Raw genomic sequence first — 71,915 nt, forward strand, 5'->3', positions numbered from 1 at the left:
TCCTCTTGACTAAAGAAAGTAAGGCGACGGACTTCATCGAGCAGTTCCTTTTCCGACAGTTCAGCAGCGTTAATCATGGTCTCATCCTTTGAGCCTGAATACAACCACATCGGGCGAACTCTAGCCATGACTGGTTGGACTCGGCGTTTCAGGAACACCGCCGCCACCTCTGTGCCGACCATGGTTTGGCCATCAGCTTCCTTGATCCGAAGAAATTTGGCAAATAATTCATCGGCTGCTACTCTTTCGTCGGGAGAGAGAATATTCTTCCAGGAATCCTTAGGCTTGGCTTCAAGGACATCGACAAAGCAAGGAAGCTGGGATTCGGGTGACAAGGAATCCTTGACGTAAAACCATTTCAATCTCCACCCTTGCACAGATTCTCTCATTGGGAAGTTGAAGTAGTTAACATCCGAACGAGCTACAAATCCCACTCCTCCGGTGACAAAGGATCCATTACTACTGCTGTATCTCTTCACATAGAAGATCTTTTTCCACAACCCAAAATGAGGCTTAATGCCCAGAAATGCCTCGCAAAGGGTGATGAACACAGCAACGTGAAGGATTGAGTTGGGAGTGAGTTGCCATAATTGGATCTCGTAAGTTCGCAAGAGGTGGAGGAGGAATTCATGAGCGGGAAGCGAAAGACCCCGATATAAGAACGACAAGAACATCACGGTAAAGCCAGCAGGAGGATTAGGCCGAGAAATCGCACCTGGAAAGATCACATTCCCCTCATCGGAGGAGATCAATCCCAGGCTTCGGGATCTCTTCTCGTCACGCTTGGTGACGGTTGAAGCTATCCAACCTCCAGGCTTGGCTACTGAGCTTGGTGGCGCCGGCGGCGCCGGAGCTGGGGGAGGAGCGTTTGGGGCACCCTCCTTCGAAAGAATCGAGGAAGATTTGGCGGCGGCACCACCGCTCGTGGAACTGGCGGTGGCGCTAGGGTTCTTCTTCTTCACCATCGCGAGATCTGGAAAGCAGTGGTGGCGGCGCAACAGTTGCGAAAGGGAGAAGAGGAAGAACGACGAAGGGATGTTATGACGAATGAAGGAGAAGATTAGGGATTTTCATCCTTTGAGAAATTTAAGGAAGGCCCCGTACTGCTAAGTGGACCTTTTCTTCAGTTAATGGTTGCAGAAATCGAGGAGGTGCCTCGGTAACTGTGTAAGAGGAGCAGAAATTGCTCGAAAAAGGGCCGGCGGGTCGCGTCTTATCAGTCAGAATCAAGGTGTCAGTAAAACGTCATCAATGATGTCATGTGGAATGATTGCATACGAAGGAATAAAAAGCTATCGGATGCTCAATTTGAGTCTATGCACAGATTGCAAAGCATCTGCACCTAGACTCGGGGGCTGCTCCCATCGGGAGCGCTAGGCGCGCACCCGACAGAATGAGGACTCGAAGGAAAAACTTGACTCGAGCCTGCACCCGGACGAAAGCGCCCGTGCCCAGACTCGGGGGCTACTCCCATCGGGAGCGCTGGACGCGCACCCGACAGAACTTTTTTCGCACTCCAGGATCATGCCTGGGGACTTGATTCTGTGTAGGGTAACGTTGTTTTGCTGTCGGCAGTTAACCAGCAAAAGCTGGGCACGTTACTCATTATCCCTTGCATGAAGAAAATATATCAGATGACCTATGAAGACTTATAGGAAAAAACTTTGACAGAGAAAAATGTTCGAGTAGTACAACTTGAGTCTACGCACGGATTGCAAGCACCCGTACCTAGACTCGGGGGCTACTCCCATCGGGAGCGCTGACGCGCACCCGATAGAAGAAGATGGTGCAGACAGAAGGAAAACAAGAATGATCAAGGAGAAGGACGTCGGAAGAAGACACGCTTCAGTCTCTACCCGAACTATGTTCGGCTAGACACTCGGGGGCTACTGACGTGTGCATTACCCTTCGGGTAACCGATGTTGCTCTACCCTATACGGTCTAGCTGGAGGCCCATGAAGGTACTCGATGGCAAGATGGGCCACTAGGATGGTGCAAAGGAAGGTTCCTTGAAGTACAAGACGCGGAAGGAGTCGAACAAGGAAAGTTTAGAGATAGATCTATTGTAAACCTAGTCGTACTCGATTAGGCCTCTCGAGACCTGGCCTCCTATATAAAGGCCAGGAGAGGGGCTATCGAGGGGGACAATCAATCTTAGCAATCTTAGCCAACAGAAGCTTAGACCTAGGTTACCCTAGCACTTAGCTATCTCGACGAGATCTCAGCCGAACTATTCGGCACCCTATTGTAGCCCATTATCATCATAATCAAGAACAGACAGACATGACGTAAGGGTTTTACCTCATCAAGGGCCCCGAACCTGGGTAAATCGCTCTCCCCGCTTGTCTGTGAACCGATGTCTCGTGTCAGCTTGCAGGATTCCATCAACCATAAGCCCCTATCGGAGAGCATTGCCGAGGAGCACCCTCGACAGATGGCCTTACTACCTCCATCCCAAATCTTAAGCCTTAATTTTGTTTTGAAAATTAAACCAAGTAAAATTTGACTAAACTTTTAGAAGAATCTATCAACAAATATGATATTTCATAGATAATATTTATAAATATATATCATTTTTTGTCTAATGATATTAAATTTGTATTTCGCATGTTAATGATGTATATTTGGTAAAAACATAGTCACATTTAACGTACTTTAACTTTTCAAAACAATATATGTCTTAATCTTTGGGACGGAGGTAGTATACACGAATCTTGTTGTGAATAGACTGTCACAATAGGGAGAGCATGTGAGCCCGGGTTCAGAAACGAATTTCCACCAACAAAGCTCCTTGACACACGTGCTTTATACTCTAGTGTATGAAGTACATCCTTCTATTTTACATTGATCTTTAGTCCTTACATAAACAAAACTTACATAAAGCGTTGGTTCTCACTTAAGCTGACGAGAAATCATAGAGGTTGACAGCACCCTGGCTAAGAAAAAGCAAAATTCAGCTCATTCCCTTAGGAGATCAACAAATCTCTTGAAATTCTTACACGACGAGCCGTCCTCTCTGAGGCTCCTGTCAGCTGAATCCTTAAGAATTTGTGCCCTTTCTGCAATGCCCTCGTCAGTCATGACCTGCTGCATTTTGGTGGTCACCTCCTCCTTCGTTACGACGCCATCTTCACCGGGAGTCACGGCCAAGCCGGTTCTCCAGATATCGCAGATGTAGCTCCGGTTTGCAAACTGGTCCACGAAGTACGGCCAGCATAGGATTGGCACGCCGTTCCTCACCCCCTCCATCGTAGAGTTCCAACCGCAGTGCGACACGAAGCAGGCTACTGCCCGATGAGCCAGAACCTGCATGATAGAACGTGAATTTAAAAAATCGTGATCATGATCTGACAATTAAAATATGGACCGAGATCCTCAGAAAATCGGCATAGTATGGTACAGTGACAAAAGTATACTGTAAGGCACCTGCTGCTGGGGACACCAGCTAACGATCATGCCGTTGACGGAGACGCGGTCCTGGAACTCGTCGAACCACAGCTTGCTGAGGCCGCCGGAGGTGAAGTCCGGGCGCACCACCCACAAGAACGGCCGGCCGATGAGCTCTAGCCCCTCGGCGAGCTCACGGAACTGCCGTGGGTCGAAGATGGTGAAACTGCCGAACGCCACGTACACGACGGATCTGTCCGGATGCGAGTCGAGCCACTTCAGGCACGCCGTATCCTCCGGCAAGAGCTGCCCGACCGGCTTCCGGAGCTCACTGTCGGCGTACAGCGGGCCGATGGGCACTATGTCGGGGAACAGCTCGAACGCGGCGGTCTCGGCGTCGAGGAACGAGTTGCACACTATGATCTCCGCGAGGCTCGTCGCCTGGGTGTTCCGGGACACCAGCCGGAAAGATACCTGCTGCCCCTCCGGTGCGCCGTCGATGCTCCACGGCATGTGCGATGTGTACATCGGTGGCATGTTGGGCGCGACCTCGAACGCCCCGCGGCGTCTCGGGATGCCTGCGAAAATTCAGAGTAACATGTCAATCCTCTGTCACTTCAGACGGAACTCCTCTGTTCAGCGCCTTGATTTCAGAAACGGAACAAGAGCATGAAATGCAGCTACGGATGGATCTTCAGTCCATATACCCTTGTCGTCGAAGAAGCCGTCCTCAATCAGCTGGGGAACCCGGCGCAGCGTCCCAAGGCCCGCCGCGGACGCCGGCCAGACGCAGGCGACCCGGACGCCGAGCTTCTTGGCAGCCTCGAAGCACATCCCCATGTTGCCGTCGCCGACGAGCCACTTCACATTCGTCTCCCTCATGAGCTCCTCCACGTAGCCCGGTATGCGCCGCGAGATCCCGTCGAGAAACTTGCAGAGGTCCCTGCGGTCGTCGCCCTCGGCCATGCCGTCCGGTACGGAGACCAGGCGGATCCCGTCCAGCGCATCGCCACCGCCGCCGCCAGTGGCATGTCGCAGGGCGTCGACAACGAGCGCGTGGATTGGCTCGGTGCACACGAAGGTGACCTCGAAGCCGTGCTGGACGAGGCGGTGCGACAGCTCCATCAGCGGGGTGACGTGGCCCTGCGCCGGGAACGGCAGCACCATGATCCGAGGCTTCGTAGAGGCCATGCCGATCGACGGAACAGGCTGGATATCCTCAGCAGCTGCGCAGTCGATCGACGGAGAGGCGCGCTATCTTCTCCGGTCGTCGAGTGACAGTGACAAGTAACTATGGCATACACCAACCAACTCAGTCGCTACTCGCTCACTCACCCGACAAAGGAAAGTGTGCAGAATAACTAGGGACAAGCGCACCAAGTTTTTAATCAAAGCGCACGCAAATAATAGAGGTCATAGCATCTCTACAATAATCTGACGGATATCATTCTTTAAAAAAAGATTATTTAAGGTCTTACAAATATTCAAAGAAAAAAAGTACAACCATCACTTATTACAATCTAAAGAACTGAAGTAACACGCACCACCTTATCAAGCCGCTAACCGAATCGATTGTACATATCTCGTGCCACCGCTGTCAACGGTTGCACCTAATATTTGTAACTTGAACTCTTACAACGGCTGGAAACAAGAACACATATAGATCCAACAAGTAGCCATAGGTATAACCAATAGAAATGATGGGAAGCTCATTCTGTTAAAGATAAAATTATTCCGGACATGCCACTAGTCCACAGAAGAGCACACACCCACTCTAATGCTGCATTTTGCTTTCTTTTATACCCCATGCAACCAATTGCCAGACAGGTCTGTGATATTTGATGGAAAGTAAATATTAAAAGGCATATGAGCAATGCGCCATAGAATTTTTGCAATAGCACATGGCATAAATAAATGGTGAATTGTTTTATCTTGATCACATAAAGCAACATTTCTTACACCCTTTCAATTGCGTTTTGCCAAACTATCCGTAGTAAGGATAATCTTTAAGTGGTACTTTAATTTTCCAACTGTATTTGCGAAGGAAGCGACGGTGACCATTAATCATATCAAGGTAAATAGATTTAACCGTAAACTTGCCGATTTATCTTATGTTCCTTTTGAAGACATCCCCTTGTGTCGATATGCATAAGTCAGTGTACTAGGTGTAACCATCTTTCTCACTTATTTCCCATCAAAGCCCGTCTAAAACCTGTGTTCAGCGGTACCATTGCGAAAACATCAACAGTTACATCTATATGACCTATTATCTGATAAAGTGATGGATATTGCTCCGTCAAAAGCTTATTCCCTAACCAAGCATCTTCCCAGAACCTAGTGTTCATCATCCCATTACCAATTGCAAAGGGGCCTCTTGTGAAGAAATCACCTTTGACATTCATGAGGCCTTTTCAAAAGGGTGAGACGGGTGGTTTAGCTGAAACTTGAGCGAAGGTTTTGGATTGTAGGTATTTGTTGCACAAAACTTCTTGCTATACACCCTCCTCATTTAAAAGCTTAAATAGCCACTCTCTAAGTAAGCATTTTTTTTTTCATTTCTAGAACCTCACCCCACCCTGGTCTTTTTGGTCTACAAATAATATTTCATTTAATTTATCTATAATTCTTTTTATGGCCATCACTTTGCGAGAAGAAGCGAGATCTGAAAAAATCTAATCATTTCCTTTACCTCTTGAGGTATCTCTAGGAAAGATAGCATGAATATTGGTAAACTTGTCAGGACCGAATTAATAAGAATTAAACAGTCCCCATAAGAGAGTAATTTCTTCTATCCAAATACTCATTTTTTCTCAAAGCAATCTTCCAATGGCTTCCATTCGCTACATGCTTCTATCGGATATTTTTTTCCAGCTATTTCCAAGCAATGCTTCCTTTCTTTCACAACAAATATAGGTCTAAATTGTTTTAGGCACCTAGAGAACACAATGCAAAACAATTTATATTTATGCGAAAATGATGTCCGATCTATTAATCATCATCAACAGTGGTACAAAGAACACCAAAGATAATAAAAGATACAAATATCCAGAAATCGTCCTAGAAAACTGAAATGGTCCAGTAATCACTCGCTTAGGAGATTAACAAACCCCTTGAAATTCTCATATGAAGAGCCGCCCTCGCTAAGGCTGCTGTGAGCTGCGTCCCTGAGCGTCCGTACCCTCTCCGCAATTCCCTTGTCGCCGATGATTTGTTCCAGTTTGCTGGTTACCTCGTCTTTAGTCACGACGCCATTTTCCCCGGGAGTCACGGCCAAGCCCGTCATCCAGATGTCGCAGATGTAGCTCCGGTTTGCAAACTGGTCGGCGAAGTAGGGCCAGCACAGGATCGGTACGCCGTTCCTGACACCCTCCGTCCTCGAGTTCCACCCGCAGTGCGACATAAAGCATGCCACCGAGGGATGTGCTAGAACCTACATAGGCCATAGGGAGATGGATCACAGTTCACAGACATCGTTGGTCGGCTTGACTGTCTGAATATTTGCAAAACATGTGTAGCATGTTGCAGTTATTGACAATGTAACTCACCTGCTGCTGGGGGCACCAGCTGACGATCATGCCCTTGCCCGCGATGCGGCTCTGGAACTCGTCGAACCACGCCTTGGTCAGACCGCCGGAGGTGAAGTCCGGGCGCACCACCCACAAGAACGGCCGGCCGGTGAGCTCCAGGCCCTCAGCGAGCTCACGGAACTGCCGCGGGTCGAAGATGGTGAAGCTGCCGAACGCCACGTACACGACGGAGCTGTCGGACTGCCCGTCGAGCCATTCCAAGCAGCTCGGGTCTTCCGGCCAGAACTGCCCCACGGGCTTCCGCACCTCCTCATCGGCGAACAGAGGTCCGATAGGCACTATGTCAGGGAACAGCTCGAACGCCGTGGGCTCTGCGTCGAGGAAGGAGTTGCACACAGTAATCTCGGCGAGTCTGGTCCATGGGGCGTAGCTGGATGCCAAGTGGAATACTACCTGCTGCTCATCGGGTGGGCCGTCGATGCTCCACGGAAGATGCGATGCGTAGATGGGCGGCATCTTGGGGGCGACTTCGTACAAACCCTGCCGCTTGGGAAAGCCTGTGTGTTTTCAGGTGTTAAATTATTTGTTTGCTTCAGGTGTAAGAAAATGAAGTCATATTCTATCTTTGAGATACTCCCTCCATCCTAGTTTTTAAGACATATTTCCAAAAACTATTTGTCCCATAACCCCGACCTCCTAAGCATAATTTTATTTAATGTGGGAGAGAAAGAGGTTGCATGCACCAATGAGGGAGAGAAAGAGAATGCATGCACCAATGAGGGAGAGAAAGGGGCTGCATGCACCAATGAGAGAGAAAATGAGACCCAATCAGCTAGTAGATTGGACCAAGATATTCAAAAATTGTGACTTACAAACTAGGACGGAGGGAGTAGAAATAATTATTATCAGTTTCAGTGCAGATTTTATTGTCATTTCGTACTACTTAAATGAATTTTACTCCCTCCATCCATAATACTCCCCATCACCCCATGGACCAACCTCGCTCCATGATTTTAAGCAATGTTTTAAAAAGCGAGCTATGCTTCTTAGCGGCGATATTTTTTAGACGCTAAGGGAGCTATAGCGGAGCTAAGTCATTTAGCGTTTTTTGTAAAAAACAAGAAAACTCCTAAAAAATATTAGGCATCAAACATTCATATCATCTATAAATATGATAAGAAATTCAATAATTCAATTATATGAAACTTGTACTGAACAATTATGATGACTTAGTAATAAAAGCAGTGCATAAATGCATATTACATAATTATATCTAAATTTTAAATTTAAATTTGAAAACATTTGGGCTTAGCGGGAGAAATAGCGCTATTTTCGGCCCTATTTAGCGTTTTAGCGCGATTTAGCTAGCTATTAGCGAGAGATTATATTTAATGCTAAAAGTGCTTATCTTTAGCGGGAGCCTTGTCAATCTGCTATAGCAAAGAGATAGCGCGCTATTTAAAACTTTGATTTTAAGAGAGTTCACCTCGTTCCATGGACCAGCCAGTCTATGTTTTCAGGCGTCTAGATTTGTCTGGGCTGTTTTTTTCTTGTTTAGTGGTTCCACTACTCAACCCTAAAGTTACAGTAGTGATGGATGAGATGAACTCTCTTTCCTCGGCTCCACCATCATAACGCTCTCGTCGGTTTTGGGTCCATCACAATATCCTAATTCACTACTAATAGAAGTCGCCTATCTTGGCTCCACTAAGTCGTTGTTTTTGATGGATGAGATGAACTCTTTGTTCCTCGGCTCGACCATCATCATAATCCGTCGGTTGTGAGTCTATCTCAATATGTTATCCACTATGTCGAGGTCGCATTGTTTTTGTGTCACCTACCTTGGCCCCACCGCCTCCGTTTTGCGGCACTACACTTACATATACTGTGTTGGGAAAAGAAACACATGAATCTTGAGATTCATGTGTTTCTTCTCTGCATTCGGTATAGTAATAAAAATGTGCAATCCACTCTTTTGGTTTATTAAAGGGGACTTACATTTTTTCATATTGTCGGTTGGTTAAAATCTTGTAAATTTCATCGATCTAGAGTTAATTTCACATTGCTTATTCTAGAACTGTACTATGTGAATTAGTGCAATTTTAGTCAAGTGTATATAGAACTTTTAGATACTATGTCCTATATCATATGATTTTCAAGACGAGAATGAGTAAATAATGATACAAAGGCTTCCATATGTGACTTGAATTTTTGGAAGAAAAAATCTAGTCATCGTATATTTACAATAGGAAAATCCAACAATTTCATAAATTGAGAAAGATCTTTATTTTTTAGTGGTTTTACAGTTTTGCGAGTTATCAGAAAAATGAGAATTAACTTCCTAAATTACCACTAACAACCATGTGATTTCAATGAGAGATTACTTCAACAAAAAAGACATAAATCTTTGTTAGATGGCTATTTGTTAGATGACTGAAAATCTGTGAATTTCACTGATTTTGGTTCGCAACAAAATGATTGAAATTTTCTCTTTAATTGATTAAAAATGAAATATATTTAAAATGTATTTGAATTAATATGTACTACTAAATCTCTGAATATTTTGAACCAAAATTAACTATTTTGGTGTCTACCAATATCACTGAAATTCAGTGAATTTTGATAAAATCTCGTTATAAATGAAGTGATTGCCATTAATTAGTCTGATTTTAAATTCAGTTAACATGCAGAAATAGTACTACTAAATTAGACAGCAGAACAATAGATATTCATACCCTTATCGTCAATGAATCCATCCTGCATGATCTTGGGGATCCTGAACGACGTCCCAAGGCTCGAAGCTGCCGCCGGCCAGAAACCGGCGACCCGGACGCCGAGGCTCATGGCAACCTGGAAGCAGAACCCCATGTTCACGTCGGCAACGAGCCACTTCACCTTTGCACCCCCAGACGCCTCCGTCTCCCCGATGAGATCCCCCAAGTAGCCCGGCACGCGCCGAGAGACCGCTTCCACGAACTTGCAGAGGTCCCTGCGGTCGTCGCCCTCGGCCATGCCGTCCGGTATGGGGACCAGGCGGATACCATCCACCAGCGCGTCGCTGCTGTTGGCGCTCCGTCGCATGGTGTCGAGGAGGAGCGCGTGGGTAAGCCCGGTGCAGACGAAGGTTACCTCGAAGCCGTGGTCGACAAGGCGGTGCGATAGCTCCATCATCGGGGTCACGTGGCCTTGCGCCGGGAACGGCAGCACCATGACGTGAGGCGCCGCGGCCATGCCGATCTTGTAGGAGCAGCAGATGTGCTACGTAGTAGTAGTATGCTCAGTGTAGTGTGCTCAGTGTGCTGTAGCCGTGTAGCGGGTGTAGCCGGAGAGAAAGAGAACGGATCGAGAGACTGATAAGCGCGCGTTGTTTTGGCATTTCCGCACGTCCGCTCAATGCAAGCAGCAACCTCTTGTCGTCTCCGCGCTGCCGTCGAGTGATCGGCCGGCTGCCGGCGCTGCTGTCGAGTGATCGGCCTGCTGCCGGCGCTGACGAAGGCTGAATCCTTCTCGTTTTCCTGTTGGACGCAGGCGTGACGGCGTGACGAGCAAGGAGTCGGGACTTGGCAATAAGTTGTGAGTGAGAACCGAGAAATACTACCTCTCCGTTCTAAAATAAATGACTCGCACTCCAGAAAACGCACAAGGTCCCAACTTCCAGGACCTCTGTCGGGACCATCGGCACAGTTCGACTAGGCCAGCAGACAAGCTGTCGGCATAGGAACGCCGTCGGCGCAGGAAGGTCTATGCCGACGGCAACCGTCGGTGTAGTTTCAACCGTCTGTACAGCCTCTCCGCCGTGACGGCGAGGTAACATTGCGAGGTCTATGCCGTCGGCACATATTTCAGCCATGTGCTAACGCCAAAGCCGTCGGCATAGCTATTTTCCATTTTACCACATTAATCTTCAAAACATCATAACAAAATCATTATAATTTAGAAAAATACAAATACTATATCTAAAATTTCAGAAAAATAAGATCTATCTTGAAAAAATATCAAACTTGGAATACTGCAAATACCTTAAAAAAACCTTCTAAAAAATAGTTATCATGTCCGATGTTTCATGGCTTTCACGCCGAACAATCAATATTATGGCTAGAATCGTGGCATAGTTTGTGATAATGTGCCCATAAGTACACATGTGCATCTTGGGATGTCTTACGATGTTGCGGGAGGAAGTTTTCCTTTACATCGCAAGAAAAAACCATTTTCCATCTTTGAGGTGCCGAAAATGGGGTATTTTATGAAGCAACCACCAAATTAAAATTTCACATCCGTACCAACATATTTTTCAAAAATGCTAGACCACCTAAGATGGACAATTTATCAACCGGTGTATCTGGAACCTTTCCGTCCACCCCTCATGAAAAAGACAAATTCCTGCCGAATCGGTAGGAGGCCAACCAGGTTTGAACTACAGGTACATGATATAATGCTTAACATTTTTTATAAAAATCATTTTTAGGTTCAAAACATGCTATTTTATCAGAGATTCCGTGCAAGTTTAGCAAGGCTCAGCCCCGAGCAAAGGATTTTCATGCCCGCGGTTTTGAATATAGTTTGAAACGGGCATAACAAATACAAACATGATTCAAACAATGTGAAACCTTCGCGTGGTGTCATAGTTGCAAGGAAAAATATTAAAGTTAGAAAATTGCAAACATCACAAAAAATTCTTCACAAAATGAGCTATCAGTTCGAGGTTTCATGGCATTTAGGTCAAACGACCAATGTTATGGATAGAATCGTGACATAGTTTGTGATAATGTGCCACATTATGCACACATGTGCATCTTGGGATGGCAGACAATGTTGCAGGAGGAAGGTTTCATTTTCGTTGCACCAAAAAGCCATTTCCATTTTTAGGTGCCGAAAACGGAGTGTTTTGTGAAGCAACCACCAAATTAATGTTTCACATTGGTACCAACACATTTTTCAAAAATATTAAACCACCCGAAATGGATAATTTCTAAACCGGTGTATCTGGAACCTTTCCGTCCACCTCTCATGCAAAAGATAAATTTCTGTCGAATCGGGTGGAGGCCGGCCAGATTTGAACTACATGTACATGATATAATTCTCAAGATTTTTTATAAAAATCATTTTTAGGTTCACAACATGCTATTTCATCAGAGATGCAGTGCAAGTTTAGCGAGGCTCAATCCCGGGCAAAGGATCTTCATGCCCGCAGTTTTGAATATAGTTTGAAACGGACATAACAAATTCAAAAACGATCCAAACAATGTGAAACCTTCGTGTGTCATAGCTGCAAAGAAAAATATTAAACTAGAAAAATTGCAAATATCACAAAAAGTCCTTCAAAAAATGAGCTGTCACGTTCGAGGTTTCATGGCATTTAGGTCAAAGGACCAATGTTATGGATAGAATCTCGGCATTGTTTGTGATAATGTGTCCATATTGTGCACACATGTGCACCTTGGGATGGAGGAGAATGTTGCAGGAGGAAGGTTTCATTTTTGTCGCACCAAAAAGCGATTTTCCATTTCCCGAGTTCCAAAAACGGGATGTTTTGTGAAGCAACCATAAAATTAGAGTTTCACAATGGTACCACCTTATTTTTCAAAAATACTATTCCACCATACATACACAATTTCCCAATCAGGATATCTGAAACTTTTTGTCCACCCCTCATGAAAAAGACAAACTCCTGCCAAGTCAGCTGGAAGTCGGTCAGATTTGCACTACATGTACATGATCTAATGCTCATGATTTTTTGGAAAAATCATTTTTAGGTTCATGATATAGATGTAATATTTGGATTCCTCTCAATTTTTGATCAAATTCTGATTTACGGATTTAAAGATATTAATTATTCCATATTAAATAGAAAAGGAAAAATTAAATCATTTTAGTGTCATTTGAATTCAAGATTAATATACTTATTCATTGTAATTTATGTAGGTAATTGTTTGGAATTCAAAAAAATAAAGATGTGCAGCCTCAAGGGATATGTGTTAATAGGATTGATGTGGTAATATTATCAAGGTGTCATTTCTTTCATGGAAGCTAGTCTAGAAGGAACTGGCCGAGAAGTTTGACCACGAGTGAAATTTGACCTAATATTAAGTGTGTTGGAGTTAAAATGGTTCATGTGAGAGATTAAAAAATTGAAAAAAAAATTGAATTTTTTCCAAAAAAATGTTTTAAAAAAAATTCGAGCCATTATTTCTATGCCGACGGCCAGTATGTGGCGACAACATCTAGGTCTGTGTCGATAATGTATTGTACCGATGGCGAGGTGCTGACGGCGGCCGTCGGCACAGGGTTGTGCCTACGGCAATTCTAGCTGTGCCGACGGCATGGCAGCCGTCGACACCTTGACTGGTTCCCATAGTGTCAGTTTTATCTAAATACAAATTTATGTATCTAGACGTATTTTAATATGTAGATATAGATCCAAAAAAAGTTAAATCACTTATTTCATAACTGAGGGAATAATTCAAAAGAAAACTGAACTTTCTATGGGCTAAGTTTTATGATGGCTGATGGGTTGTGCATCACTTTAACACAGAGATTTTGGACTCCCATTTTACAAGGCTAGGGATTTCAGCCTCATTTTTCAGAAAAAAATAGGCACAATTTTTACAAAGAAGACACGGGTTTCAACCTTTTAAAAAAAAAATCGAGTTAGTTCTATACTCTGTTCGCTCATTTTTTTCGGCTGGTGAGACCCACCAATTTACACCATATCTTGATATCTCTATTTTCTGTTGCCCTGAGCGTCGGCTGGGTGGAACGTTAGATTAGATACTAATCTGAAACACTTGCACGCAAATGTCTACTATGTGTGCAACATCTCTATCTATGCTATGGCAAGTTGGCAAGCACTCTCCTGCCTTTAGTAGATGGAGACGCGAACCTAGAAAGGACGAACGAAAGAGATGGCTGTATTTTTCTTGTGGTATTCAGCACAACACGCACCATGAGCATTTAACCCAAAACTTGCAACACCACAAAACATTTTCAACAAACGCCCATGTATATGCAGCAAACGAAAAAAAAGCTTAATAATAACATGCCAGACAAACCTGTGCGTCATAAGAAATCCAAAATTACCAACCTTCCAACAACCTTTGGGTGCCCGGCCTAGACGCCTAGGGCTGAGCCGAATTTAACCGGACCTTGTGAGTTCCACTGGTGGAAAAAGGGGCTTTGGTCGCGGTTGGCAACTGCCATTAGTCGCGGTGGCGCAACCGCGACCAAAGTAGCGCGACTAAAGGCCCCCCCCTTTAGTCGCGGTTTCTTACGAACCGCGACTAAAGGCCCGTCCACGTGGGCCGCAGGCGAGCGCCAGGGCGGAGGACCTTTAGTCGCGGTTCTTCTGGCCAACCGCGACTAAAGGCCTCCGCAGGGTTAAGGGTTTAGCCCCCTCCCCTAAATCTGGTTTCTTTTTAATTTGTATTATTTTATTTCTTTTGGGTTTTAATTTTGAAGGAGTTTCACATATTCTACGGTACTACATACATGCATATGAATGTACAATTTCAAACAAATTTGAAATTAGAACCAAAAAGAATTCAAGAGGAATATACAATATATATTCAATATCGGATGACCATATACAATATATATTCAATATCGGATGACCATATACAATTTTGAACAAGTTAGTTACAAATTCTGGTGCATATAAAGTTCTACGTCATCGTAATAGTGTTCTCCTCTAGGATCGATGACTTCCCTCGCCAACCATCCAGCTAGTTCCTCTTGAAGTGGTCGGAAGCGAGCTTCTGGACTAAGCGTCTTCCGGAGGTTATTCCTCATGATGTTGTTCTCACACTTCTGGTCCCGCTCATTGCAGTATCTCCGGATCCTCTCACAAACATAGTATCCACATAGATTGGTCCCCGGTGGCTGAATATCCCGCCGTCCGCACCGCCATTTTAAAATGTAGCTCTTTTTTGAATTCACCGACCTTGGTATCTACGAACCGTCTCCAAACCCTACGAGGCAAAGAAAATTAAATAAACAAGAGGGTTATTAATTAGTTACTTGATATTAGGAAATGATGAACGAAATAGGCCGATCGATATAGAGCGCAAATGAATGAAAATAATTACTTTTGCATCATTTTTCTCATGTCGCCCCAAAGCGCCGGATCCATATTCAGAGAGTCGTGGACGAGAACTGAGGAGGTCTGAACTTTAATTACCATAAGAATCCAAAGTGGAACCTGCGGACACGATACATGCACACTCATGCATACCTCATCGATTAGCCACATACCAGGCAGGGAGTAAACCAAAGAGACTGTGCTCAAGACAGCAACACTCACCCAAAATGGTAAGGAAATAGAATATCACTTTTCTGTTGCTGTTTTCTAATAAACCGCCACAGGTCATCCTCCACGTCGGCGGGGTGGTGTTCTAACACATATGAATTAACGATTTGTGGGTCAATGAACCCAACATCATGGATGTTCCTTATTCGCATTTCCCGCTTCTTCATTCTGCATAATAGCGTACACAACAAGATAGTTAGGACAATATATATATATATATAGTGCAGGCAATGAACGAGATGGGGTAGAAATTAATAAATCACTTACGTAACGTAGCAACCGATGATAGATTTGTCGAGGTCGCGCAGATTGAACAGCTGGAACAATTCACTCAGATGAATTTGTACCCAGTAATGTTTGAAGTGATGCTCATATCTAACTTCCGCATAGATATAGTCTTTGGCGTTTTTATGTTTTATGTAACCCTTGTACCAATTTAGCAGACCTTTCATTTGTCGAGGTAGATCCTCTTCCTGCGCAGGCTCGACGAGAGGGCCATTCTTCACATATGTAAATACTACGTCCTTCATTGGCGCCTCATCAAGGCCTAGCAGTGCACGAAGAGTGATACCTAAGTCGGCCGCTTGTTCTCTGGCACTCGTTACAGTCAATCCATGTGCTGCCGCAGCTGCTATGATATCGGGGGCATCCGGATCGGCGGCTTGCACTATGAGCGGGGCGATCGATTGTTTACTTTGTTCCCCGAGCTGGGCAACTTCTTTCCCCCTTTCTAATTTTGTCTCGGCCTCGTCCTCCAAGGCTTTCTTCTCCGCCAACTCTTGGTTCCTCTTGAACGCGAGTGCTTGCCTACGAAGTTCACGTAAATAGTCGTCAGGCAGATTCTTCGCGGCTTGGGACGGTGTGTTCAAAAATGACTTAGCCCACTGCTTTTGCTTGTCAGAATATACTGGCTTGGGCTCGCCCTCTCTTTTCTTCTTGCACTCTGATGGCGTGTATTTCACACGTTCGTTGGGCAACCCCAAGAGGAAGGTATGATGCGCACAGCAGCAAGTTTTCCCTCAAAAAGAAACCAAGGTTTATCGAACCAGGAGGAGCCAAGAAGCACGTTGAAGGTTGATGGCGGCGGGATGTAGTGCGGCGCAACACCAGGGATTCCGGCGCCAACGTGGAACCTGCACAACACAAGCAAAGTACTTTGCCCCAACGAAACAGTGAGGTTGTCAATCTCACCGGCTTGCTGTAACAAAGAGTTAACCGTATTGTGTGGAAGATGATTGTTTGCAGAAAACAGTAGAACAAGTATTGCAGTAGATTGTATTTCAGTATAGAGAATTGGACCGGGGTCCACAGTTCACTAGAGGTGTCTCTCCCATAAGACGAACAGCATGTTGGGTGAACAAATTACAGTTGGGCAATTGACAAATAAAGAGAGCATGACCATGCACATACATATCATGATGAGTATAGTGAGATTTAATTGGGCATTACGACAAAGTACATAGACCGCCATCCAACTGCATCTATGCCTAAAAAGTCCACCTTCAGGTTATCATCCGAACCCCTTCCAGTATTAAGTTGCTAACAACAGACAATTGCATTAAGTATGGTGCGTAATGTAACTAGTGACTACATCCTTGAACATAGCACTAATGTTTTATCCCTAGTGGCAACAGCACAACACAACCTTACAACTTTCTCACATCGTCCTGTGTCAATGCAGGCATGAACCCACTATCGAGCATAAGTACTCCCTCTTGGAGTTACAAGCATCTACTTGGCCAGAGCATCTACTAGTAACGGAGAGCATGCAAGATCATAAACAACACATAGCATAACTTTGATAATCAACATAACAAGTATTCTCTATTCATCGGATCCCAACAAACGCAACATATAGAATTACAGATAGATGATCTTGATCATGTTAGGCAGCTCACAAGATCCGACAATGATAGCACAATGGGGAGAAGACAACCATCTAGCTACTGCTATGGACCCATAGTCCAGGGGTAGACTACTCACACATCACACCGGAGGCGACCATGGCGGCGTAGAGTCCTCCGGGAGATGATTCCCCTCTCCGGCAGGGTGCCGGAGGCGATCTCCTGGATCCCCCGAGATGGGATCGGCGGCGGCGGCGTCTCTGGAAGGTTTTCCGTATCGTGGTTCTCGGTACTGGGGTTTTCGTCACGGAGACTTTTTATAGGCGGAAGGGCAGGTCAAGAGGCGGCACGGGGGCCCCACACCACAGGGCCGCGCGGCCAAGGGGGGGGGCCGCGCCGCCCTATGGTGTGGCCCCTCCGTGGCCCCTCTTCGTCTCTCCTTCGGACTTCTGGAAGCTTCGTGAGAAAATAGGCCCCTGGGCTTTGATTTCGTCCAATTCCGAGAATATTTCCTTACTAGGATTTCTGAAACCAAAAACAGCAGAAACAAAGAATCGGCACTTCGGCATCTTGTTAATAGGTTAGTTCCGTAAAATGCACGAATATGACATAAAGTGTGCATAAAACATGTAGATAACATCAATAATGTGGCATGGAACATAAGAAATTATCGATACGTCGGAGACGTATCAGCATCCCCAAGCTTAGTTCTGCTCGTCCCGAGCAGGTAAAACGATAACACAGATAATTTCTGGAGTGACATGCCATCATAATCTTGATCATACTATTTGTAAAGCATATGTAGTGAATGCAGCGATCAAAACAATGTATATGACATGAGTAAACAAGTGAATCATATAGCAAAGACTTTTCATGAATAGCACTTCAAGACAAGCATCAATAAGTCTTGCATAAGAGTTAACTCATAAAGCAATAATTCAAAGTAAAGGCATTGAAGCAACACAAAAGAAGATTAAGTTTCAGCGGTTGCTTTCAACTTGTAACATGTATATCTCATGGATATTGTCAACATAGAGTAATATAATAAGTGCAATAAGCAAGTATGTAGGAATCAATGCACAGTTCACACAAGTGTTTGCTTCTTGAGGTGGAGAGAAATAGGTGAACTGACTCAACATTGAAAGTAAAAGAATGGTCCTCATAGAGGAAAAGCATCGATTGCTATATTTGTGCTAGAGCTTTGATTTTGAAAACATGAAACAATTTTGTCAACGGTAGTAATAAAGCATATGCATCATGTAAATTATATCTTATAAGTTGCAAGCCCCATGCATAGTGTACTAATAGTGCCCGCACCTTGTCCTAATTAGCTTGGACTACCGGATCATCACAATGCAATCGTTTTTTTACCAAGTGTCACAAAGGGGTACCTCTATGCCGCCTGTACAAAGGTCTAAGGAGAAAGCTCGCATTGGATTTCTCGCTATTGATTATTCTTCAACTTAGACATCCATACCGGGACAACATAGACAACAGATAATGGACTCCTCTTTTATGCATAAGCATGTAGCAACAATTAATAATTTTCTCATTTGAGATTTGAGGATTGTTGTCCAAAACTGAAACTTCCACCATGGAGCATGGCTTTAGTTAGCGGCCCAATGTTCTTCTCTAACATATGCATGCTTAACCCTATGGTGGTAGATCTCTTACTTCAGACAAGACGAACATGCATAGCAACTCACATGAAATTCAACAATGAATAGTTGATGGCGTCCCCAGTGAACATGGTTATCGCACAACAAGCAACTTAATAAGAGATAAAGTGCATAATTACATATTCAATACCACAATAGTTTTTAAGCTATATGTCCCATGAGCTATATATTGCATAGGTGAATGATGGAATTTTAACGGTAGCACTCAAGCAATTTACTTTGGAATGGCGGAAAATACCATGTAGTATAGGTAGGTATGGTGGACACAAATGGCATAGTGGTTGGCTCAAGTATTTTGGATGCATGAGAAGTATTCCCTCTCGATACAAGGTTTAGGCTAGCAAGGCTTATTTGAAACAAACACAAGGATGAACCGGTGCAGCAAAACTCACATAAAAGACATATTGAAAACATTATAAGACTCTACACCGTCTTCCTTGTTGTTCAAACTCAATACTAGAAATTATCTAGACCTTAGAGAAACCAAATATGCAAACCAAATTTTAGCATGCTCTATGTATTTCTTCATTAATGGGTGCAAAGCATATGATGCAAGAGCTTAAACATGAGCACAACAATTGCCAAGTATCACATTACCCAAAACATTTATAGCAATTACTACATGTATCATTTTCCAATTCCAACCATATAACAATTTAACGAAGAAGAAACTTCGCCATGAATACTATGAGTAGAAACCAAGGACATACTTGTCCATATGCTACAGCGGAGCGTGTCTCTCTCCCATAAAGTGAATGCTAGGATCCATTTTATTCAAACAAAACAAAAACAAAAACAAACCGACGCTCCAAGAAAAAGCACATAAGATGTGATGGAATAAAAATATAGTTTCAGGGGAGGAACCTGATAATGTTGTCGATGAAGAAGGGGATGCCTTGGGCATCCCCAAGCTTAGACGCTTGAGTCTTCTTGATATATGCAGGGGTGAACCACCGGGTGCATCCCCAAGCTTAGAGCTTTCACTCTCCTTGATCATGTTGCATCATACTCCTCTCTTGATCCTTGAAAACTTCCTCCACACCAAACTCGAAACAACTCATTAGAGGGTTAGTGCACAATATAAATTGACATATTCAGAGGTGACACAATCATTCTTAACACTTCTGGACATTGCATAATGCTACTGGACATTAGTGGATCAAAGAAATTCATCCAACATAGCGAAAGAGGCAATGCGAAATAAAAGGCAGAATCTGTCAAAACAGAACAGTTCGTATTGACGAATTTTAAAATGGCACCAGACTTGCTCAAATGAAAATGCTCAAATTGAATGAAAGTTGCGTACATATCTGAGGATCATGCACGTAAATTGGCTTAATTTTCTGAGTTACCTACAGGGAGGTGGACCCAGATTCGTGACAGCAAAGAAATCTGGAACTGTGCAGTAATCCAAATCTAGTACTTACTTTTCTATCAACGGCTTAACTTGGCACAACAAAACACAAAACTAAGATAAGGAGAGGTTGCTACAGTAGTAAACAACTTCCAAAATAAAAACAAAGTACTGTAGGTAAAAACATGGGTTGTCTCCCATAAGCGCTTTTCTTTAACGCCTTTCAGCTAGGCGCAGAAAGTGTATATCAAGTATTATCAAGAGATGAAGTGTCAACATTACCTTGGGCTTTACCCTTACCTTTCTTATCGTTTTTCTTTCCCTTTGGTTTAGGAAATGTATGAGTTTCCCCCGGTATAGAGGTGAATTTCAGAGTGCCTTCTCCAACATCAATGACTGCTCCCAATAGTTTCAGCAGGGATCTTCCGAGTGTGAGTTTTCCTGTTTCAACAACAAGATAATCAATGGATATTGTTCTTCCAAGAATGGTTGTATGCACACCTGCGGCTATTCCTTTAGGAATTATAGTAGAGTTATCAATGAGAGTTATTTCTTCTCCTCCTTCCTCGACTCCCCAAAGTTTCAAATATTTATAAATACTTTCAGGCATAAGGCAAAATTCATACATAATATCGCAGTAGGCATGGAGAGTTCGATCACCGATGACAATTTTAACAGCAGGATCCCACATTGAGAGTTTAGAGTTCACTAAAACTTGTTCAAGACGATTACGAACATGGCAATAATTATCATTCAAGCGAGATGTACTTATCTCGAGATTATTTAATCTACTATAAATGCTAGTGAGGACTGAATCAAAGTTATTAGCTGAATCATGTGATGCAACCAACTTCTTTATGGCATTAAAAGCTTGATCCCCATTGCAATGAAGGAAATCTCCTCCCACTAAAGTATCCAAAGCATATCTATAGCGAACCATAAGACCAAAATAAAAATTACTGAGGAGCAAACTTAGAGTCATTTGAGGTTCAGTTTTACGATAAGAAGTAAAAATTCTAGACCAAGCATCCTTAAAACTCTCCTCATCCCCTTGTTTAAAAGTGAAGACTAATTCTTCAGGTGAAGAAGTAACAGGTTCAGAGCTAGACATGATAACAAAAGTAACTAATTTTTTTGTATTTTTAATATAGAGTGCAAGACAATAAAGCAAACTAAATAAAGTAAATGCAAGTAAGCTAATTTTTGTGTGTTTTTGATATAGCAAACAAGATAACAAGCAAAGTAAAACTAGCAACTAATTTTTTTGTATTTTGATTTAGTGCAGCAAACAAAGTAGTAATTAAAACTAAGCAAGACAAAAACAAAGTAAAGAGATTGAGAAGTGGAGACTCCCCTTGCAGCGTGTCTTGATCTCCCCGGCAACGGCGCCAGAAAAAGAGCTTGATGGCGTGTATTTCACACGTTCGTTGGGCAACCCCAAGAGGAAGGTATGATGCGCACAGCAGCAAGTTTTCCTCGTAAAGAAACCAAGGTTTATCGAACCAGGAGGAGCCAAGAAGCACGTTGAAGGTTGATGGCGGCGGGATGTAGTGCGGCGCAACACCAGGGATTCCGGCGCCAACGTGGAACCTGCACAACACAAGCAAAGTACTTTGCCCCAACGAAACAGTGAGGTTGTCAATCTCACCAGCTTGCTGTAACAAAGAGTTAACCGTATTGTGTGGAAGATGATTGTTTGCAGAAAACAGTAGAACAAGTATTGCAGTAGATTGTATTTCAGTATAGAGAATTGGACCGGGGTCCACAGTTCACTAGAGGTGTCTCTCCCATAAGACGAACAGCATGTTGGGTGAACAAATTACAGTTGGGCAATTGACAAATAAAGAGAGCATGACCATGCACATACATATCATGATGAGTATAGTGAGATTTAATTGGGCATTACGACAAAGTACATAGACCGCCATCCAACTGCATCTATGCCTAAAAAGTCCACCTTCAGGTTATCATCCGAACCCCTTCCAAAGATTAAGTTGCTAACAACAGACAATTGCATTAAGTATGGTGCGTAATGTAACTAGTGACTACATCCTTGAACATAGCACTAATGTTTTATCCCTAGTGGCAACAGCACAACACAACCTTAGAACTTTCTCACATCGTCCTGTGTCAATGCAGTCATGAACCCACTATCGAGCATAAGTACTCCCTCTTGGAGTTACAAGCATCTACTTGGCCAGAGCATCTACTAGTAACGGAGAGCATGCAAGATCATAAACAACACATAGCATAACTTTGATAATCAACATAACAAGTATTCTCTATTCATCGGATCCCAACAAACGCAACATATAGAATTACAGATAGATGATCTTGATCATGTTAGGCAGCTCACAAGATCCGACAATGATAGCACAATGGGGAGAAGACAACCATCTAGCTACTGCTATGGACCCATAGTCCAGGGGTAGACTACTCACACATCACACCGGAGGCGACCATGGCGGCGTAGAGTCCTCCGGGAGATGATTCCCCTCTCCGGCAGGGTGCCGGAGGCGATCTCCTGGATCCCCCGAGATGGGATCGGCGGCGGCGGCGTCTCTGGAAGGTTTTCCGTATCGTGGTTCTCGGTACTGGGGTTTTCGTCACGGAGACTTTTTATAGGCGGAAGGGCAGGTCAAGAGGCGGCACGGGGGCCCCACACCACAGGGCCGCGCGGCCAAGGGGGGGGGCCGCGCCGCCCTATGGTGTGGCCCCTCCGTGGCCCCTCTTCGTCTCTCCTTCGGATTTCTGGAAGCTTCGTGAGAAAATAGGCCCCTGGGCTTTGATTTCGTCCAATTCCGAGAATATTTCCTTACTAGGATTTCTGAAACCAAAAACAGCAGAAAAAACAAAGAATCGGCACTTCGGCATCTTGTTAATAGGTTAGTTCCAGAAAATGCACGAATATGACATAAAGTGTGCATAAAACATGTAGATAACATCAATAATGTGGCATGGAACATAAGAAATTATCAATACGTCGGAGACGTATCACACTCCTCCTTCCATTTCTCATGCTGAGCAGCCACGGCCGCTGCATTTTCCTCGACACTAAGTTCCCAAGGCCTCGGGATGAGAGGCTTCAGTGATGGCTCTGGTATCTTTGTGGTTCTAGGTACATAAGGGTCCGGGTTAATAACCCAGGACTGCTTCTGCTTCTTCGCCGGAGGTGGATTGGGGGGCGGTACCGGTGTCTGATCACCCGCCGGACGAGGACTGGGGGGCGGCGTCGGCTGACGTGAATGAGGTGTATTAGGTGAAGCACCACCACCACCACCGCCACCGCCACCGTCACCGCCACCGCCACCGCCACCGTCACCGCCACCGCCACCACCACCACCGTACGGGGGTGGACTTGTTGGCGCCTCGCCTGGAAACTTGATAAATTTCTTCTGCCATAGAATGAACTGGCGCTTGACATCTCCAAGTCTTTTCACCCCTTCAGGTGTAGCAATGTCAATGTCCAGGTCCTCAAACCCTTGGACTATATCCTCCACCGTGACACGAGCATAGCCATCTTGAATGGGGTTGTTGTGGTGGAGTCCTCCAGGTGGCAAAGCACTGCCGATGGCTACCTTCATGGACATGTTCCCCATAGGATAATACAGATGACATGCTTTCATCTCCTTTATATCGTCCACGGGGTAGCGAGGAGGCTCCGGTGCAGTAATTTCGACCACCAGAGGCTCCGGTGCAGTAATTTCGATCGTCGGTGCACCAGCCGGTGAGGCCTCCGTGGAAGCCACGCTGCTTCTTCTCCGCTGCTGGCTTCCGAGATCCATTAGATGATCTTCATGCTGCGCCCGAGCTGCATCTCTTTCGGCGACTAGTACACTCACGGTTTTCTTCATCACATCCATTTCCGTTACCAACTTCGCCACAACATCTGCATCCCGGTCCATCTTTCTCTTACGGCTTCTGTAACCGTACGGGTCATCGTTCTGGGGGAACCCTACTTTCCACGGAATGGGCCCCATGCCTCGTACACGTCCTCCGTGTTCAGGATTCCCGAGGGCTTTTGTCAGGGCGTCGTTCTCTCTGTTGAACTTGATCCTCCCCTCTTGAGCTTCCCTCATTGCCTCAATAAGCTTTTGGGTGGGTGTAATTATTTTGCCCTGATAAACACACTCCCCTGTCTCCGGGTTCAGCGATCCCCCATGCCCGTACCACCAGCTTTTGGCCCTTGGGTCCCATCCCTCCGTACCTGGACGGATTCCTCGCGCCCTCAGCTCGTTCTCCATCTTCTCCCACTTAGGCTGCCAAAAGCGATACCCTCCTGGCCCCATGATATGATTGTACTCCTTCTTGGCCGCATTCTCCTTATTTTTTTTCGATATTTCAAGGAACTGCTCCGATTTCTTTTGCTTCACAAATTCTGGCCAATCATGTTGCAGTTTCTCATATTGTCCTGTGAAATCCGGAGTCTTGCCCGGCTTGACAAAGTCATGGGCTAGATTTTGCTTGTATTTCCGGAATGCGTTGGCCGTCCTAGAAAGAGCGAACTGTTTGACTAGCTTGCACCTCTCCTTGTTTTCCTGAATCTTGTTACCCGCCTCATCGTATCTGCGGTATTCCGGAGGTAGAATGAAATGTTCCATAAGCTTCTTGAAGCAATCTTTTTTTGTTCTCTTATCGACAAAAGTGAAACCAAGACGTGCCTTCTTTGGCTCATTCCACTCCTGGACGGTGATCGAGACGTTGTCTCTAACAACGGCTCCGCATTGGCTGACAAACTTGGTGGCGTTCTTGCTGGGCTCCAGCGGCCTGCCGGTTTGTTCATCGACAACATCGATGGTGCATGTTTCGTTTGGTTTCATCGTCTTGGTTGCGCCACGCTTTGACGACGTACTCGATTTTTTCGACGATCCGGCCGAGGGCTAAAATAAGAAAGAGAGTCGCGCGCGTTAGTACACACACATTTATTCAAATCAGTTAGTTTGTATCACCAGACGCTCAATATGTATATATATATACCTCGGCGCCGGAGGTGGTTGCTACTTCCAATTGAAGATCGTCGTTTATCGACGTTTCTTCGGCATCATCTTGCTGACGGCGCCCTTCATCTTCACACTCAAGGTTCAGATAAGAAGAGATATCATCTTCTTCTTCTCCGGTCGGCACATATGGAATATCGCCTTTTATGATGCCGAACATATGGTCTTCAGCCTCCGGATCATAGTTGTCCAGAATCGGGTCAGCTCTATCGTCCGCCATATGTCAGTCCTGAAAACATGTAGTCAAAACAAATTAATTAAGTGAAGAAGGGGGGCGGTGGCGGTGGCGAAAGGGCGGTGGCAAAAGGAGGGGGCGAGGAAGGGGTGCGCGCGGAGTCGGAGTCGAGACACAACACATGCATATATGCGGGGTCGCGGTGGCGAAAGGGGGGCGGCGGAAGGTGGGCGAGCGGTGGCGGTGGCGAAAGGGGGGAGGCGGTGGCGGTGGCGCCGCCACCTCACCGCGAACACCGGCGGCCGGCGCGTATAAGGAGGGGGAGGTGAGGGCCTCGCCGCCCCCTCCGTATACACGCGGGGTCGGTGACGAAATTTTAAGTCAAATTTTAAGTCAAATTTTTACACAATCTTTTTTAAGTCAAATTTTAGTTTTTTAAGTCAAATTTTAAGTCAAATTTTTACACAATCTTTTTTAAGTCAAATTTTAGTTTTTTTACACAATCTTTTTTAAGTCAATTTTAATTTTTTTAAGTCAAATTTTAGTTTTCTTTACACAATCTTTTTTTAAGTCAAATTTTATAGTGTACAATTTAAATTAACAAATTGTGAGATAATTAATAAAAACAAAAAAAACAAAAAAAAGGGGCCGGCGATCTCTCTCTGTCTCTCCTCATCTCTCTCTGTCCGGCCGCGCGTGGGCGAGCGAGGCGGCGCCGTTGAGGCCGGGCGGGCGAGCGAGACGGCGGGCGCGGTGGGCGAGCGCGCGGCCGGTGATACCGGCGGTGATATAGTGGCGGCGGCGTGGGCGAGAGGCCGGGGCGGCGCGCGCGTGGGCCGGGCGGGCGCGGTGACGACGACGTACGGCGAGGAAGACGGCGGCCGGGCGCGCGAGGACGAACAGCGGGCGGCGGGCGACGGGCGACGGCGGGCGGCGTTGTCGACGGGCGGCGGCGACGGGGCGACACGGCGCAGCCTTCGGCGCGGAAGAGGCGAAGAGGCGACGAGATCGAACTGCGAAGAAGATGAAGTGCGCGGGCAGGGCGCGAGTTTTTATACCAAATGGCCTCTAGTCGCGGTTGGGGACACCAACCGCGACTAAAGGTCACCCTTTAGTCGCGGTTGGTGTCCCCAACCGCGACTAAAGCCCATTTTTCGCCCCATTTGCGGTTCCCGCGGAAAACGACCTTTAGTCGCGGTTGGCTAAAGGCCTTTTTCGAAATTATTTCGAAATTAAATGTGAAAAATACAACTAATTCAATTCAAAATCTTAAAAATACAAATAATATATCAAAAAATTCAGAAAAATACAACTAATTCAATTCAAAATCTTAAAAATACAAATAATATATCAAAAAATTCAAAAAAATAAAACTAATTCAATTCAAAATCTTAAAAATACAAATAATATATCAAAAAATTTAGAAAAAAAAAACTAATTCAATTCAAAATCTTAAAAATAGAAATAATATATCAAAAAATTCAGAAAAATAAAACTAATTCAATTCAAAATATTAAAAATACAAATTATATATCAAAAAAATCAGAAAAATAAAACTAATTCAATTCAAAATGTTTAAAATACATATAATATATCAAAAAATTCATAAAAATAAAACTAATTCAATTCAAAATCTTAAAAATACAAATAATATATCAAAAAATTAAGAAAAATAAAACTAATTCAAATCAAAATGTTTAAAATACATATAATATATCAAAAAATTCATAAAAATAAAACTAATTCAATTCAAAATCTTAAAAATACAAATAATATATCAAAAAATTCAGAAAAATAAAACTAATTCAATTCAAAATTTTAAAAATACAAATTATCAAAAATTCATAAAAATAAAACTAATTCAATTCAAAAGTTCGTTGGCCCCCTCTTCCCGCCTCTTTCCGCCGACCCCCTCTTCCCTCCTCGTCTTCCCGCCATTTCTTCCCTGTCTTCCCGCCTCTTTCTTCCCGTCAATTGTTTCCCGCCAATTTCTTCCGGCCTCTTTCTTCCCGCCAATTTTTTCCCGCCAATTTCTTCCCGCCACTTTCTCCCCGCCTCTTTCTTCCCGCCTCCTGTCTTCCCGCTCCCATTTTTCCCGCCATTTGTCACTATATATAGGTAGCCCGGCTTGGCCAGCATTATCACATCTCTACAATCTCTCATCACTCATGGCTTCCACCGCACCCACTCTAACCTACCAGCAGGTGGAGGAGCTTTGCGCCTCGAACTACCCTTGCCCTCCGGGCTACCGCGTCCCTGCCGGCTGGAGCCTAAGCGCCGGCGGCGTGCCGGTCCCTCCCGTCCCTCGTGTACCGCGCGCCGGCGGCCATCACGAACCACTACTACCTCGACCTCACGCCGGAGCAGCGGATGAATCCCGCCGGCATCCCGATAACCAGCATACTTGGGACGCCTTCTTCATCAATCGGCGTGAGAGGGCGCTCGCCATGTATGAGGAGGACGGTCTGCCTCCTGGAAACTTCCACGAGGCCGGCCGTCGGCTATGGTGGTACGGCCGGACTCTGCAGAGCGTCATGGACTACATCACGGCCGGCGATATCCCCCGCCTGCGCTACCCTCAGTTCGAGCCACGAGCACCGCCCGACGACAGCGACGACAGCAGCGACGACGACGCCGGCAACTTAGAAGGCGACGACTACCAGTACAACGGCGGCGGCTATGAAGACTACGAGTATGCATATTATACGCCTAGGCAGGAGTATGACTAAATCACTCCAAATTTCATGTATGCAGGAGTATGACTTAGTCACTCCAAATTTCCTATATGCAGGAGTATGACTTAGTCACTCCAAATTTCATGTATGCAGGAGTATGACTTAGTCACTCCAAATTTCATGTATCATCAGTGCTATCTCGAGTCAATTGAATCATTCGAAAATGGACACCAAACACATCACGGGTAATATAATTCACATGATTCATTCAACAAAGTTTGGTACAATAAATTATTACACATCATTTCTTCCCTTGTGTCCCTGCTTGCTTACGATTGTGCCGTATCCATGGAGCATCCTCATCATTTAACTTAATGCTTGGGTCGGTGTTCACTTTGAAGGGCGGAATTTCAGCAAACATATTATAATCTTCTGACATGTCTGTCTTGTCCTCCACTCCCACGATGTTTCTTTTCCCTGAAAGAACAATGTGGCGCGTTGGATCATCGCATGATGTACTGATCGTTTTCTTATCTTTCCGTTTCCTCGGTTTGCTACTCATGTCCTTCACATAGAAAACCCGAGCGACATCTTTCGCTAGGACGAATGGTTCGTCAAGATAACCAAGATTGTTGAAATCCACCATTGTCATTCCGTATTGCTGGTCCACCTTTACCCCACCTCTGTTAGCTTGAACCATTTGCACCGGAACAAAGGGACCCTAAAGGAGGGTCCATAGTCAAGTTCCCATATCTCCTCTATGTAACCATAATATGTGACATTTTGCCCATTCTCGGTTGCTGCATCAAAGCGGACACCACTGTTTTGGTTGGTGCTCTTTTTATCTTGGGCGATCGTGTAAAATGTATTCCCATTTATCTCGTACCCTTGGAAAGTCGTTATAGTCGAAGATAGTGTCTTGGCCAACATGTACAGCTGATCTACAACCTTATTGTCACTCATTAAATGTTTTCTCAACCAATCGCCGAAAGTCTCCATGTGGGCCTACCTAATCCAGGATTCAGCTTCCCAGGGTTGTCCGAGCGTAAAATATTCTTGTGTTTCTCAAAGTACGGAGCCACCAAGCTGGAATTGGTCGAACCGTGTGGTGTGCTTGATCGAGAGAATGGCCGTCCATACATATCATTGATTTCCTTCCGATCGTGCCTTTTCCACTTAGTCTCCCCTCGTGCCGCGATTGAGGAAGACCAATCGGCTTAAGGTCTGGAACAAAGTCAACACAAAACTCAATTACCTCCTCATTTCCATAGCCCTTGGCGATGCTTCCTTCTGGCCTAGCACGGTTACGAACATATTTCTTTAATACTCCCATGAACCTCTCGAAGGGGAACATATTGTGTAGAAATACAGGACCGAGAATGGAAATCTCATCGACTAGGTGAACCAGGAGGTGCGTCATAATATTGAAGAAGGATGGCGGGAACACCAACTCGAAACTGACAAGACATTGGATCACATCGTTCTGTAACCGTGGTAGAACTTCTGGATTGATTACCTTCTGAGAGATTGCATTGAGGAATGCACATAGCTTCACAATGGCTACTCGAACATTTTCCGGCAGGAGCCCCCTCAAAGCAATCGGAAGCAATTGCGTCATAATCACGTGGCAGTCGTGAGACTTCAGGTTTTGGAACTTTTTCTCCGCCATGTTGATTATTCCCTTTATATTGGACGAGAATCTGACGGGACCTTCATACTGCTCAGGCATTCAAAAAAGATGACCTTCTCTTCTTTGGTCAGAGCGTAGCTGGCACGACCTTGAAACCGTTCCGGATGCCGGTCATCAGGGTCTTTCAAACTTTGCTGGTCCTGCCTTGCTTCCTTTGTATCATTTGACTTCCCATACACGCCCAAGAAGTTTAGGATGTTCACGCAAATATTCTTCGTAACGTGCATCACGTCGATTGCAGAGCGGACTTCTAGGACTTTCCAATATTCTAGCTCCCAGAATATAGATTTCTTCTTCCACATGGCTACGTGCCCGTCAGCTCCCTTCGGAACTGATTGTCCGCCAGACCCTTACCAAAGATCACTTTCAAATCCATGACCATATCAAATACCTCAGCACCACAGTGTTCCGCAGGCTTCGGCCGCTGATCAGCCATCCCGTTGTAATGCTTGCCTTTCTTTCTTCTTGGATGACCTTTCGGAAGAAATCGACGATGCCCAAGGTACACGTTCTTCTTACAATTTGGCAAATGTACACTTTCAGTCTCATGTAAGCAGTGCGTGCATGCATTGTATCCCTTATTTGACAGTCCCGAAAGGTTACTAAGAGCAGGCCAATCGTTGATGGTTACGAAAAGCAACGCTCGTATGTCAAATTCCTCTTCTTTGTGCTCATCCCACACACGGACACCAGGTCTGCCCCACAGCTGTAAAAGTTCATCAACTAATGGCCTTAGGTACACATCGATGTCGTTGCCGGGTTGCTTCGGACCTTGGATGAGCACTGGCATCATAATGAACTTCCGCTTCATGCACAACCAAGGAGGAAGGTTGTAGATGCATAGAGTCACGGGCCGTACTATGGCTGGAGCTCTGCTCGCCAAAAGGATTCATGCCATCCGTACTTAGACCAAATCTTATGTTCCGTGCGTCAGCTGCATAATCTTTGAACTCTCTGTCGATCTTTCTCCATTGCGTTCCATCTGCGGGGTGTCTCAACTCCCCGTCCGACTTACGGTCCTCTTTGTGCCATCGCAACAACTTGGCATGCTCTTTGTTCCTGAACAGACGTTTCAACCGTGGTATTATAGGAGCATACCACATCACCTTGGCGGGAACCCTCTTCCCGGGTTTCTCGGCCCTCAACATCGTCACCAGGGTCATCGCCTCTGATCTTATAACGCAATGCGTGCATACCGGGCATTCATTCAAATTCTCGTATTCACCGCGGTAGAGGATGCGATCGTTGATGCATGCATGTATCTTCGTAACCTCTAAACCTAGAGGGGCGAGACAACCTTCTTTGCTTCGTACGTAGTGGCGGGCAACTCGTTATTCTTTGGAAACATATTCTTCAACATTTTCAGCAAGTTTTCAAATGCCGAGTCAGCTACACCTGCCTGTGCCTTCCATCTCAGCAAATCCAGTGTGCAGCCTAGCTTTTTCAGACCATCATCGCATCCGGGGTACAGCGCCTTCCTGTGATCCTCTAACATGCGATCCAAATTCTCCCTCTCTTTTTCAGTTTCGCAGCGTCTCCGTGCATCAGCAATGGTCCGACCAAGATCATCAACGGGATCATCATCACGTGCCTCTTCTTCACCTTCCCCTTCACCTTCCCCTTCACCTTCAGCATCCTCCATGAAAGTATCACCGAAATGAGCAAGATAGCTTTCATCGATGAAATCATCCCCTTCTTCATCTTCTTCCATTATAACCCCTCTTTCTCCATGCTTCGTCCAACAATTATAGCTTGGCATGAAACCGTGCCGAAGCAGGTGCATGTGAACATCTCTTGAGGAAGAGTAACCATTCTGATTCTTACATTTAACACATGGACAGATAACAAAACCCCCCTGCTTGTTCGCATTAGCCACTACGAGGAAATCTTTCAAACCTGCACTGAACTCGCCGGAGAGTCGGTTACCGTACATCCATTGTCGATTCATCTGCATTATTATAATATAAAATATATAATTAACCATCATGCATTTGTTAAACTAACTAGCTACAAACAATATAAATTAAACAATGAACTACACACACATGCACATTTTATCAACGACACATCAAAGGTTCAAGTTGCTAACCGCGATCGAGGAGGAAAAAATAAATGAGAAAGCTCAAGTGTGGCTCCAACACTTCATATCATGTTTGTTTCATGCTCTTGGGGCATTTCATCAAACACCTTATGTGCATAAGAGGAACCAAAAGCAAACCTAACACCCACTTGTGAAGCTTGTGAAGAGAATGGCACCAAATGGCTAAGTGTTGGCTGCTGGGTGGGTATATATAGGGGAGGGGCTTTAGTCCCGGTTGGCCTGGCCAACCGCGACTAAAGGCCTTCGGGCACCTTTAGTCGCGGTTGGCCTGGCCAACCGCGACTAAAGACCCCCCACGTGCACCGGCTGGCCACCGAGCGCCCTGGGCCCAGGCCTTTGGTCGCGGTTCGCCTCCCGAACCGCGACTAAAGGTACCATTAGTCGCGGTTCCTGCAGCATCGCGACTTATGGGGCTCACCCGAAGCCTGTTTTTCCACCAGTGTTCGATTAGAATCCTTTCTCTCTGCCTCATCATTTTTCCCGAGCTTGACAATGCAATTTTCGCTCTATCCCTCCGTTAGGCCATCCATGGCAGAAAGGGGTAGGCATGTTTGGGGCTAGCTCATATGTATGAATGTCTCTATAAATTTTGAAGTTTATTATGCTAATATCCAACATATATGTAACATATCATGAGTTACCACAACTGTTTTTAATGATTTTGTGGGTTTCCCATGAAATCCCCTTTTTTGTTATCTAACGTTGGAATTCAGGAAGCCCCTATATTTTTTATTTTGACTTTTCTGAACTCAAACACGCCGATGATTTGTCCCACATCATTATTTTAGTAGGGGGAATACTGGGAGACAAAGACGCAGACCATAATAGATCCGAGAATCCAGATCAACCCCTCGGCATGCCTGGTGGTCCTGCCCACACCAAGAGGGCATATGCCCCCCGCCCCCCGGGCCGTCTTATTGACCTTGTTTCGGTGCCCGCATCTTGGTTGTGACCCAAAAATGCCTACATAAGTCCTTATTTTCTTGACTTCCAGAGGGATACAACAGTACGAGAAAAAAACACCGAAACAACGATAGGAAATTGGACCGCCAAAAAAGTTGGAGGAAAAGCCGCCAGAGGCACTCCCGATTGCACTCCAACCTCTCCAACATCTTGGACATTGTCGTCACCATGAAAAGGGAGTAGTTCACCCCTAGACTATAGGGTTGCAGCGGTAGCTTGATCAGTCTCTCATGTTTACAACCATATGAGACGCCTCACATGATTATGGTCATATCTGTAGTACCCTTTACGGTGGATCTCTTTTGGTATGAGATAAGTTATTGCTATTTTAGCACGGCACCCGGCTACCGCATATTATCCTCCCCCCTTGTTATTGGAATAGAAAGAGTAGAACTATCTGGAGAAGCGCCCAGAGGGAGTGTCGGCGCTGATTGTTTGGCAGCCTTCGATTGTCCTACTCGATTCTCTTTGTCTCCCGGCTTTGTTCCTGCCATTTAGTCTCTATAACATTTAGGAACAACCAACCATAAGAAGACGAAGACGCCGGTGGAGTTGATCATGTAGGACAATCATTTGTCTGGGCTACTTTGGTCCCTTACATAGGGCCCAAATCAGTAGCATAGACACATGGGCTAATTCCACCAGGTTTTTTGGAGGATAACAACGCAAAGGCAGTGGCAAGCTCAAATCAATATAAAAAAAGCCAGAGCAACTGCACTAGGGTGCAACCAATTTTGTGTATCAATAGCAGCGTTTCCTAGAATTCCTAGGCTCCCCCTCTGTAGTGCAGTTCACCCTACTAGGTAATTAAGCAGAACACATATAGTATGAACATGTATTGTTACCATACAAAATAGTCCATAAGCAACATGTACAAGCCCTATCTGGCTCTGCCCACTAAAAAGATGCATTGGTGCCAGCTGACCTCCACTATTTAACCCCATGTAAATATGTATGCTAGCGCCACAACTGTTGTTTTTTTTTTACTGTTGTCCCTTATGTTGTATGGGCAAATCAGTTTTTGACAAACACTCAGGTCGCTTTATCGCGCAATCTTGGTCGCTTTGGCTCTTTAAAAATAAGATGACCATTGAATCTAGATTTATGAACATCCCGCTAACATTATCTTTAATTAAAACGATGTTGTTTCTACAGCTTTGGAAGCCACTGGCAAGAACCCTGCCCCTGGATATAGCACACGATCGACGAGCTCCAACTACTTCACGACGCAGTCGTGCCAAGGAGGAATGATCTGGCTGTTCCTGGATGACGTTCTGCGGTTGCTATGTCCGGCCGGTTAGGGATGGCTGACCTATCTAGTTTGTCTTTATTAATTTAAAGTCGGGCATTCCATGCCTTTTATCTAAAAAGAACAAACACTCAGGTCAATCCTAATCTTCACGGAAAAATTATTTGCTCTATCACATATATTATTCTTCAGATATACAATTTCGCATACTGCATAAATACACACTAAAGTAGTTAACACTGACTATTTATGCCAAAAGATAAACACCACCCATCATAGAAACACCCCAGCGTGCATAATAAAAGGAGAAACTCGAAAGAGCTTGTCCAAGGAAGGTGAATCAGGAAAGTTATGGACAACGGTTTATCTCTCGCTTGCACGGGAAGTGGGGAGTTGACGCATGGCCAAACCGTTGGAAAGTATTTGTTGCTATACGGTGATTCATGTATATATAGTGTCAAGGGCTTGCTCCAGTATAACACCTCCTCCTAAACTCAAACTCATCAAAGGATGAGATCGTTCCGTGTCTCTTCGTAAGCTTAATTACAAAGTGGTACGAAGTGATCTTAACCTTTATTGTGTTTTGAGTTAGAGAAGGAGTTGTCAAAGGCCATAGCTAATCTCACAAACTCGGACAGTCAGACTGCCACGATAAATAAAGAAGAAAATCATAAAGAGCATCCTAATTAAGTGAAACGGCGCGGCTCACTCCGGTCAAGAGATTAACAAATCTCTTGAAGTTCTCGTACGAGGAGCCGCCCTCGTTGAGGCTTCTGCGAGCTGCGTCCCTGAGCATCCGTACCCTCTCTGCAATCTCCTTGTCGCCGATGAGCTGCTCCAGTTTGCTCTGCACCTCTTCTTTAGTCACGACGCTATCTTCACCCGCCGTCACGGCCAAGCCGGTCATCCAGATGTCGCAAATGTAGCTCCGGTTCGTGAATTGATCGGCGAAGTAGGGCCAGCACAAGATCGGCACGCCGTTCCTGACCCCTTCCGTCGTCGAGTTCCACCCGCAGTGCGACATGAAGCAGGCCACCGCGGGATGCGCCAGAACCTGCATTTATCGAAATGGATCAGTTTTTTTTTTTCGAGAATGAAATGGATCAGAATTTCAGAAACACCATAGCCGAGTGCGATGCTATGGTTGCAGATGAGCACCTTCTGCTGGGGGCACCAGCTGACGATCATGCCCTTGCCGGCCATGCGGCTCGAGAACTCATCGAACCACGCCTTGCTCAGACCGCCGGAGGTGAAGTCCGGGCGCACCACCCACAAGAAAGGCCGGCCGGTGAGCTCCAGCCCCTCGGCGAGCTCCTGGAACTGCCGCGGGCCGAAAATGGTGAAGCTGCCGAACGCCACGTACACGACCGAGTTGTCGGGCTGCGCGTCGAGCCATTCCAAGCAGCTCGCATCTTCCGGCCAGAACTGCCCCACCGGCTTCCGGAGCTCCTGGTCAGCGAACAGCGGGCCGATGGGCACTATGTTAGGGAACAGCTCGAACGCCGTGGTCTCGCCTTCCAGAAACGAGTTGCACACGATGATCTCGGCATGGCTGGTGGCCTGAGCGTTGTCGGAGACCACCACTTGGAACATTGCCTGCTGCCCCTCGGGTGGGCCGTCGATAACCCACGGCATGCGCGCCGTGCAGATCGGCGGCATCTTGGGCCCGAACTCGTACGTTCCCTCTCGCTTTGCCACGCCTGCATAATTCGTTCATTCAGTTAGGTGTTATCATCCGCGCGCGCATCAAGGAAGAAGTCGCAAACCCTCTACACAGACAAGTTTCTTGAAGCTGATTGATATGCAATCAGGAACGCGTTTCAAAACAAAAACAAAAGATATGCAATCAGGAGATAAAGTGCACATATAACTTCTCTCTCCAGAGTCTTTTAAATCGGCAAGATTCTAGCTAGAATGTTCATCTATCAAGAAGAGTCTTCTTTTAAGATGTGGCAAGACTCAAGAGTACTCCCTCCGTCCCATTTTATAGGGCTTACGTGTGTCCCTAGGTCGTAAATTTGACAATTATAATGCAACATATGTATTATAAAATATATATCATTAGAAAACTTTGATGTTCTCTTTCTAATTATATAATTTTTATATTATATAAATAATAGTATGTTGAACTAGGACGGAGGGAGTATGAGAAATGACCTACATTCAAATTTCTATTTAATTATATTAAATTTTACCAGGAAATAGGAGCTTATATTTGTCGCCGTGCATGAGCCGTTCCCAACAAGACATGAAAATTTTCTATAAGACCCGGTCTTTCTCACCCAAATAGTTAGACTTCTGATGTCTAATGGAACTGTATGTTGTAGTACTTCATTGTCAGTTTACTAGATTATTGATCTAGCATAACTATAGAGTTAATCAATGGATGGAATGTTCGAAAAAACTCAGTTTATAATTGAAACAATTAGTACAGTATCCATTCAATACAAATATCTCAAGATTTCGAATTGTCATGGCAAGTGTGCAAGCTAGGCTCAATTAATGCTTGGTTCAAGTGTCTAATTTCATGGCAACTCTTAGATCCACAATGGAAAAATTATTGTGTCAAATAAAATACGGATCTAAAAATTAAATGGAGAGCAGTATATTGTTTTCAGATTTTTGTTTAGCCTAGAGTATAACATGTTTCATACTGAATTGTACACACTTGTAGAATCATCTTTATATACTACATGATGTTGATGTTTTTTTTACGGAATTTGCTAAAACTTTAGATACTCTCTCCATTCCAAATTAGCTGATGCAGCTCTTTTTCGAACGAATATGCTCTACAACTCGTCTAGATACATACTAGTACATGCCTAAACCAAATCTGACCAAAGACGCGTCAATTAATTTGGAACGGAGACGGTGCCATTTTTTAATTTGCTATGCATGTTTGGCATCTTTGTAAAAGACTTGGTAATCTACATGTATTGTAATTTTTTTTTTTTGAGTGTTTTGTACTGTTCGTTGTTTCATTTAATACCGGAGTACTACAGTGCTAGCAGGTATAACATTAGGCAGTCGAAAATATAAAATATTCTGTATCTTTCGTACCCTTGTCGTCAATGAGGCCATCTTCTATCATCTCGGGAATCCTGAACCACATCCCGAGACTCGCAGCTGCCGCCGGCCAGACGGCAGCCACCCGAACGCCGAGGTTCTTGGCAACCCGGAAGCAGAACCCCATGTTCACATCGGCGAGGAGCCACTTCACCTTCTTCTCCGCGGACGCCTCCGTCTCCCTGATGAGCTCCTCCACGTAGCCGGGCACGTACTGCGAGACCGCTTCCACGAACTTGCAGAGATCCCTGCGGTCGTCGCTTTCAGCCATGCCATCCGGTATTGACACCAGGCGGATTCCCTCCAACGGCGTCTTGTTGCCGTCGGTGTTCCGCGGCATGGCGTCGAGGAGGAGCGTGTGGATTAGCCCGGTGCAGACGAAGGTGACCTCGAAGCCATGGTCGACGAGGCGGTGCGACAGCTCCATGAACGGAGTGACGTGGCCTTGCGCGGGAAATGGCAGCACCATCACGTGAGGCTTCGTAGTGGCCATGCCGATCGAAGGGGCTGCCGGCATATGGATATACGAAACTAGCTGGAGTTGCGCGGTCGGCTAAGAAGTGAGAAACAGAGGAACTGATAAGGGCTCGTTGTTTCGGCATTTCCGCCGTCCGCGCGCTCTCGTCGTATCCGCGATCGGCCGGCAGCCGGCGCTGCCGACGGTTGACACCGTCTCGTTTTCATGTTCCAGCGCGGGTGAAAGGCCTGGAGTAGATGACCTATTCCCCGCTCAACGTAGGAACTCAGAAGCAGAACCTCTTCTTTTCTTGCTACTAATGAACGTAGGATTTATCTCTCTCAACTTGCTACTAATCACTAATTACTTTAGAGATGTGTAAATATTGAAGTATTTTTTTTCTTCTTGTGCAGATATGCACATTTCCTGGATAGAATCAAGGACAATTAATTAAGATTTCTAAGTTGCCAAAACTCTCAAGTCAAACAAGCCACGAATAGAAGCATCAGAGGGTTTGACGAGCACTGGTACGGCCACAACCCACCCGTAGCCAGGCAGGGGTGGGCATAAAAAACCGAGCACCAAACACCGAACCGAACTAACCGGGACCGAAACCGAATACACCGAAAACAATTTCGGTGCTAAAATATGAAAAAACGAATTTATATTAACAAATTCGGTTATGACCATCTGTTAACCGAAATAACCTTAAAAACTGATATACCGTTAACAGATATATAGCATAATCGTCTCATACACAATCGTTTGAAATAATTTCTTTGCCCAACAACCAAACTCCAAGCAGGCCAAAGTCCCAAACTCCACGTACCTAAAAAAATTAAAGGCTGCCCCATGAACGTAGTATATATATACAAGTTCCTCACAAAAAAATAGTACATGTATATAAGCATATGTCTAATTTCATTTTGCTTCATCTTGGTATGTACGAGTAGTTTGCTACATGGTCGTATGGTTCCTGGAGTTAGGAGGAGCACTGATAGTATATATACGTGCTCAATAGTCCTGGTCGTACGTAGACCTAGCTTATAGTCACGGGCAACTGCCAAGCTAATGCGTGCCATCATACGTACTTGACTTGTTATTTTTTTATCAAAATTAGGTTAAATCGGTAAAAAACCGAACACCGAACAGAATTTTCAGATAACCGAATTACAAATTAATTAGGAAACCGATATAATTTCGGTTCTCATTTCTTATTAACCGAATTATAAAATAACCGAAAAATCGAACCAAATTTTCGGTTAAAACCGAACGCCCAGGCCTACCCGTAGGGCACGTCCGTACCATGTGTCACCACCTTCCACAAGTCAAACGGAACAACTTTCATGAAGAGACATGTATATAATAGAAAACAAAAGATGATATTGCCAGTTTAATTGTTAAAAATAGATAATCTGAATATCTTGGATGTAGAGATAGATAATAAAAAAGAACTATTAGTGGGATGAGGTGGACAAATGATTGGCTAAGGGAATAGGTGATGTGGATAGCTTGCATGTTGAGATAGACAAATATATTAATTGCACTTAGTGGGGTTTTGTTTTATAAGAAGTATAGATAGGCATCACAGCCGCTGGAATATTTTGGACACATTAAAGATTGCCTAGCACAGTAGCACTCATCGATTTTGTAAACATCGACATGCCTGACGACCCGATAGCACCAATAATCCTTGGTAGATCCCTTTTAAGAATTATTAAAGTTTTGATCAATCTCCGTGAGGAAATGTGAGATTTGAATTACCTTTCCGGAAGCCTTTTGTGTTGAATTTTCCCAGGAAGAAGAATAATGATGGGATCATCACCTTTAAGGCCAACTACTTTGGAGTGGGAGTTCCACTTGTCAGGCCCAAATGATCGCCATCATGGTCGGCTAAACGATCAAAAATAGAAACGTTTCATAGGAGACAACCCATGTAGATAAAGCTTTATGTTAAAAAGTTTTAGTTTTAAGTTATTTTGTTTTCGTTTATAATAAAAAAGTGTTCAAATGTTCTTAATGAAGAGAGTAACAAATTTTAAAGTGCTCCTAGTTATGAATTTTAATGTGGTATATTGCTATTTGACGTTTTTTGTTGTTTGGAGCTCTTGTCATAATTCTTAGGTTGAAAGGAAAATGCTGCGAAGAAAATATTAAAGTCTAGTGTGTTCAGAGAGTTTGGCGACCATCAGTACGACGAGGTCCCGCCGTACAGCCCAGCCGTACCACCTCAAAAACACACGCAGATGAAACTCAGTATTTTCCAGAAAATCAACAACAAGTTTAGCTAGCACTGGTACGCCTGGACGCCCGCTGTACCACGGGAACATACCATTTCGAGAGGACAATACCCAAAAAAAATATTCAGAAAACACCTAAGAGTTTGGCGAGCGCTCGTATGGCTGGACGCCACCGTACAACGTGCCCATACGCACGTTGTCTATGGGGTCAAAACCCTAATCGCAAAGTACCGTGGGTCGGTACGGGCACGCCGCCCCCGTATCACATGCTTGTACCACCACCACAATCGCAATATCAGCAGGCCAAGGTGAGTTCAAAACCTCCCAAGATCTCAACCTCTCCTTGTTTTTGATTCGTTTTCTTCCATGCTTTTTCATTTGCATTTATCAATCTGGACTTAAGTTTTATTTGAATCATTTTCTTAGGAAGCATGATTAGTTTTATATATTTAGAGGAGATTCTTTTGTAAAAAGTGTAGAGGAACATTCATTGTCTATTTCTACAGGATCAAAAACATTATTTGATTAAGTTTTTAATTTTAGATGATGAACACGAGGAGCCATACCCGCACCCGTGCTGCTGAGATCGCCTCTAGCTTCGCGCCGCGTTTGGACCCGTGAACATCGAATTCACTGAAGATTTCTAGAAAACCGGTACAAGAGGCTCGAGGGCAGAGAAGTGCAAACCACTAAGGGCTTGTTCGGTACTAGAGTTTTATGGGAATTAGCGGGGATAATCCGCAACAAACTTCAAATCCCCACTTCTCGTCATTACATGTTTGGTGCTACAATATGAGCGAGTTTAATCCCCACTTATCCCCACTTTTTCCCAAATTTTTGTGTAATTTTTAAAATCCCCAATACGCTGCCCCTACCTAGTGGATTGGGGATGGGGTTTTGTGGGAATTGGGTGACAGCAGAGATTCACCCAATACTCTAGAGTATTATCCCCACTAATCCTCACTAAAACACTAATATCAAACAAGGCCTAAGTGGGTGTGTTCCATTATCCTCGGAGTATTGGGAAACACCCGACTGTGTTTACTTCCGCCTCCTGAACCGAGACTATGATATGAGTCTCACTGAGTGGTGCAACCTTTAGCTCAATCCTACCCCTTCTTAATATTTTGCTCAATCCCACCCCTTCTCAATATTTTGATAGAATGAGTCGCATTAGGCCTTCAAGCCAGGGAAATCACATTGCATGTTGCTATCCGCTATTTGTACTACGTTATTGCTGTCACTCGGTAGGTCCGAAGTGAATTTAGAAGACTCAATGGAGAGGACAAGATAGTCCTTGCAAAGGTTGCCATTCCAGACTGCAACATGACGCCGAACTTGGGCGCCACTTTTTTGTTCTACTTGAAGCATCAATATCTCCAAACGAGAGGTCCCATTTCTTGTGGAGGAGTCATCACCGTTCTCGCCAACACTCTACGCCTTGATCTAGGTAATTTACAAACACTGTTGGGTGATCGACGTGTTAGTTTTCCTACTCTTAATGCTTGTGGCATGGTCAAGAAACGCCAAGGTAGATATTTCACATATTTCTGGAGCTAGGCGTCTTTACCCCACTCTTTTGCCTAACAACTTATTCTCTATCGAGGAAGGATGCTTGCATTTTGATGTGGAGGTAGAGCAAGACCAGCCCCATGACCAAGAGCCAGAAGATGATGATGAAGTGGAAGAACAAGGAGGGGGACCTGGGAAGGAGGCGCAACCGCAAAACCCCTACGCCACATATAAGGATGGCAATTTTATCCACAGATATCCGGCCCAACGGGCACGGATATGGAGGGTTGGTTATGTCCACGAATTTTATGGGGCGGATATCCGATAACTCATATGGTGGGTATGGGTAGAGGTTTTGCTTCATGTATATGCAATAGATATCTAGCTAACATGTGGGTCTCATATGTCAGCGAGACATGAGATTTTACCTACGCCTAGCTGCCCCTCTCTTGAGGCCAAAATCACCAAAGGCCCGCTAAAGCTAATATGTATCCCTCGATTACCAGTTCTTTCATGGCCTCCCCCTCTGGGAGTGCTTGGTCGGCAGCCATCTCTTCCACCTCTCCAGAAGTCTGTCTCTCCTCCACATAATTATTGTTGAAATGCTACGAAAATATTATCGAAATGCTGCTATAATGTTGTTGTTATGCTCAAATATTTTATGTTCACGAACATAGTGCGTAAACACATGCATTGAAGGAGATATGCCCTAGAGGCAATAATAAAGTGGTTATTATTTATATCTTTATGTTTATGATAAATGTTTATATATCATGCTAGAATTGTATTAACCGAAACATTAGTACATGTGTGATATGTAGACAAACAAGAAGTCCCTAGTATGCCTCTTAAACTAGCTTGTTGATTAATGGATGATTAGTTTCATAATCATGAACATTGGATGTTATTAATAACAAGGTTATGTCATTGTGTGAATGATGTAATGGACACACCCAATTAAAGCGTAGCATAAGATCTCGTCATTAAGTTATTTGCTATAAGCTTTCGATACATAGTTACCTAGTCCTTATGACCATGAGATCATGTAAATCACTTATACCAGAAAGGTACTTTGATTACATCAAACACCACTGCGTAAATGGGTGGCTATAAAGGTGGGATTAAGTATCCGGAAAGTATGAGTTGAGGCATATGGATCAACAGTGGGATTTGTCCATCCCGATGACGGATAGATATACTCTGGGCCCTCTCGGTGGAATGTCGTCTAATGTCTTGCAAGCATATGAATGAGTTCATAAGAGACCACATACCACGGTACGAGTAAAGAGTACTTGTCAGGAGACGAGGTTGAACAAGGTATAGAGTGATACCGAAGATCAAACCTCGGACAAGTAAAATATCGCGAGACAAAGGGAATTGGTAATATATGTGTATGGTTCATCCGATCACTAAAGTCATCGTTGAATATGTGGGAGCCATTATGGATCTCCAGATCCCGCTATTGGTTATTGGTCGGAGTGAGTACTCAACCATGTCCGCATAGTTCTCGAACCGTAGGGTGACACACTTAAAGTTGGATGTTGAAATGGTAGTTCTTGAATTATGGAATGGAGTTCGAATATTTGTTCGAAGTCCCGGATGAGATCCCGGACATCACGAGGAGTTCGGAATGGTCGGAGAATAAGATTCATATATAGGATGTCATTTTATGTGAAATAAAATGTCGCGGAAGGTTCTATGGAAGGTTCTAGAAGGTTCTAGAAAAGTCCGGAAGAAACCACCAAGGAAGGTGGAGTCCACAAGGGACTCCACCTCCATGGCCGGCCAGCCCTAGTGGGGTGGAGTCCCAAGTGGACTCCACCATAGGGGGCCGGCCACCCCCCACATGGGAGGTGGGAATCCCACCTTTGGGTGGGAGTCCTAGTTGGGCTAGGTTTGCCCCCTCCTATGGAAGGTTTTGGTTTCGGGTCTTATTCGAAGACTTGGACACCAACACTTGGAATCCACCTATATAATGAGGGGCCAAGGGAGGGGGCCGGCCACCCCAAGACCATAGCTTGGCCGCCCTTGAGTGGCCGGCCACCCTCCCAAACCCTAGCTTTGCTCCTCCACTTCATATTGTCCGGTTTGCTTAGCGAAGCTCCGCCGGACTTCTACACCGCCACCGACACCACGCCGTCGTGCTGTCGGATTCAAGAGGAGCTACTACTTCCGCTGCCCGCTGGAACGGGGAGGTGGACGTCGTCTTCATCAACAACCGAACGTGTGACCGAGTACGGAGGTGCTGCCCGTTCGTGGCGCCGGAACCGATCGTGATCAAGATCTTCTACGCGCTTTTGCAAGCGGCAAGTGATCGTCTACCGCAGCAACAAGAGCCTCATCTTGTAGGCTTTGGAATCTCTTCAAGGGTGAGACTCGATACCCCTCGTTGCTACCGTCTTCTAGATTGCATCTTGGCTTGGATTGCGTGTTCGCGGTAGGAAAATTTTTGTTTTCTATGCAACGTTATCCTACAGTGGTATCAGAGCCGTGTCTATGCATAGATGGTTGCACGAGTAGAACACAATGGTTTGTGGGCGTTGATGCTCTTGTTATCTTTAGTTTGAGTACTTTGCATCTTTATGGCATAGTGGGATGAAGCGGCTCGGACTAACTTTACATGACCGCGTTCATGAGACTTGTTCCTCGTTCGACATGCAACTTGTATTGCATAAGAGGCTTTGCGGGTGTCTGTCTCTCCTACTATAGTAAAGATTCAATTTACTCTTCTATTGAAAACATTAGTATCAACGTTGTGGTTCATGTTCGTAGGTAGATTAGATCTCTCTCGAAAACCCTAAACCACGTAAAATATGCAAACCAAATTAGAGACGTCTAACTTGTTTTTGCAGGGTTTGGTGATGTGATATGGCCATGATATGATGATGAATATGTATGAGATGATCATTATTGTATTGTGGCAACCGGCAGGAGCCTTATGGTTGTCTTTAAATTTCATGTTAAGTAGTATTTCAAAGTAGTTGTAATAGTTGCTACATGGAGGACAAACATGAAGACGGTGCCATTGACCTTGGTGCTACGCCGACGATGATGGAGATCATGCCCGAAGATGATGGAGATCATATCCGTGCTTTGGAGATGAAGATCAAAGGCACAAGAACAAAAGGGCCATATCATATCACATATGAACTGCATGTGATGTTAATCCTTTTTATGCATCTTATTTTGCTTAGATCGCGACGGTAGCATTATAAGATGATCCCTCACTAAAATCTCAAGATAATAAAGTGTTCATCCTTAGTAGCACCGTTATTAAGTCTTATCGTTTCGAAGCATCTCGTGATGATCGGGTGTGATAGATTCGATAAGTACATACAACGGTGCAAGACAGTTTTGCACATGCGGATACTAAGGTGGCCTTGACGAGCCTAGCATGTACAGACATGGTCTCGGAACACGTGATACCGAAAGGTAGAGCATGAATCATATGGTTGATATGATGAACACTATGAGTGTTCGCCATTGAAATCACACCTTTTCTCGTGATGATCGGGTTTAGGTGCGGTGGATTTGGTTCGTGTGATCACTAAGACAATGCGAGGGATATTGTTTTGAGTGGGAGTTCACCTAGGGTTTTAATCATGTTGAATTAAAATTTGAACTCAATTTGTCATAAACTTAGTCTAAACTATTGCAAATATATGTTGTAGAGATGGCGTCCTCAATCAATTTTAATCAGTTCCTAGAGAAAGAGAAACTTAAGAGCAACGGTAGCAACTTCACCGACTGGTTCCGTCATGTGAGGATCTTCCTCTCTGGCGGAAATCTGCAATTTTTGCTTGATGCACCGCTAGGTGACCCTCCTGCAGAAGATGAATCCGATGAAGTAAAAGCTGTTTACGCAACTCGGAAAACTCGGTACTCTCAAGTTCAGTGTGCCATCCTGTGCAGTCTGGAATCCGATCTTCAAAAACGTTTTGAGCACCATGATCCTCATGAGTTGATGAATGAGCTGAAAGCTATATTCGAGACTCATGCGGCGATGGAATGCTATGAAGCATCGAAACATTTCTTCACTGTATGATGGAAGAAGGCAGCTCCGTTAGTGAGCACATGCTCGCCATGACCGGGCATGCGAAGAAACTCGGTGACTTGGGAATAGTGATTCCTAACAGATCGGGGATTAATCGTGTCCTTCAATCACCGCCACCAAGTTACAAGAACTTTGTGATGAACTACAATATGCGTAACATGAACAAGGAGTTAACTGAACTCTTTGGCATGCTAAAAGCTGCTGAGATTGAGATCAAGAAAGAGCACCAAGTGTTGATGGTCAACAAGACCACCAGTTTCAAGAAACAGGGCAAGTCTAAGGGAAAATTCAAGAAGGGTGGCAAGAAAGCTGCCACGCCTCCTATGAAACCTAAGAACGGCCCTAAGCACGATGCCGAGTGCTATTATCGCAAGGAGAAGGGACACCGGAAGCGTAATTGCTCCAAGTATCGGCTGATCTAAAGAGCGGCCTTGTCAAGAAGAAGAAAGAAGGTATATCTGATATACATGTTATAGATGTTTATCTCACTAGTTCTCGTTCTAGTACACTGGGTATTTGATCTTGGTTCGGTTGCTCATATTTGTAACTCAAACAGGAACTAAAGAATAAACGACAACCGCTGAAAGATGAAGTGACGATGCGCGTTGGAAACGGATCCAAGGTCAATGTGATCGCAATCGGGACACTTCCTCTACATCTACCTTCGGGATTAGTTTTAAGCCTAAATAATTGTTATTATGTACTGCGTTGAGCATGAACATTATATCTGGATCTTGTTTAATGCAAGACGGTTATTCATTCAAGTCCGAGAATAATGGTTGTTCTATTTTTATGAATAATATCTTTTATGGTCGAGCACCACAAAAGAATGGCTTATTTCTTAGATCTCGATAGTAGTGATACACATATACATAACATTGATGCTAAGCGAATTAAACTAAATAATAATTCTACTTATATGTGGCAATCGCTGCCTTGGTCATATTGGAGTGAAACGCATGAAGAAACTCCATCTTGATGGATTACTTGAATCACTTGACTTTGAGTCACTTGATAGATGCGAAGCATGTCTAATGGGAAAAATGACAAAGACTCCATTCTCTCAGTATGATGGAGCGAGCCACCGACTTATTGGAAATCATACATACCGATGTATGTGGACCAATGAGCGTAGCATCGCAGTGGTTATCGTTATGTTCTAACCTTCACAGATGATCTGAGTAGATATGGGTATATCTATTTCATGAAACATAAATCCGAAACTTTCGAGAAGTTTAAGGAATTTCAAAGTGAAGTAGAAAATCAACGTAACAAGAAGATCAAATTTCTACGATCTGATCGTGGAGGTGAATATCTGAGTTATGAGTTTGGCATGCATTTAAAGAAATGCGGAATACTTTCACAATTGACACCGCGGAACACCTCAACGAAACGGTGTGTCCGAACGTCGTAATCGAACTCTCTTAGATATGGTTCGTAGTATGATGTCTCTTCGATTTGCCGTTATCATTTTGGAGTTATGCATTAGAGACAGCCGCATTCACTTTAAATAGAGCACCATCAAAATCCGTAGAAACGACACCGTATGAATTATGGTTTAATAAGAAACCTAAGTCATCGTTCTGAAAGTTTGGGGTTGCGAAGCCTATGTAAAGAAGTTACAACCGGACAAGCTGGAACCCAAAGCGGAGAAATGCGTCTTCATAGGTTATCCTAAGGAAACTATAGGATACACTTTCTATCACAGATCCGAAGGCAAAATCTTTGTTGCTAAGAACGGAACCTTTCTTGAGAAAGAATTTCTCACTAAAGAAGTGACTGGAAGAAAAGTAGAACTCGATGAGATTGATGAATCTATACTCGTTGATCAGAGTAGCGCGATCTGGAAGTTGTACTGTACCGCCTACACCGGCAACAGAGGAAGCTAATGATAATGATCATGAAACTTGAACGAGGAAACTACTGAACCTCGCAGATCGACAAGGGAACGTGCCACTCCTGATTGGTATGATCCTTGTCTAAATGTCATGATTGTGGATAACAATGATGAGGACCCTGCAACGTATGAAGAAGCGATGATGAGCCCAGATTCCAACAAATGGCAAGAAGCCATGAAATCCGAAATGGGATCCATGTATGATAACAAAGTATGGACTTTGGTAGACTTACCTGATAGCCGAAAGGCTGTCGAAAATAAATGGATCTTCAAGAGAAAAACAGATCTTGATGGTAATATTACTGTCTATAAAGCTCGACTTGTCGCAAAGGGTTTCCGACAAATTCAAGGAGTTGACTACGATGAGACTTTCTCACCGTAGCGAAGCTGAAATCTGTGAGGATTTTGTTAGCAATAGCTGCATTTTTCGATTATGAGATTTGGCAGATGGATGTCAAAACGGCGTTCCTTAATGGAGACATTGAGGAAGAGTTGTATATGGTACAACCCAAAGGTTTTGTCGATCCTAAAAATGTCGACAAAGTATGCAAACTTCAGCGTTCAATCTATGGACTGAAGCAAGCATCGAGAAGTTGGAACCGACGCTTTGATAAGGTGATCAAAGACTTCGGGTTTATACGAGTGTCATGGAGAGGCCTCGTATTTACAAGAAAGTGAGTGGGAGCTCCGTAGCATTCCTGATATTATATGTAGATGACATATTATTGATCGGGAATGATATAGAACTATTAAGCAGTGTTAAGGGTTATTTGAATAATAGTTTTTCAATGAAAGACCTTGGTGAAGCATCGTATATATTAGGCATCAAGATTTATAGAGATAGATCAAGACGTCTAATAGGGCTATCACAGAGTACATATCTGGACAAGATTCTAAAGAAATTTAGAATGGACGAAAGTAAGAAAGGGTTCTTACCTATGTTACCAGGCAAGGTATTGAGTAAAACTCAAGGACCGGCTACGCGAGAAGAAAGAGAAAGGATGTGTAACATCCCCTATGCCTCAGCAGTAGGATCTATCATGTATGCCATGCTATGTACTAGACCGGATATAGCACATGCTGTTAGTTTGACTAGCAGAGATATCAAAGTGATCCAGGAATGGAACACTGGACAGCGGTCAAGAATATTCTGAAGTACTTGAAAAGAACTAAGGATATGTTTCTTTGTTATGGAGGTGACCAAGAGCTCGTTGTAAACGGTTACACCGATGCAAGTTGGAACACTGATCCTGATGACTCTAAGTCACAATCTGGGTACGTGTTTATATTGAATGGTGCTTTGCGATGGTGGGCAAGCTCGAAGCGGTGCACGGTGGCGAAGTCTTCAACGGAATCGAGTACATAAGCGGCTTCAGAGGCTTCATCAGAAGCGGTATGGATGAAGAGGTTCATTGTAGAGCTCGGTGTGGTTCCGAGTGCATTGGACCCATTAATCATTTACTGTGATAACATGGGTGCCATCGCCAATGCACAAGAGCCAAGGTCACACAAGAGGCTGAAGCATATCAAGCTGCGTTACCACTCGATTCGCGAGTACATCGAAGATGGAGAAGTAAAGATTTGCAAAGTACACACTGATCTGAATGTAGCAGATCCGTTGACTAAAGCTCTCCCTAGGGCAAAGCATGACCAACACCAGAATGCCATGGGTGTTAGGTATATTACAATGTAATCTAGATTATTGACTCTAGTGCAAGTGGGAGACTGAAGGAGATATGCCCTAGAGGCAATAATAAAGTGGTTATTATTTATATCTTTATGTTTATGATAAATGTTTATATATCATGCTAGAATTGTATTAACCGAAACATTAGTACATGTGTGATATGTAGACAAACAAGAAGTCCCTAGTATGCCTCTTAAACTAGCTTGTTGATTAATGGATGATTAGTTTCATAATCATGAACATTGGATGTTATTAATAACAAGGTTATGTCATTGTGTGAATGATGTAATGGACACACCCAATTAAAGCGTAGCATAAGATCTCGTCATTAAGTTATTTGCTATAAGCTTTCGATACATAGTTACCTAGTCCTTATGACCATGAGATCATGTAAATCACTTATACCAGAAAGATACTTTGATTACATCAAACACCACTGCGTAAATGGGTGGCTATAAAGGTGGGATTAAGTATCCGGAAAGTATGAGTTGAGGCATATGGATCAACAGTGGGATTTGTCCATCCCGATGACGGATAGATATACTCACAGGGCCCTCTCGGTGGAATGTCGTCTAATGTCTTGCAAGCATATGAATGAGTTCATAAGAGACCACATACCACGATACGAGTAAAGAGTACTTGTCAGGAGACGAGGTTGAACAAGGTATAGAGTGATACCGAAGATCAAACCTCGGACAAGTAAAATATCGCGAGACAAAGGGAATTGGTAATATATGTGTATGGTTCATCCGATCACTAAAGTCATCGTTGAATATGTGGGAGCCATTATGGATCTCCAGATCCCGCTATTGGTTATTGGTCGGAGTGAGTACTCAACCATGTCCGCATAGTTCTCGAACCGTAGGGTGACACACTTAAAGTTGGATGTTGAAATGGTAGTTCTTGAATTATGGAATGGAGTTCGAATATTTGTTCGGAGTCCCGGATGAGATCCCGGACATCACGAGGAGTTCCGGAATGGTCTGGAGAATAAGATTCATATATAGGATGTCATTTTATGTGAAATAAAATGTCGCGGAAGGTTCTATGGAAGGTTCTAGAAGGTTCTAGAAAAGTCCGGAAGAAACCACCAAGGAAGGTGGAGTCCACAAGGGACTCCACCTCCATGGCCGGCCAGCCCTAGTGGGGGTGGAGTCCCAAGTGGACTCCACCATAGGGGCCGGCCACCCCCACATGGGAGGTGGGAATCCCACCTTTGGGTGGGAGTCCTAGTTGGGCTAGGTTTGCCCCCTCCTATGGAAGGTTTTGGTTTCGGGTCTTATTCGAAGACTTGGACACCAACACTTGGGATCCACCTATATAATGAGGGGCCAAGGGAGGGGGCCGGCCACCCCAAGACCATAGCTTGGCCGCCCCCCTTGAGTGGCCGGCCACCCCCTCCCAAACCCTAGCTTTGCTCCTCCACTTCATATTGTCCGGTTTGCTTAGCGAAGCTCCGCCGGACTTCTACACCGCCACCGACACCACGCCGTCGTGCTGTCGGATTCAAGAGGAGCTACTACTTCCGCTGCCCGCTGGAACGGGGAGGTGGACGTCGTCTTCATCAACAACCGAACGTGTGACCGAGTACGGAGGTGCTGCCCGTTCGTGGCGCCGGAACCGATCGTGATCAAGATCTTCTACGCGCTTTTGCAAGCGGCAAGTGATCGTCTACCGCAGCAACAAGAGCCTCATCTTGTAGGCTTTGGAATCTCTTCAAGGGTGAGACTCGATACCCCCTCGTTGCTACCGTCTTCTAGATTGCATCTTGGCTTGGATTGCGTGTTCGCGGTAGGAAAATTTTTGTTTTCTATGCAACGTTATCCTACATGCATATCCACGGATATCCGGCGGATTTGGGTTTGGAGCGACAACCATGCCCGTGGATACTTTCGTGGGCAGGACGGAGCGAGGCTGGTGGATTTGGGCATGAATCTAGTTTTGGTATATCCGTCCAAACCCGCTCCGCTCCATTGCCATCCTTAGACACATATGAAGATGTTTACACGCTCGGAGGTACCATTGACTACATCTACAACCTCTCCATTAACCTCCGCGATACCACCCAAGATATGACATCAAGTTTTGACCATTGGTCCAACCAATGGAACAATCCACCACTGCAAGGAAGCACAAGATGGGCTTGCAAAATCCTAAGCTTGGGGATGTCTCCAAGTCATAAGTGCGGTGAATTTTATTTGTGTAATAATAAGGTTGTACAAGAGCTCTTTGTGAGCTTTTAAACACTCGTGTTGGACAAGTGCAACTCTTTGTTTTTTATTTGCCTTGTTTTTTAGTTTGTTTTTGTTTGAAGTTTTTATGGCCTGGCCTTGCCACCAATTTTCTATTCTTTATATCCCAATCTACAAAAACAACAAAAATAATTTTCTTTTATCCTTTTTCTTAAAGTGGTTCCATTTGCCTGTTATGATTTTAAATATTTGTAAAGAGGTATAATCTGCGTTTTGAAGAAACAAGTTCATATGGAAGAGGAACCTGAATTTGCAAGTGAAAGGTATGTCTTACAACTCCCACTTCTGAATTTCGAAATGCCATGCTAGTTAGTTGTAATTGTTGAGTTGTTATACTAGTGGGAGTAAGTCTTGATAGTTTAAGATTTTGTGTATTTGTATTAAGTAAGCTTTCACTCTAGTTCTTATAGTTAACCGAATTTTGCCAATAAAATAATTTTGCTAAACAATCGGAACAAAAAGAAGTCTCTAAGTAAAAGGCCTGGGTGATGTTCAATTGTCCTTAGAGTTTAGCCATAGAGTAGCGCGCTGCAAGATTATCTAAGCACCAACTAAGGAGCATCAGCATGCTTTCGGCCGGCCTAGCATATGTAAGATCATGCTTGCACCATTGACACACTACCATTTTCGCAGACAAAATCTCATGATCGCTTGTACTTTTGACGATTGAGAGATGGGGTTTTGCTAATTTCAGTTGCAATTAGTTAACTTAATTTTTTGTCGACGCCAAGACCATTACATTGTTGTGACTCGTGTTAGTTATGAGTTGTATATAGTAATTGAGATTTTATTCAGTAGCACAACTGCAATTTTACTACTTGCACATGGTAATATCTCAAACCGCTAGATTGCTTCATGATTCGTTTTAATCAAGAGTTAGGTTGCAACTCATTCGATGTAGCCGACTGACTCAGTGAACTGAGAACTAGAGGCTGCCGAGAAACAGAGGCTCCCAACCTTTCTCAGTGAACTAGCATACGTGATATAAAAGAGAAACTTGAAGTACACGTATCTCAGAGACTCAGACTGCTATGACAAGCAAAGTGAAATGGCGCAGCCTCACTCCGCTAGAAGACTAACAAATTTCAGGAAATTCTCGTAGGAAGAGCCGCCCTTGCTGAGGCTCCTGCGAGCTGCGTCCCTGAGCATCCTTACCCTCTCCGCAATTCCGTCGTCGTTGATCACCAGTTCCAGTTTACTAATCAACTCCTCCTTCGTTACCACGCCATCTTCGCCGCGCGTCACGGCCAAGCCGGTCATCCAGATGTCGCAAATGTAGCTTCGGTTGGCAAACTGGTCGGCGAAGTACGGCCAACACAGGATCGGCACGCCATTCCTGACCCCCTCCGTCGTCGAGTTCCACCCGCAGTGCGACACGAAGCACGCCAATGCGGGGTGCGCCAGAACCTACAGGGATCGAAATAGATCAGAAACACCATGGTCGACTTGATAGATGACACTTGCAGAGCATGCCGTTTGTACACATGACCAGCGTACGTACCTGCTGCTGGGGGCACCAGCTGACGATCATGCCCTTGCCGGCGACGCGGCTTTGGAAACCGTCGAACCACTCTTTGCTGAGGCCGCCGGTGGTGAAGTCTGGGCGCACCACCCACAGGAACGGCCGGCCGGTGAGCTCCAGTCCCTCGGCGAGCTGTCTGAACTGCCGCGGGTCGAAGATAGTGAAGCTACCGAACGCCACGTACACGACAGAGCTGCAGGACTGTGCGTCGAGCCACTTCAGGCACCCAGTGTCGACCGGCCAGAACTGCCCGACAGGCTTGCGGAGCTCCTGGTCGGCGAAGAGAGGACCGATGGGCACTATGTCAGGGAACAGCTCGAACGCTGTTGTCTCGGCGTCGAGGAATGAGTTGCACACGGTGATCTCCGGGCGGTTGGTCGATTGGGCGTAGCCGTAGAACAGCTTGAAGATTGTCTCCTGCCCCTCGGGTGGGCCGTCGATGCTCCACGGCATGTGCGACGTACAGATGGGCGGCATCTTGTTCTTGGGAGCGATCTCGTACGTACCCTGTACCTTTGGGTAGCCTGCAATTATTTAGGTGTTATCCTCTTTCCTCTGCTATTTTCTCATAAAAGTAGCTATGCTCTGCTGCTTCAAGGGGAAAAATTACGTGCAGAACGATGGATCTTTCATACCCTTGTCGTCAATGAACCCATCCTCTATCATCTGGGTAATCCTGAACGACATTCCGAGGCCAGACGCGGCCCCCGGCCAGATGCCGGCCACCCGAACGCCGAGGTTCTTGGCAATCGGGAAGCAGAACCACATGTTTACGTCGGCGACGAGCCACTTCACACTGGCCGCCCCGGACGCTTCCGTCTCCTTGATCAGCTTCTCCAGGTAGCAGGGCACGCGCCGAAACACCCCGTCGACGAACTTGCAGAGGTCCCGGCGGTCGTCGCCGTCAGCCATGCCGTCCGGTATGGAGACCAAGTGGATCCCGTCCAGCGCGTCGACGCCATCGTCGGTGTTCTTCCGGAGGGCGTCCATGAGAAGCGCGTGGATGAGCTCGGTGCACACGAATGTGACCTCGAAGCCATGGTCGACGAGGCGGTGCGACAGCTCCATGAGCGGGGTCACGTGGCCCTGCGCCGGGAAGGGAAGTACCATGACGTGAGGCTTCGCGCCGGGCATGTTCGAAGCTGCGTTGACGTCTACCGGTCGTGTACTCTGTACTCTCAGTGTGTTGAAGTCAGGGAGGGAGAAACGGAGAGACTGATAAGCGCGCGTTCTTTTGGCATTTTCGCATGCTCTCGTCGTTTCGTAGTTGCCCTGGATCGATCGGACAGGCCGGCTGCCGGCTGTGGCCGGCCCTGCTTTTTTTCTTTCTTTTCTTTAAGACAACCAGCCAATCTCTTATTGATCGTGAATAGCAATTACATGAGTTGTTACACAATGTGGAGTTCCTAACCGTAGATGACGACCAACTCCACCAGCTAAAATGTGCTTAACTAAGTTGTGTGCTTCGTAATTCGAAGCCCTACCTACCTTCATGGAGGAAGCTACATTCTTGAAACTGCGAGCCCCGTGTTTTATCTCAGCTTCAGCTATGACAGATCCATGTCTACTATGGACGATATCAATGAGAGTGTCGACGCAGGTAAGAAATAATAATCTTAGTGATAACCAAGACAAACCTTTTTGGATAAATGAAATATATTAATATCGAAAGATACCAATTACAACCAGTCTATGCAACAACACAATACCTTACTGATAGTACGGATGCACACAACTAAAAAGGAAAAGAAAACTAAGAAAAAAAATCCCGCTACGGTATTCAAGCCCTAGGAACAATAGTACATCCACTATCAAGACAACACAGACTCTTCAAAAGCGACGCCTCCAAGAAAAGAACAGTACACAAGCGCCGCCATCGCCCGATCAAAAGATCTTAGGTTTTCACTTTGAAGTCTCACTCTCAAAACAATGTTTGTCATTGTAAAACACAACCAATTAAGACCATACCTTGGATTTTTGCCCTGAAAGGTAAGACTCTGAACTTCACTTGTGTTGTCGTCCCCACTTTCATACTGCTATTTTGAAACCCAGAATACCAAGCAAATATCTCAACATCATAGAGACTCGAACCTCCATCGCTATTCCACGAGACCGGTCTTCATGATATTCTCCGCCTCTGATTTCACCATGGACTAAAATTTCATTATGATGGTAACACAGAACAGAGCTTTGCGTCGCTCCCTGTAGAACCAAACGTTCGGAATAAAAGCATGTGTGCGCGCGATCGAATACCACCCAATCCAGCAAACTCTATGCATAAGGTGCACTGTTACATTTACCTGCGGAGCCTTCCAAAACTCAACACTCCATCCAAATCCAGAGGATATGCATAAAGTAGATCTTTGTCTTAGCGTGAGAGGAACCCTAGGACCGCCACATTTATTCATCCCATGCAAGCAGACCCCACGCCACCCGCCGGCACCCTGCTTGATCTTCCACACCGAACCCAACCAGCGGCCATTGGACAACAGCAGGAAAGGCGGTGACAACGCAGGGAAGACCCTCCGTTGAATTTGGCCCTACCACGCAGCAAAGAAGATATGGGTAAGCAGCACAGGAGATCCACCCAAATCAGATCTAGGTTTCATCAAGACACCACCCGTCCCAGCCCTGCATATGTCGCCGGCCATGGCGCCGCCGGAGACGGGCTGCACCATCACCCTGACGCAGTGCCGCTGCCCTAGTCGCAGATCGTCGACTCGCAGACTCTCGCCACCCCAGCAACTCCAGCGGCAGACTCTGTATTCCCCCATCCCAAATCTCCTGCAGCGACGAGGGGAGCTGCCACAACCGCGGCGAGGGGATCCAACAGCAGTGGCGGCGAGGGGATCCAATGATTGGGTGTTGCTCGCGGCGGCGGGTGCCCCTGGTGCCTCCCTAGGTAGAGACACGAGGGGGTTTGGGAGCTTTGGCCTCGGATCATATCGTGAGATATATGATCCCTCACTAAGATTGAAAATCTTAGTGCTCATGCTTAATGGTTGTGTGCATCCCTAGTTGGTGCAGTGGCCGGGAAGTGAAATTCTCCCAATTCTTTAAAAGGGGAAGTGAGCCTAACTCAAATGGTTGGGGGTGGACGTACAAACTCAGCACCTGAGTTCAAATCCTCACGAACGAAAATTTAGGTTCCTATTTATACTTGAGACCCGGGCTGGACATCTCATGCAATTTATTTTGAGCACTGTGCTTTAATCTTCACCAAGACAACCGTGTTGTTGGATAACCATTTTCGACATCCAAATCCATACCCACCTCATTTTTGTAGGGTAAGGATTAGCAAAAATTGACCATTCTGCTTTCGAGATGAGGAGGGTAACTATTTATTCAATTATTCTCAACTTATCAATTGTTTTCATTAATCTTGGTTAGAGTTTGAGTAAAGCAAGTTAGTTTGTCGGGCCAAACAAGAAGGGCCACAGTATGCTCGTTGTCCTCACGGTCGCCTTCGTGGCTTCGTGCTCCTCATTGGTTAATTAGCGTCCATATACTGATCGCCAGTATGCTCTTCGTCGTTGCCGACTAAGGCCGGTGCCAATGCATCACCCCACTATAGCCTCGCCACGTCAGCTTTTACCTTCACTCTCACCCCACGGTGTCAATGCACGGGCTATAGTGCCAGCTCTCATTTCTCTCTCCTCCCTACCGCCTCCCTACCGCCTCCCTACCGCCCCCACTAGCACCGCTATCGCCTCCCTCTCGCCCCGCTCTCGCCTCCAACGCGGGCTATAGGCGGGCGGTACCGCGCCCTACCACCGGGCGGTGGAACCACCGCCCGCCGCTACCGTCTCGCCCGCCTCTCGCCTCGCTCTCGCCCCGACGCGGGCGGTACCGCCCCGCCTCCAGCCCGCGTTGGCACCAGCCTAAGGCTATGTATGCCTCCCCACCGAGGCTAGCCCAGGGGGGAGGCGGCCGCCCTTAGCCCCCACGACCCAGGGGCCCCAAATCTTAGCTAGATACACATAGATACCGGCGGAGGAACTCAACGGCAGCACCATTGGAGCAGGTATCGGAGTTCTCTGGAGCGGTTGGAGAAGACTAGGACGAAAACTGGAATCTACAAATCCTTTTCCTTTTTTTTAGACGGGCAAATCCACTAATCGTGGTGCTATATACCGACCATGTCGGTGCCTACTCGGTTTCAAAAAAATCAGATTCGAATTTTTTGCTCAAATTTTGAAAATATATAGATTCAAAATCAGTTTGAATTTTGAAAAATATCAAAATTTCAAAAATGTTCCAATATGAAATTTTGTTCAAATTTTAAAATGTTCAATTTTTTAAAAAATGTTTCAATATTAAAATTTGTTCAAACTAAAAAAATATAAAAAATTCAAAAATTGTCCAAGTTCAAAAAAATTCAGATCTAGTAAATGTTCACATCTCGAGAAAATATTCAAATATTTATGTTTTAAAAAATAATTAGATTTTCTAAAACAGAAAAGAAACAACTGAAAAAGGGGGAAAAGGTAAAAGGAGATAATACCTGATTCCTAGGCCGCGGCCCAGCTAGCCGCCCGGGCACGCAGGGGTGTGTGGCACCCGCACACTGCCGGGATTGGCAAATCCTATATGCCGACCAGATCGGTGGCTACCACGCGCAGCACACCCCCGCTCGCGCGGTATGGGCCGGCCTGGTCGGCCCATTTCGTGTTATTTTCTGTTTTCTGCTTTATTTTTTCTGTTTTCCTTTTTTTGCTGTTTCTTTTTTTCTGTTTCTGTTTCTTTTTTTCTGTTTCTGTTTCTTTTATTTTTATTTTTTTTCGTTCACAAGATTTAATTTAAAAATTTAAATATATGTAAAATGTTCTATCTCAAATATTTGAGAAAAATTCAAATTTGAAAATTTATTTAAGTATAAAAATTGTTCAAATACAAAAATTGTTCAAGTATAAAATTTGTTCAAATTCGAAAATTGTTCAAGTATAAAAATTGTTCAAATAAGAAAATTGATTAAATACGATTTTTTTTCAAATTCGAAATTGTTTAAATATAAAAATAGTTTGAATTCAAAAATTGTTTAAATTTAAAAATGTTCAAATTCAAAAATTGTTCATATATAAAATATAATAAATTTTGGAATTTTGTTTCAATTTAAAATTTGTTTCGATTTAAAAATTGTTCCAATCTGAAAAATATTCAAATTTTGAAAATATTTAAATTTCGGGGAAAACTAAAAATAATTTAAAAAAACGGATCGAAAAAGAATCATCTTTTGAAAATTGTAAAAAAATAGATCAGGAAAAACAAAAAAAGCAAAATTTATTTTATACTGAACAGTTGAATTTAAACGGAACAAAAGAAACAGTCCAGAATGGTCAAAGAACGAAACGGTACGATCATGTTAATGGGCTGAGCCCATATACGTCCGGGGGTGTGCCGTGCGGCCACTTCCACCAACCAGCTCGGTGCATAGCACCTCCCGCCGGGATTCCCTATACCGCGCTCAGCAGCGTGCCGGAGCGACGCATCGCCTGAATGCGATGCCGGGTAGGCCGGCCTATTAGGGCATGTACAATAGTGATATCTTCGCAGTGCCACTTAGGATAAACGCTGAGGTGGAGGAAAGAGAAAGATAAAAAAAGACTTTGCCTTCTTTTAGCTAAGAGATCATCTCTTAGCATAATCTCTCACACCATAAATTTAGGACGTCTCGTTACGAAAGATAAGACTAAAAAACAACCCATTGTAGATCATATTTTATTGTTATATCTAACTTACGTGGCAGGATTAAGATAAGACAGTCTTATCAACCATTGCACATGCCCTTAGTTTGTCTGTTCGCTAAAAATAACTGCCTCGTTTTTTCGTTATGCACAGCATCCGATATCTAGCTCCTTGATTGCAACTTCGATCCATGACAGCACATAGCGTAGTTCGAACTCCAAACATCAGAATTCGAAACCATTTTCTCGAATATGAACATATTTTGATTTTGAGCAAAATTCGTATCTGAACAAAAATTTATTTCAAGCAAAATTTGATTTTGAGAAAATTTTGTATTTGAACAAAAAATATTTCGAGCAAATCTGAATTTGAACAAATTTTCAATCTGAACAAAAAAATATTTCGAGCAAATTTCAAATCATAATTTTTTTATTTTGAGCGAATTTTCAATTTCAACGAAATTTGAATCGGAGCAAATTTTATATATGAATAATTTTTAGTTTCAACATTTTTAAATGACCTTTAAAAAAATCGGCCCAATGTAATAACCCAGAACATAGGAACAACGAAGGGTAGATTTAGAAATGGGATGTGCATTTCATCGCAAAACGGGGGAAATTTTCGCGCCTTATTGCAACTAAACCTAAGAGGGATCGAGGTTCTCTCTCATTTTGCACTTAGGGTTAGGCAATGTGAGTTAGGGAAATTTTGACATGATCTCTTTTGTAACTTGTTACTTTGGGGAATGTTTGCATTTGATAAGTGTTAAACAATTAACTATAAACATCACACCATATAAACATTGAATTTAGAATTCAAACACAAGATATAAAATTTAAATCACTTTGAATTTCAAAGTGAATATCAAATAATATTTCATCAAGAATATAAACATTATATAATACAAAGCTCATAAACCAAAACTTGAGCTTTATTGATCATCAACACAGAATACATAGTCTTTACAATATTTTTGATACAAGAATTGATGTATAATAATAAACAGAAATGAAAAAGGAAAATTACAAGATTTTCCTAAACTAAAACCTAGACTAAATGCTTGAAGGACATCTTCTGGTCATACTCAACTTCAAAACCTGCAAAACAAATCACAAGTGCTAGACAGGATATTAAGTGTTAGAAATTCAGTTTGGACATAGTGAAAAACATCACAGAAATTCAGTTTGGACAGTGAACACTGTCACTGCACACTTGTGCTTGTCCAAAACCTAGACAAAGACAGGATAGGATCAGGCGGACCAAACCCGAGCAGCCACAGAGGGCTCAAGTTTCACCATAGCAAGGCTGTTGCTAGGCAAGCAACGACAAGGCAAGGTAAAGGATGAGTCATAAAGTAAATGAGCACGTGTGTCATGGCCAGGGATGAAGTAGAGGCCATATAAATAGCACACAAACCCTAGAACCATGTCGATCGACCACATTTGCAAATCATCGGAGTAAGGGTGAAGCAAGAACAAGCACGGTTCATCCAAAGTTCATAACCAAGAACAGAAACCAACACAACCAACTTAGCCACCAGGAATCATGGTGACCTGAGAAGATCAACCAGAGATTGGAGGTGAAGGGCTGAGTACAGAAACCCCAAGTCTGCATCAACCAAATATTTCACACTAGGAGCTGGAACAAGGTATACCAAATACCTGGACAGATCCAATGGATCTGATCCATCACATATGCATGAAATAAGCATGGGATGAGCAGATGCTCATATGGGTAGATCATCACTTGGTTTTCACCAAGGATTCTTGCCAGGTCAAAAGCTACTAAAAATAGAAAGCATCTAGGTACAGATCTTGTACACGAAACTAGCACACATGCACAGATGCACACCATAGCCAGATCACATGCACGAGATAGCACCGGTAGATGAATTGCAAGGATTAGCAGCTAAGACTACACAGTAAATCCTAAGCTATGAACCATCAGTAAACCCTAGATTTTCATCAGGCAAGCATATTAGCATTCATCTCAAGGATGATTCCCAAATATGCAAGCAAAGGTTGAGTAGCCACAAGATCCAATTATTCTGGTGAGCAACCAATTAGGAGCAAGGCCACTGAGGTCACATCACACTTAGCATCAACTAAAATGAAGCCAAACATAGCACATCATTATCCAGGAATGGATTCAGATTCAATTGCTTGCCAGATAATCATGAACAGCTAAGTCATTTGCAAGCAAATCATTTAAATCATTACTGCATAAGCAGTTCATCATAATTTAATTAATACAAGCATGAATTTATCACAGATCCATGCTTAATACTGACAACAACATAATATAAGGCAACACAGTTTAATCCATAGCCACTAGAGCAAGTCTAGGTAGCTAAGATGAGCAACAGCACAAGTAAGCAACATCATAGTGATGCTTGAGCATCAGTATCACAAAGGAAATTGAATCACTTAGCCACAGTATTAATCAGTAAGCCATCACTGACATTGAATTGATCAAATGGATCAATTGCAGCAAGCCAAGCTACACAGAGAAGTTAGCCAACAAGCAAGGAATGATCCAATGGATCATTGGCTTGCATAGATAGCACTGAAGCAGATCACAGGCACCACTGGCACACACACAAGTGTCACTGATGCATCACAAATACACCTAGACAAGCAAGCATGATATACCAGTAAGCACAAGCAAGTCATAACCAAGCATAGCATGGCATAGTTAGCTTTTGAGCAAGCACAGTAGAGCATGGCAAGTACAGAGCATGCTAGGAGCAGCAGAGAAGCAAGCACAGCATGAATAGCAAGCAAAGCAGCATGTGCCAATGCATCAAGTAAATGGTAATTGGGTCATGAGCTTGCAAAGAAATGAAGCACAGGAAAATTGCGCAGCAATAGCATGGCTCTGCGTGATCACAGGATCACCAGAGAGCAACAGAGCATGAGGAGGAAGAAGAACAGTGGCAAGGGAGGCGCACAGAAGAGAAGGAGGAGATGCAACACTTACTTGCGCCTGGAAGCAGAAGCTAGGGCATGGCGAGGCAGTGCTCGCGCGGCCCTAACAGCTGCGAGTCCACGGTAGGCGCCGACGTTACGCCGGCGAACCCAAACACGAACCCAGCACCACCGTAGCAGAAGCACCTGAGGCGACGGCACGAGTACTGCGAGTAGCACCCGCGCCAGGTCAACCCAGGAGCACACCCATCGTCGGCGAGGACGAGCGCTCGCCGGAGTTCATCGAGGCGAATCTCCGCGAGATCCAGAACGGAGGCGATTCGCCAGGAGAGGAAGAGAAGGGGAAAACTACGTGGACAGATCGATAGATCTGCACGCGGCGGTTCTAGTTTGGTAGGTGGCTACGGCGGAGGAGCACGGCGATGGCCGGAGCGAGGCGGCGGCCATGGCGGCGACGCCATCGCCAGAGCGTCGCGAGAGGTTAGGGTTAGAGGTGGACGAGAGAGAGAGAGGGCCGAGTGAGTGAGAGCGGTGGGCCGTTCGGCGCCACCGAGCCGCTATGGGGCAAGCCTTAGTGGGCTGTCCCATGGGCTTAGGTCATTGGGCTGGGCCCAATAAGGTCCTGGGGGGTATTTTAGTCTTTTAACATTTAATAAAAAGCCAGAACTTTACCAAATTTTAATAAATCAAATAAAACTCTAAAAATCCATTAAAAATTTGATTAATGAATGAAAAATAAATCTTAACAAGAATAAAATATGAATGGAATTTATGAAACAAATTCAAAATTATGAATTTTAAGAATTTAAATAATAACTTGGAATTTAAAATTATTATTTCCTTGTAATTAAAATTCAAGGAAAAATCTCAAATAAGTTCAAATACTTATTTTCAAACATTTCAAAATGAAATTCTAATATTCCAAGTCATTTCTATTGAAAAGGGTATTTTTCCAAGAAAAATACTATATTCCTTTTTATTCCAAAAACTATAGAGGTAACTCAATAATTTCAAATTATTTTTGGAATGATTAAGGAAATCATCAAGTAAAATAGTTTTACTTTGAATTGTGTACTTTGTGTGAATTACAATGATTTATACTTTTAAATCAATTGTAAATTACTGTCGAAGACATAAATCTTAAACGCAACCCTAAATTGATATAACTCAGCGGGGTAAAGGGATCCAACATAAAATAATACATCCATGATTGCATTATTTGGATTTTATAACATTGTCCTTACCGGACAATGATGCTTCTTACAGAACCCGAGGTCCAGGTTCCATCAACCGCATTGAATCGCACTATCTCGCAGTCCACTGTGCAAGTTCACCCTTGCTCATGTCAACTTGAGTATTTTCTACTACTTTAATGCAAAGCTATATACTTATCATTCCTGCATCGCAAATGAAATGTTACTTTCCAACTATGAATATGACTATGTGGCTGGCAATGGAACCATGGTATGTGTTGATATGGTGGAGGTTCCATTGCAATGGGTTATATCACCCTAGGATTAATTACCAATGCCGTCCAGTGATTCTAGCGCCGTACAAACCGCGTTGACCATGAGATCTATAATGGCTCTGGGGAAGCCAGCCGTATCTTTTCCCTTCTGCACGCCAACGGATCGGAGAGCCGGTGGGGTGCTGGAGGCACTGCCGCAATAGGTTGGGATATCCTTTTAAATCCCCATCCATTAGTGATGATAAGCTCTACGATCTATGATGGATTGTCCGGAGTACACCATGAGTAAAGCCGTATTATCGGGGGAAGTCTACTGGAGGTGTACGGTTGGACAAAAGGGTGGGTTTGCAGTCGCGGAGAAGGCGGTGTGGGCTTGGATCTTTATACCTGGCCTCACACCAAAGGAAGTGTGAACGGGGGCAAGTCCCTGCGGATGGCAAAAAGGGTGAGATCTCTTGTGGGAAAAGTAACGCACCTCTGCAGAGTGTATCAAATTGTGGCTGTCACTCCTTGTTCCGGAAGGAACTGCGAACGCGGCAGAAAGGAACTCCACGAAGTTCTAGTCAACCTGTGAAGACTGACGGGCATAGTTTTCATAATAAAAGCAACCTTTTGAAGAAATGATTGCAAAACATGCATTGACCTGCGATTTCCTGATCAATGGTCGTAGCTAGTGCATCAAACACCTTTTTATTCTTTTAGAACTTGCTGAGTACCTTTGTACTCACTTTCTTTCGACACCCTTGCTAGACTGTAATCCGGAGGTGGAGGCCATCAACGATGGAGCACCAGAAGGAAGTTACGAGCTGGTCTACGAAGAACCTGATCTTACCGGCGGAGTGGAAGGCGTCGACTATGGGATAGTCTACGGACCAGATGACACGGAGGTGGAGGAGTAGTGACATACCCTAGCATCATAGAGCCGAGCAACGTAGAACTTACCTAAATAAGTTGTTGAGCTCTCTTTATATTTGTTATGAGTTGTAATCGTACTTAAGTAGTATCTTAGGGTGTTCTCATAGGACCTGTGAGAATACCAACTTGTTAAGACAATGTCTGTAATAAAGTATGGAGTGTTATGACCTGCAATGTTTCTGTTGTACCACTCTGAGGGATATGGCAAATTGTGAAGAAGTCCCTTCGCAAAGATCATATCAACGACTTGTATACTACAACATGCAGTGGTATGCTGGGTCACCGCAGCTGGTATCAGAGCAAATGTTGCGACCTTAGGTTGGAAAAACCTAGTATAGGGAAGAAACCTGTAGGAGTCTAGTAGAAATAGTAAAGGATTCTCTAGAAATATGGTGATTATTCACTTGAGAATAGCAAAACCATATATTTTAGTGCGATAATTCTTTATTATAGCTATTATGATGCATTATCACTACTAATATTCTGTTTTTGTATACAGCCATAATGGCGAACACTTTTCCTAAGAGGACTTTGAGGAAGGTAGAGGGATGGCTTGGTGATTATGATGGACCAATAACAGCTCTCTGATACGTCCAAAACGTATCTACTTTCCCGAACACTTTTGCTATTGTTTTGCCTCTAATTTGTGTATTTCGGATACAACTAACACGGACTAACGCTGTTTTCAGCAGAACTGTTCTGGTGTCTCGTTTTTGTGCAGAAATCCAACTTTCGGGAAAATCCTCGGAATTTATGCAGAAGGCCCTATTTTCCCAGAATACTGACGGAGCCAGAAGGACAAGTAAGGTGGAGGCCCGAGGGCCCCACACCATAAGGCGGCGCGGCCTAGGGGGGGCCCACGCGGCCCTATGGTGTGGCCCCCTCGGCCGGCCTCCGACGCCCTCCTTCGGACTACTTATCGGCCTCGACCTAAAAACGCACGGAGAGAAGTCGAAGTCGCCAGAAACCCTCCAGAACGCCGCCACATCGCGAAACTCCGTCTCGGGAGCCAGAAGTCTCCGTTCTGGCACTCCGCCGGGATGGGGAATTGGAGGAGATCATCGCCATCATCACCGCCAACGCCTCTACATCAACCAGCCATGTTTCCCCCATCCATGTGTGAGTAATTCCCCCGCTGTAGGCCGAAGGGGATGGTAGGGATTGGATGAGATTGGTCATGTAATAGCATAAGATTGTTAGGGCATAGTGCCTAGTGTCCGTAATTGGTACTTTGATGATATTGTTGCAACTTGCTATGCTTAATGCTTGTCACTAGGGCCCGAGTGCCATGATCTCAGATCTGAACATGTTATTGTTTCATCATGATATTCATTGTTTTATGATCTTACCTGCAAGTTGTATACACATGTCGCTGTCCGGAACCAATGGCCCCGAAGTGACAAGAATCGGGATAACCGGAGGGGATGGTAGTGATGTGAGGATCACATGTGTTCACGGAGTGTTAATGCTTTGCTCCGGTACTCTATTAAAAGGAGTACCTTAATATCCAGTAGATTCCCTAGAGGCCCGGCTGCCACCGGCTGGTAGGACAAAAGATGTTGTGCAAGTTTCTCATTGCGAGCACGTACGACTATAATTGAAACACATGCCTATTGATTGCTTTGTACTTGGACACCGTATTATTATTATCTGCAAATGCCCTGCTATGATTGTTACATGAGTTTCTTTCATCCATGCAACGCCCGTCATCCGTCCCCGTGCCTACAGTATTTTAATCCTGCTGTTTACTATAATCACTACTGCTGTCTTTGTTACTCTGCTGCTGTTATTTCACTACTGCCATCGCTATAAAACTGTTATTATCGATAAACTCTTGCGAGCAAGTCTGTTTCCAGGTGCAGCTGAATTGACAACTCCGCTGTTAAGGCTTCCAAGTGTTCTTTGTCTCCCCTTGTGTCGAATCAATAAATTGGGTTATACTACCCGCGAAGACTGCTGCGATCCCCTATACTTGTGGGTCATCAAGACTGTTTTCTGGCGCCGTTGCCGGGGAGCATAGCTTTATTTGGAAGTTCACTTGGATTGATATTGTTCGCTGCAAATTCTCCATCATGGGTAAACCTCGCGATACTAAGGTCGCCATATTACCATCCACTACAAGAAAAGGTACAACCCTGAGTACCTCTGCTGCTCTTGATTCACCATCTGTGATTGATAAACTTGTTTCACTGCCACATGCTTCACATGCGGGTACTTCTGCTGAATCTGAAAACTCTCATAATATTGATAATATTTCTGCTGTGCTTGATGATAGTGGTTCATTGGGATCTTTTCTAGATGCTACAATTGCTAGGTCTAGACAAATTGAAAATACTGAAACTCCTAATGAAAATGCTACTACACCTGTTAATTCACCTGAACTTGATTATTCTAGTGATGATCCTGATGAAGATTATGTGGAGCTTAATGATGATTTTATTGAAAAATGCAATGCTACTACTGATGCAAGAAAAATTAAAAAGTTGCTTGCAGAACATGCTGTTAGATATAAACTGTCTCCTGATCCTAAATTTGCCACATCTCCTATAAACATTAAGGATAAAGATTATGATTTTTCTCTTGATCTATCTCATATAGCTATTGTTGAGAAAACACCCTTTTGTGGTACTGAAAAAGAAAGTGTTGTTGAACACATGATTGAGTTATGTACTCTAAGTAGCTTGTTTTCTGATGATGTTAAGAAGCGTACTTACTTTGTTGCTAAAATCTTTCCATTTTCATTAAAGGATGACGCTAAAACTTGGTATACTAGTTTGCCACCTGATTCTATTAAAAGTCCAAAAGAATTGCTTGATGTTTTCTTCCGTAAATACTTTCCTGCTAGTGCTCAACATATTGCTTTGCAGAGAATTTATAATTTTGACCAGGAAGATGGAGAGAAATTGCCTGAGGCTTGGGCGAGATTTTGCTCTCTTATTAGAGCTCGGCCTGACCATGATTTGGAAAAGCATGATTTACTTGATATATTTTATAGTGGACTAACCATTGAGTCTAGGGCATACCTGGATAGTTGTGCTGGTTGTGTTTTCAGGAAAAGAACTCCAGACGACGCTGAAGAATTATTGGCTAAAATAGGCCGGAATCATGATGACTGGACTACGCCTGAACCAACTCCAACGCCAATATTAAAGAAGAGGGGTTTAATTAAATTGAATGATAAGGATATGAGGGAAGCCAAGAAGTCTCTCAAGGAGAAAGGTATTAAATCTGAAGATGTGAAGAATCTTCCTCCCATATAAGATATATGTGAGATAATTCCCCCTTCATCCATGATTGAGGTAAACTCCCTTCAACGCTTTACTAGGGAAGATATTCCGTATTCGAAACCTCCTGCACAATGCTTAGATGAGTTTGATAATTATATTGTTAAGCAAGAAAATTTTAATATGAGAGTAGAGAATCATTTAATGGAAAATTCTCGAGCTATTAGTGAATTGCATGATATTGTAGAGAGAACCTCCAATGATGTTAAGATGCTTGTTAAACATTTTCATATGGTTCAAACTCAAATTGATCAACTCACTAAAGTGCAAAATGACTTGTTGGGGAATAATTCTAAAGAAAAACATGCTTATGAAGTAACAACTAGAGGCGGTGTTTCTACTCAGGATCCTTTATATCCTGAGGGACATCCCAAAAGAGTTGAACAAGATTCTCAACGAACTAAAACTAGTGCTCCATCTAAGAAAAAGAAAAAGAAACATAAGAATGTTGTAGAATCCTCTGAACCTGTTAATGATCCTAATAGCATTTCTATTTCTGATGCTGAAACTGAAAGTGGTAATGAACATGATAAAGATAATGATAAGAATGATGCTTCTGATAAAGAAGATGTTGAAGAAGAACCCGAAAAGCATGCTAAAAATAAAAAGTACACTAAAGAAGATTTTATTGCTGAGAAACATGGTAATGAAAGAGAACCTTGGGTTCAAAAGCAAATGCCTTTTCCTGCTAAGAAACTAAAATCAAAGGCAGAAGAACACTATAATAAATTTTGTGATTGGATGAAACCTTTATTCTTGCAAATCCCTTTGGTGATGCTATTAAATTGCCTCCTTATTCAAAGTATATGAAAGATATTGTTACTAACAAAAGGAAAATCCCCAATGAGGAAATTTCCACTATGATTGCTAATTACTCTTTCAATGGCAAAGTTCCAAAGAAGTTGGGCGATCCAGGTATACCTACTATTCCTTGTTCTATTAAGAATAATTATGTTAAAACTGCTCTATGTGACTTGGGAGCCGGTGTTAGTGTTATGCCTTTTTCTCTTTATAAGAGACTTTACTTAGATAAGTTGATACCTACTGATATATCTTTGCAAATGGCTGATAAATCTACTGCTATTCCTGTTGGTATATGTGAGGATGTTCCTGTTCAAGTTACTAATAACTGCTTGATATTAACTGATTTTGTTGTGTTGGAAATGCCTGAAGATGATAATATGTCTATTATTCTTGGGAGACCTTTTCTTAACACCACAGGGGCTGTTATTGATTGCAATAAAGGAAAGGTTACTTTCAATGTTGATGATAGGGAGCATACCGTTTATTTTCCCAAGAGGATTGAGAAAGCGTGTGGAGTTAATACTATTTCTAATGTGAGAACTATCAAAGTGGGAACTATTGATTGTCCTATATATGAGCCTAAAGAAGAATATCAAACTCTCGTGATTGGATCCATATCAATACAATTCAAGGTAACATGATTGATTTGAGGTTTATTTCTTCTTATGCTATGTAAAATTTATTTGGTGGCAAGACTTGATCAACCTTGTTAACAAATACTTTTTATATGCATAGAGGAGGTAAACAACATCTCTTTCTTCCTCCACTTGCTCTAGTTGCTGTAGCACTTTTGATTTGCAAAGTTCCTTAGTTAATTAGAGTTTTCAAAAAATTTCCTGGCCAGTAATAATAAACTTAATACCCAGAAATGTGCATTTTTCAAAGTTTTCAAAAATTCACAAAAATTATACCGTTGGTCCTATTTTTCGACGAGGCACCTGGGAGCACCAGAGGATGACCTATGGGGCACCACAGGGTGCCACACCACCAGCCGGCGCGGCCAAGGAGGTGGGCGCGCCACCCTATGGTGTGGGCCCCTCATTGCCCCACTATTTCATCTCTTTCTCCCAGCATCTTCTCTCTCCCGAAAAAACTCGCATCAGGTTCCTCTCACTCGCGTTTTTGCTCAAGAACTCCAGATTTCTCGATCTCTTTGCTCAGCCCAGATTTCTGTCTGAGATTTGGCACATTTGCTCTTCGGTATGTGACTCCTCCGATTATCCAAGTAGAATTTTGTTTGGTGGAGTATATCTTGAATATTTTGCTGCTGTAGGTAACATGTTTAGTGAGCTTGCATGCTTGTTCTAAGTTGTATAAACTAGTTTTGATGCATGATTAGTACTCTAGCAAGTTCCTATAGTAGTTCCCCTTGATTATATGTCACCAAATCAAGTTTTATATCACTTGTTGAAAAATTTCAGAAAAGAAAGATGAAGAAGTTCAACTTTGGAGAATTGTTCAAGAGAGGAACAACCAGCACCGGGAGGCCTTCTAGGGCCGCCACCCGGCTTAGGCGATCGTATAATGAAGATATCATCGCGCCTAGCTTCGCGCCCGAAGAGGACAACGGGGCTCCTAATGCTTCGTCTTTTCCATGCTATGATTTTCTGAGGAATGCAGGGATATTGGAGGATTTCTTCACCCTTGTCAATAGGGCGGGCTTAACCACCTACGTGGAAGACGAAAGGGAGCAATACTATATGCTCACCAAAATTTTCGTCGAGAGCTTCAGGTTCAACAACACGCAATACGAGCCGACAGTTGCATTCAAGATCTATGGTAATCCTGTTACTATGGAATTGGAAGATTTTTGTCGTGCATTGGATATTGCCCCTGTAGGTACAGCAAGGAGGATTGATGACAACCCCCGGGACTTGTTGGAGCTCTATCGAGGGATCACCGATGATGATTGTCGCACCATTCAGCGTGGCAAGATAAGGAACATTCAACTCCCCGCCATTAAGTATTTTGCATATTACATTGCTACTAGCATTCTTGGTAGGGAGAACACTAGCAATATTTCTAGTTACCATCTTGCTTTCTTGAATATTGCACTTACTGGTCGGACATCTTATCACCTTGGTTCTCTTATTGCTCGCCTTTGTCTAATAGGGGGCCTATTTTTGGAGGAACTATTGCACTGCGCGTTTTAGCATATTTAAGACTTCCTCTTGATCCTAATGATGTGCCATTGACCCCTAGGAGACTCGATATTGCTGCTATGAAGAGTCATCATTTTGTTACCGTTGATTCTACTTTAGATAATATGGTCTATAGAATGTTGTTTGCTGATGGGGATGAGAAGGAAATCCCTCTTCCCCAACCAGGTTTGTTCAGTATTGACAGGCAATCATGGTCGTGCACTAAGGAGGAGGTGGATGAACATATGAAGATACAAGACTTCCACCAGCAGCATGACTCCGAGGACGCCGAGGCCTCCCACGACTACACCGTCACGTATCCGGGTGCTTCTTCTAGCACATGCCCGGAATATGATCCATCTTCGTCGTACTACGGAGATACTACCTCATGGTCTCGATGGGATTGAACTCCACTTAGGCCAAAAGCCTAAGCTTGGGGGGAGGTATACCGGCATCACTCATTCTTTGCATATTATGATTGCTGGATACTTGCACATACTTATTTAGTCTCTTTGAGTGGTTTTCTAATGAGAGGGAGATGATATTTGGGGAAGTGCTGCCTGAAAACAGATTCTGGACTGTTACTAGAAAAATTCGTGCGCACAGCCAGAACGTTATTTTGAGCTACCAATTTTTGTGCAGGTTCCCCAGGTTGTTATCTAACTTTCATTAGTTGAACACTTTTCGAGCTGAGCAACGTAAGTTTTTTGTAAAAATCGATTTCTGTACTGCTGTCAGGTTTTGGCAGATTTCTGCCATCTCGCTTTTCTGTGTTTCTTCTAGTTTGCTATTTCTTGTTTTTGCTTTGTTTCCTTTCCAAAACACAAAAAGACCAAAAATATTTCTGTTGTTTCTCTTCATAATTTGTTTGCTTTGGTTTCTTGCATTTGTTTCGCTTTATTTGCTATTGCTAGTTTGCTACAAGAAAACCCAAAAAGATTTTGCTTTGTTTGCTTGTTTCCTTTTGTTCTTGTTTCTAATTCGAAAACACCAAAAATATTTGCTGTTCTTCTTTGGTTTGTAAAGTTCATCTTGAGTTCAATGGTCTTCGGTGGCTGGAGCGTGGTTTTCATTTCATATTATCCAAGGTACACAAGTGAAAAGCAATAATGACGATCTACGACAATTGGATTGTGGTGAGAGGCTGGTATGAACTCTATTTGTTTTCATTTTTGTACATATACTCATCCATGTGAGCATGCTTAGTTGGTACATGTGAGGTATATGTTATTTGAGAAAGTCTAGTAGTTCATGATCTCTCATGTTTAACTCCAATTTATTAATATGAGTAGCATGTCATGGATGTTTGCTTGCATTGTTTTATTCATAAGTAGGTATGGCATTGTGGTATCCTCCTCTGAATAATTCATTTATATCGACTTGGCACATGCTCACGCATGCATATGACTGAACCAAAGTCAATTAAGCCTCGATGATTTATATTGCTTCAGAGTTCTTGTATCACTTTTATGCCTCCGTTAATTTATTTTGCCGCAAGCATGATTATGATAGTTACTGCTCTCTTGATTTGTCGCTCCCTAGTCTATTGCTAGCCTTCACTTGTACTGAGCGGGAACGCTGCTCGTGCTTCCAAACACATGAAAACCAAGTTATTCCAGAGTGTCCACCATAAATACCTATGCATGGCATTTCAAACCATTCCAAGTAAATTCTCATGCGCTACCTTTAAAACCTTCAAAATGCTTCCCAATTTGTGTTTATGTTTCATAGCTCATGAGGAAGTATGTGGTGTTTAGCTTTCAACCTTGTCATTTACTTTTGACGGACTCTCGTATGGACTAGTGGCACATCCGCTTATCCAATAATTTTGCAAAAAGAGCTGGCAATGGGATTCCCAGTCCCAAATTAATTAACTTAAATAGACACTCCTCCATGGTTTGTGATTGTTGGACGGCACCCGAAGGATTCGGTTAGCCATGGCTTGTGTAAGCAAAGGTTGGGGGGAGTGTCATCATCATAATAAAACTAAAATAAAGAGGCACTCCTTCATGGTATGTGATTGTTGGCAGGCACCCGAGGATTCGGTTAGCCATGGTTTGT

At 44.0% G+C, this 71,915-nt stretch overlaps 4 protein-coding genes across 4 annotated transcripts; all 4 read right to left on the bottom strand.

Annotated features, from left to right (window-relative positions):
• Nucleotides 1–2,813: 2,813 nt before the first annotated feature.
• Nucleotides 2,814–4,719, bottom strand: LOC127292778 (UDP-glycosyltransferase 83A1). The gene is made up of 3 exons (XM_051322233.2): nucleotides 4,095–4,719; nucleotides 3,427–3,965; nucleotides 2,814–3,306 (listed from the first exon to the last, which is right to left on the bottom strand). The coding sequence occupies exons 1-3, from the start codon at nucleotides 4,576–4,578 to the stop codon at nucleotides 2,959–2,961; spliced, it is 1,371 nt and encodes a 456-aa protein (XP_051178193.1). The 5' UTR covers nucleotides 4,579–4,719; the 3' UTR covers nucleotides 2,814–2,958.
• Nucleotides 4,720–6,440: 1,721 nt separating this feature from the next.
• On the bottom strand, nucleotides 6,441–10,145 carry LOC127348402 (UDP-glycosyltransferase 83A1). The gene is made up of 3 exons (XM_051374442.2): nucleotides 9,650–10,145; nucleotides 6,933–7,471; nucleotides 6,441–6,817 (listed from the first exon to the last, which is right to left on the bottom strand). Exons 1-3 carry the CDS (start codon nucleotides 10,143–10,145, stop codon nucleotides 6,470–6,472), a joined length of 1,383 nt encoding a protein of 460 aa, XP_051230402.1. The 3' UTR covers nucleotides 6,441–6,469.
• A 24,480-nt stretch (nucleotides 10,146–34,625) lies between these two features.
• LOC139838978 (UDP-glycosyltransferase 83A1-like) lies at nucleotides 34,626–37,502 on the bottom strand. The gene is made up of 3 exons (XM_071828995.1): nucleotides 37,004–37,502; nucleotides 35,102–35,643; nucleotides 34,626–34,997 (listed from the first exon to the last, which is right to left on the bottom strand). Exons 1-3 carry the CDS (start codon nucleotides 37,500–37,502, stop codon nucleotides 34,626–34,628), a joined length of 1,413 nt encoding a protein of 470 aa, XP_071685096.1.
• Nucleotides 37,503–52,167: 14,665 nt separating this feature from the next.
• On the bottom strand, nucleotides 52,168–53,764 carry LOC127346842 (UDP-glycosyltransferase 83A1-like). The gene is made up of 3 exons (XM_071819647.1): nucleotides 53,266–53,764; nucleotides 52,610–53,154; nucleotides 52,168–52,515 (listed from the first exon to the last, which is right to left on the bottom strand). The coding sequence occupies exons 1-3, from the start codon at nucleotides 53,762–53,764 to the stop codon at nucleotides 52,168–52,170; spliced, it is 1,392 nt and encodes a 463-aa protein (XP_071675748.1).
• Between the last annotated feature and the right edge of the window lie 18,151 nt (nucleotides 53,765–71,915).

This window comes from Lolium perenne, chromosome 4, assembly GCF_019359855.2.
Source record: "Lolium perenne isolate Kyuss_39 chromosome 4, Kyuss_2.0, whole genome shotgun sequence".
NCBI classification, from domain to species: Eukaryota; Viridiplantae; Streptophyta; class Magnoliopsida; order Poales; family Poaceae; genus Lolium; species Lolium perenne.

What these genes read in the sequence shown, in the direction of transcription:
- LOC127346842 (XM_071819647.1), bottom strand. Translation starts at nt 53,764, where the DNA reads ATGCCCGGCGCGAAGCCTCACGTCATGGTACTTCCCTTCCCGGCGCAG. An exon ending in TGGGTTCATTGACGACAAGG is followed by an intron (nt 53,155 to 53,265) that starts GTATGAAAGATC and finishes AAATAATTGCAG; the next exon opens with GCTACCCAAAGGTACAGGGT. An exon ending in GCTGGTGCCCCCAGCAGCAG is followed by an intron (nt 52,516 to 52,609) that starts GTACGTACGCTG and finishes CGATCCCTGTAG; the next exon opens with GTTCTGGCGCACCCCGCATT.
- LOC127348402 (XM_051374442.2), bottom strand. Translation starts at nt 10,145, where the DNA reads ATGGCCGCGGCGCCTCACGTCATGGTGCTGCCGTTCCCGGCGCAAGGC. An exon ending in TGGATTCATTGACGATAAGG is followed by an intron (nt 7,472 to 9,649) that starts GTATGAATATCT and finishes GAAAACACACAG; the next exon opens with GCTTTCCCAAGCGGCAGGGT. An exon ending in GCTGGTGCCCCCAGCAGCAG is followed by an intron (nt 6,818 to 6,932) that starts GTGAGTTACATT and finishes TGGCCTATGTAG; the next exon opens with GTTCTAGCACATCCCTCGGT.
- LOC127292778 (XM_051322233.2), bottom strand. Translation starts at nt 4,578, where the DNA reads ATGGCCTCTACGAAGCCTCGGATCATGGTGCTGCCGTTCCCGGCGCAG. An exon ending in CGGCTTCTTCGACGACAAGG is followed by an intron (nt 3,966 to 4,094) that starts GTATATGGACTG and finishes GAATTTTCGCAG; the next exon opens with GCATCCCGAGACGCCGCGGG. An exon ending in GCTGGTGTCCCCAGCAGCAG is followed by an intron (nt 3,307 to 3,426) that starts GTGCCTTACAGT and finishes TCTATCATGCAG; the next exon opens with GTTCTGGCTCATCGGGCAGT.
- LOC139838978 (XM_071828995.1), bottom strand. Translation starts at nt 37,502, where the DNA reads ATGGCCACTACGAAGCCTCACGTGATGGTGCTGCCATTTCCCGCGCAA. An exon ending in TGGCCTCATTGACGACAAGG is followed by an intron (nt 35,644 to 37,003) that starts GTACGAAAGATA and finishes CGAATTATGCAG; the next exon opens with GCGTGGCAAAGCGAGAGGGA. An exon ending in GCTGGTGCCCCCAGCAGAAG is followed by an intron (nt 34,998 to 35,101) that starts GTGCTCATCTGC and finishes CGATAAATGCAG; the next exon opens with GTTCTGGCGCATCCCGCGGT.